Raw genomic sequence first — 60000 nt, 5'->3', positions numbered from 1 at the left:
GGCGGAGCCACAAACGCCTCTGCTCGGGACTCCGCCCAGAGGGGTGGGAGTTGCCCCGCCTACCGCGGGCCTGTCCAATGGAGGACGGCCAGGGAATCACGCGATGGGTCCATCCAATCGGGAGGCGAGTGGTTGGGAGAAGAAGCCCCTCCCTCCTGAAAAAGAAGTGTGGTGGTTGCCCGGATGAGCGAGGAGGAGGCAGGCGATCAGAGAGGACGGGGAAGCAGCTTGTAGCGAGGAGGAGGATTGAGCCCCATCTGCTCTCATCTCACTGGCGCTGATCTCGTCTCATCTCACTGCCGCTGATCTCGTCTCATCTCGCTGCCGCCGATCTCGTCTCATCTCGCTGGTGCCGATCTCGTCTCATCTCGCTGGTGCCGATCTCGTCTCATCTCGCTGGTGCCGACCTCGTCTCATCTCGCTGGTGCCGATCTCGTCTCATCTCGCTGGTGCCGATCTAGTCTCATCTCGCTGGCGCCGATCTCGTCTCATCTCGCTGGCGCTGATCTCGTCTCATCTCGAGGCTGGTCTGGTCGCATCTCAACGCTGGTCTGGTCTCATCCTGGTTCGCTCGTCTCAGCCAAACCGCACGAGGCAGGAAGGTCCATTTCCTTTTGGGTATTTGCGTGTCCGTGTGTGTGTCTGGGGCGCTGTCTTTAAGTAGCAACTGTATAAGTGCTTTTGCTGAACATTATTCGCATTCTTTATTGTCGGTTTAACTCTGCCCTTTATGTGTTCTTTCCCCGATTATTGTAAATAAATTCCCCTCTTGTTGAATGTTTCAGCTCGTCTTTGTCCTTTCCTTCATTGGTTTAGCGCGGTGCATGTTGGTGGATTAAAAAGGTCTTTGCTGCTGTCGATGTACATTTGGTCCGACGCGGCTCTGGTAACTCCGCTCGGTTACGCTGGATCCGAGCCGTTCCCGCGACTCGGATAGTACAGAGTCGGCCGAGGGTGTGGTTTCCCCGGTAGTTGGATGGCGTGAGTACTTAGGTAAATTGGAGTTAGACAAGTGGACCCTACCTCACGCCGCCAAAATATTGGCGACCACGGTCCTGTTAGGGACCAGTGCCTTTCGGAGTTCTCCGAGGAACAGGATCTAGATTCCGGGTGTTCGGTGGAGCCGACTCTACTGCTCCAACTAGCGGTCATGCCCGTCGCCGATACCCGGCCCACAACAATATGTACATACAGTATATGACTGAAAATAGGCAGCTCAGGAGACATATTGTCCAGAAAGTAAAAGCACGCTGAGCTGTAAAGAATAAAATTCTTTATTAAAATCCTGATGTTTCAGAAGAATGCTATTTTCCGTCCTCAGAGGTGACCACAACAAAACACAAAATGTGAAGCGGAAAATAAATCAGCTGCACTTATTGCATCAAACGGGAATGGCTACGCGTTATGATTGGGCTACGGGGGGACCAATCGGCGTGACATTTGAGTTGGTGCTCGAAAGCCACACTTGGAGGATCTCTCAGCTCGCCCAGCCAGGTACCAAGGCTTTGACAACCGTATTTTCTCATGCAAAGTTGTGCTGATAGTTGTGACAATGTGCCGCTACCAGCGAAAGCTTGGCTCCGGGTGCTACTGCTTGCTGGTGCTGTGTCAACCGTGTCACAAGTCACTTGGACGTCTGACCCACATAATTGGCATCACAGTTAAGACAGGAGATTTCGTAGACCATGTTCATCTTATCAAGTCTATTCACTCTATCTTTGGCCCTGGAGAGCTGCGCGCGGAGTGTTGCCTGAGATTTATGTGCGATCTGGATTCTGAATGGTTGCAACAGACAGTTGGCTATTTCAGAGATATTACAAATGTACGGTAATACTAGTTTTGACAGGTTCCTCAAGTCACTGTGTGGGTGCTTTCTTATGGCGGCAAGACCAAACGATTGCTGTCGGCTAGTCATTATTCTGCAGGAGGCCGGTGACGTGTTCTAGTTCGGAATGTTGTATGACTTGATCACTGAAGAGTGATTTGGCCTGGATATGTATACAGTAAGACCCGACATTCGCAGGGAATACATTCATGGAAAATGCCGCGAATGTCGAGCCATTGTTTGAATGGGAAAAAGGTGGATAGGTTGCTGGCAGTTCATGGTTCATCAGGGAAAAATTTTAAATTATACAAACACGAATGCACATGATTACAGTTTCATTAAAAATGCTTACAAACAAAAAGACAACAGCAGGTTATGTTTCAATTGTTATTTCAGATATGACATAACTTTTGATGTGATGATGAGTTGGAATCCAGTGAACTCGGTGAACTCCTCTGAAGAGGACAAAGGTGAAGGTGCTGATGAGTCGTGTACCGAAGAGGACGCAGGTGAGGCCACTGAAGGGGATACAGGTGAGGGTCCTGATGAGTCATGCACCAAAGGGGATTCAGGTGAAGGCACTGAAGGTGTTGAGGTGAAGGGGCCAAGGCAAAAAAATTAATGGGTGATCGAGAGCTGTGTTTCTGAGTAGCTCTGTACGGCAGAAAAACATCATCCAAGCCCCTCTCGAATCGGAGGTACCACTCCATCACTCTCCCTCTCTCTATCGAGTGCAGCCTGTGGCTGCTGGTCGCATCATTGGTTGGGATGCGGCTATGCCGCTGATGCAGTGTCCCCCTTACCAGTACACTGATGCTCATTTGCCGACCTCGGAAGAATGACAGGCTGAGTCAACCTCCTGGTGTATTTTAATTCAGCGGCCAACGGGGCTTGAACTCAGGACCCTAGGATCCAAAGCCACCACCCTAACCACTAAGCCAACACCAGGCTACTCCATCACCGAGTCAGCATCTTTCAACCTGTCAGCTACTGCCCTCATATCCAGCACCACTTCACCCAGGAACTTGATGGTCAGGATGGACCAAGCCACCTCTTTGTCTTTTTCACTGCCCTCCTCCTCTGACTCAGAAACCTTGATGATGGCCTCCAACTCCTCCTCCATCAGCTCCTCACCATGCGAGGTGATGAGCTCCTCCAATTTGTCAGGCTCCATATCGTCGAAGCCTTGCCTTCCCATTTCCCGTGCCAACCCGGCAATTTTCCGCCTCTCTTCCATGGTGTTGGGAAAGCCTCTGAATTGTTGATTGCTTGTGGCCATAGATTTTGCCAGCAAGTGCTGATGGTGGGGGCTTTTACTTCATCCAGAGTCTTTGATGGCATTGATGCAGTGTGCAATGTTGAAGTCCTTCAACATTTCCCGATGGTAAGTTCGGGGTCGGAATCCATAGCATCTAAGATGCGACGGAAGGTGCAGCTGGTGTAGAACATTTTAAACATTGAAATTACCCCTCAATCGAATGGTTGGATGAAGGAGATGATGTTGGGTGGCAAGAAGATGACCATGACATTGAGATGGTCCATCTTTAGCACCTTGGGGTGGTCAGGAACATTGTCCACCAGCAGGAGGACCTTGAAAGAGAGGTTCTTTTCTGCCAGGTACCTTTCCACTTGCGGGATGAAACAGTTATGGAACCAATCCAGAAAGATGGCAGCTGTTACCAATGCCTTTCTGTTGGCTCTCCAAAATACAGGTAGAGTTTGCTTGTTTTTGTCCTTGAGAGCACGCGTACATTTTAAACGTTGAAATTACCCCTTGGTCCATGAGCGCGAGGATTCCCAGCAGGTCAAGGCAGCAGTATGAGAAGAAACAATGACATGCAGGAAAATCTTTTTTTTCTTTTGGGACGCAGGAAGCTGCCATATTTTTTGGCCTTCTCAACCATGCCTTGACTTGGAACAGGCCGCAACGATTTCTTCAACATAAAGTTGTTGTTTTCACTTCCCAACAGTTGGTGTCACACACTGAGGAACCATCCTTTCGCCTACTTGACGGCGTACAATAACCCTGCGTGATGAACCGAAGATTTCAAATTTTGATTCATTGGTCCATAAGACCTTCTTCCAGCTTTCAGTAGTCCACTGGTGGTGCTTCATGGCCCAGGCAAGCCTCTTTTTCTTATTTTGCCATCTTAGCAATGGCTTTCTTACTGCCACTCGACATGTCAAACCAGCAGCTCGAAGTGTTCTCTTCACAGTTGAAACTGAGATTTCCTTACTTCGACCAGTGTTAAGCTGTGCTTGAAGCTGCTGTCCTGTGAGCCACCTATCACGCACGCTGTTGAATCTCAGAAACTCGTGTTCTGATTGTGTTGTGGCTTTGGGTCTACCAGACCTCTTCCTGTCAGAATTTCCTCCAGTTTCCAAGTGCCTTTTGATGGTGTAGGAAACTGTACTCACTGACACCTTGGCTTCCTTTGCAATTTCTCCAAAGGAAAGACCGACACTTTTTAGGTTTATAATGGTCTGTCTATCTTCCTTTGTTAATTGTGTTTTTCTCGCCATTATGATCGCAATATACTACTTCCTGCAGTGCAATATTGTCCAAATAATGCTTCAGAGGGTGCAGCAACACAGTCTGTTCCAACATGGCTTTTATAAAGACAGAGGCTTTGCAACAAATCAACAAAAGTTGGGACACCTGAAGGAATTGTTTGCATCAACTTTCAAGGCTTAATTTACTTTGATTGCTGCAGAACAGCTGCAGTTGCTCACCCATTACTTGTTCCCTGAAAAGGGTCTTTTTAACAACTCTGAAATTTACATTATTTTTCTGTTTTTGGTAACCTCAACTTTGTTTTTTTAACCTCTGGCGGTTTACCACTGAGCTTTGTACCATTTCAGGTTATTCACTAGACTTGAACTGCTTAAATTTCAGTAAAAACTGAAAAATGGGGGTGTTCTAAAACTTTTGACCAGTTGTGTGTGTGTGTGTATATATATGTATATGTATATGTATATGTATATATATGTATATGTATATGTATATATATGTATATGTATATGTATATGTATATGTATATGTATATGTATATGTATATGTATATGTATAAGTATAAGTATAAGTATAAGTATATGTATATGTATATGTATATGTATATGTATATATATATATATATGTATATATATATATATATATATATATATATATATATATATATATATATATATATATGTGTATATGTATATGTATATGTATATGTATATGTATATGTATATATATATGTATATATATATATATATATGTATATGTATATATATATATATATATATATGTATATGTATATATATATATATATATATATGTATATGTATATATATATATATATATATATATATGTATATGTATATATATATATATATTTATATATATATTTTTATATATATATATATATATATATATATATATATATATATATATATATATATATATATATGTATATATGTATATGTATATATATATATATATGTATGTATGTATATATATATATATATATATATATATGTATATATATATATATAGTGTTGTGGTTACCAAATTCGCAAACCACCATTCAGGTCCCTTAGGTGAGGTATCTCGGTAAGTGCATGTGTAGTTAGGCCCAAACCCGTTGTCTAGTGGGAATACATGTCATTTATGCGTGCTGCGACTCTTCAGGATAGCCGTTTTTCTTTTACTATCTTTATTTTGGACCAACCGCCATGATTACCACCACAACCACAACATCAACCAACAACCACAACCACCGCTTCACCACAACCGCCACGACCTTCCCGTCACACCTCGCAACCGTAGCATCGCCACCGTTCTTGCCTCGCTGTGGGTACCGGTGTTGGACTCGTGCAGGGCGCGCGTCGAACAGCGTGTACAAAATCACGGATTTTGTGCTTCAAAAACGGATCAAAAACGACACACGCCCACTTTTTGACGTCCAATCGGTGAGCGAGGGGCGATTTGGCCCCGCCTCCAGGACGATCGATATATGCAAATTTGTGGATCAAAAAGCCTTCACGCCCACTTTTTCTCGGGCCAATGGGGAGCGAGGTGAAAGGTCGAAGGGAGGGGGTCAAAGATGAGAGGGCGAAGTTACGGGGCGGATAAAAGGACCGTGTTCGTCAGTCGAGAAGTGGAGAGTCGGAGAGTCCAGAGGCGGAGAGTAGGAGAGTCGGAAGCAGAGGGTCAAGACTTCGCGGGCGGTGGAGCTGCTCGTCGTGTGCGTTGGAGTCGGAACGGAGGGGACGAGCTGTGGAAAGGCGGCGACACCAGACGAGGGGGTGCTCGCGTCGTGCAGGGAGCTGCACCCGAGGGAGGCCGACAGCGCGACCTGGCCGAGGTGGAGACGCACACCAGGGATAATAAAGATCCTCTATACCCCGAGCATCAGCAACCCCCTCCTGTTTCCCCCCGCGCTGAGATAGTGCGACCAAGGGGGCCCCTTTCCCACCCCCTACCAGACACTGCCTGCGAGGCCCGCGGGGTTGGGGCGCCATCGCCGCTCCGCGTCTCATCACCAGACGGGTAGGCGCGACCCGGTCTCGGCCTCAGGCCCGCCTCATCCTGGAGGGTTCTCTATTCTTTTCCTTGGTTTTGGGTATGTGTTGTCGGCACCGTCTGTGAGGTAGAATTGTATAAGTGTTGCCGTGTGCTCGGTAGTCGGTATTAGCTCTGCATTGTGTTTTCGCTTTTACATTTGCTTTTTGTGTAAATTGCATTGTGTCTTTTCTGTGTGCATTTGGTGGAATTGTATATGTGTGCTTCCCGTGTGCCGCGAATAAATGTGCTTTGTGTTGAACTGTCTCCCGCTTCGCTTCGTCATTTCTCCCATTGAATCCTCATCTTGCTTCACGTAAAGGGTTGGTAGTGGGCTGAATACGCCCGATAATTAATCGAACCGTCGAGGTCGACGATAACACCGCTCGGTTATTCTGATAGTACGGAACGGGTCGCTTAAGTGGCCCGTATCCGAAGTCGACCTGCGGCGAGGTGCGATCGCCCGGTCTACCCTCCGCGTGGGTACTTAGGTAGGTCGAATTTGGCGAGCAACCCTATCCCACGCGGGGGCTGATTGGCTCGATCGCGGTGAGACCGAAAGGTCCACCCGTGACTGGTTACCGGCGTTAGTCCGAGAGGGTCACGACTGGATTGTCCGTCCGGTGGGCGACGTTCCGCGATTCGAGTTACGTGGCCGTCAGCACGCCGGCGGGCGCGAATACCGCAACAATATATATATGTATATGTATATATTGTATACGCAACAATATATATATGTATATGTCTTGGCGCAGTGGTTAGCGCAGCGGCTTGGGACCCAAAAAGTCTTGAGTTCAAGCCCCGTTGGGCCACTGAATATATATATATATATATATATATATATATATATATATATATATATATATATATATATATATATATATATATATATATATATATATATATATATATATATATATACCAAGTCGTATAACACCAGGGGGTTGACTCAGCCTGTCATCCTTCCGAGGTCGGCGAAATGAGTACCAGTGTACTGGGCCGGTGTATACCCCGGTTAAAATAGGTGTACCATATCCCTGTGTCGTAAGAGGTGACCAGGGTTGTGTCAGGAAGGGCATCCGGTGTAAAACATGTGCCAAATCACTATGCGGATCATATGGATGATCCGCTGTGGCGACCCCTCACGGGAGCAGCCGAAAGAAGAAGAGATATATATATATATATATATATATATATATATATATATATATATATATATATATATATACACATACATATATACACACACACATGTACATGGAGCAGTCAATAAGTAACCTTGGAATAGCAATATAAATTCAAGAATATAATGTGTGTTGTTGTCGATGACATATGTTATATCTATGGATAAGAGTCATATTTTGCCTGTTTTAGATCTGGCAACAATGAGCGTATGATGTCAGTCAAGCAGTTCCAAGATGGCGGCTCCCTTAGAAGCATGCACCAGGGAGGAGTAATGTTATGTCGTCCGTTTCTTGGGAACTGAGGGTGTGAATCCCAGTGAAATCCATCGCAGAATGAAAATGCAACATGGTGACGCATGACCGTATATTTATGCTTCGAAAACATGGTAACAAATATTTTTCGTGTTATTGTTATTTTTATTTTTTTCAGGTTCGTGGTAAAATTTGAATTCATAATGCCAGCCGAGTTTACAGATTACGTGTCGTTGGACCCGAGTTATAAATAGCAAGGATTAGTACCTAATTTGCATAAAAAAATTTCCAGTGAATTCAATTTAACAGAGCACGTGTTAAGTAATACAAAATAAAAGAAAAACTACATTTTTTTTACAACAATCGCATTACAAATCTCGGGTCTGAAAGACCCATGAATGCATTCACGGGAGGTTTTTTCGTCTGGCTCCTTCCCCAAGCATCCAGTCACGGGTCCATTGGACCCAACCAGTTATATTTAGAAATGATAAGTACCTAATGTGCACAAGATGTTTTTCCCCTGAAGCTTTTTAACACCGAGCTACATAATGAATCATCTTTGATGTATTCACATCATTTACAAACCTTATGTGTGCCTTCTCCATCTCGTTGTTTCATGTGTATATTTACCTTCGCATTCTGCGAAAGGTTATGTTTTGGTCGGCGTGTATTTATTTATTTATTTGTAATCTTGTGATTCGTATAACTCAAAAAGTATTAAACCGAATTGCATGAAATTTGGTGGGATGATTGGTTATTAGCCAGGAAGCATTCGATTAGATTTTGGGATCGTTCGGGTCAAAGGTCAAGTTCACGAAAAGGTCAAAATCGTCTTTTTACGATAACACGGTCAATTTTTATTCAATTTGCATGCAACTAACGCCAAAATGTTCAAAATTCAACGCCTCATCTTGTGATATGCAATATGACACAATGACGCCCATACTCTTGTTACCGGTTAGGGGTCAAAGGTCAGGGGGGGTCACGACCTTGAAAAATATGCGGTTTTTGTCATAACACGGTCAATTCTTGTCCGCTTTACATGAACCCAGCACCAAAATGTTCAGAATTTAATGCCCAATCTTGTGACACAATGACGTCATAACACATGTCACCGGTTGGGGTAAAATGTCGGGGGGGGGGGGTCACGCCCTTGAAAAATATGTGGTTTTCGGCATAACTCAGTCAATTCTTATTCGATTTGCATGAAACCAGCATCAAACGAGATTACCTTCTCTTGTTGAAACGTTGTATTCACCGAGCTTGCGAGTGAAGACCCGCCAAAACGACGTGAGTTGATTGTTGTTTAGTCCGTAGCCCCCGAAAGTCGGGGGGGGTCATGACATTATAAATATGTGGTTTGTGTTATAAGACCATTCATATGAAACCAGTTCCCCACACTCATACCAAGAACAAAAAAAGTAGTGGCGGCGAAGGTATGCGCTCTATGAGTGCCCGTTCTAGTTGTTTTCTGCATCTGTTCTTTTCTTTTACCATGTTTGAAATCAGATCAGAATTTCCATTACTTTGACAAAGGTAAGCATTTTCTTTTTTATATCTACATTATTTACGGCTAAATACCTAATTTTCATCACAAATATGTAAAACACATGTAAAACACAAAAAAACGGCATTACAAATCCCAGGTCTAAAAGACCCAGACTGCATTCACGAGTTTTTTACTTTTAAAATATTTGATGGGTCTTGTGGACCCGTTGCGATGTTTGTTGTGCTATAACTTTGATAACCAGCTATTTGCTTGACATTTTATGAATGTTCCCAAAAGGTGTTTTTTTATTTTATTCATTCAGGTTTTAGGGACAAGTCGAATAAAAAACGCTACTCCTACTATACATTCCATGGGTCCATTGGACCCGAATTATATTTAACAAGGATTACTACCGAATTTGCATGAGATTATTTTCCCAGCGAATTTCATTTAAAAGAGCATGTGGAAGACAATACAAAAGAAAAAAAAATTTGTTGTTTTATTTTTTTTTAACAACAATTACCGCCTTCCAAAACCTGGGTCTCAAAGACCCATTGGAGGGCAATCTTGGAAGTTTTTAATTTATTGGTCGGAGGGTTAAAGCCAGTCTTCACCATACACACAGCAGTTAATGAAATAAAATGACAATCCAAAAATGAGTTTCAGCTTTATGCAGAACAAGCCTGGAGAAATCGCAAAGCTCAAATCGCCTGTGAAATAAACATTGCAGAAAATCCACCATTTTGCCTGCTCGTCTGCGCAAGTGTCACGTGGTACATCGGTTCAGGGTCCGCCCAAATGTTTTCGCTTTTTTTAACGCATCTGTTTTTTACCAGATTTGCTTTGATTCCCTGTAGAGCACCTCACGAAACCTCTGAAAATATAGACATAGATTTGGCAGATGCTATGGATAGGCAGTCCATCTGGGGGACAGGGTGTGAGGTCTAGCAGTGAATGCATTAAATGATATAGCTCAATGAAGCTGGATAATTTTGTAATGTTCGGAAAATTTTTGTTGACTAAATATAATTCTCCAAAGAGTAGAAAAAGACAAGTTTTTAATGCTTTGGAAATGTCAGATTTTCTTGTGTATGGATGGAGGAGGGAACACAGCCTTGCAAGTAATTAGGTACATCGGCTTCGGTGTAAGACTCGTTATTTCATTAAATTATCAGATTTCACAACAGATTGACACTTATTTTGCCCAGACGATATCCGATCCTAAAAAGCAAAATAATATTTCGATGATGTACATTAATTAGTCCATCCATGAGAGTAGATCGTGGAAAATAGTCTCATAAAATACATGAAATCGCTCCAAGCTCCTAATTTGGAAACTTACAGTACTTATAAAAACAATTTGTAGCTATGATGAACAGGCATTCGATATGAGTGAGGAAACTGAAAAATAAAGTTTATCGTTAAAAAAAAACTCGTTGCGGCCTGTTCTAAGTCAAGAAGGTTGAGCAGGCCAAAAAACATGGCCGCTTCAGACCCCAGCGAAGTTTCCCAGGAAACGCCTTAAGACGCCAGACAGTGAGGTGGCTGAGGATCGCCTGATGAAAGATATAATTAAATAAGGCCATTAATTATGTTCAAAAGGGGTGTTTTAATTAACCCAAACACCCAATTTTCACTCTTGCACTTCCTTGGAGTTTTCTTTGTATGCATGCAAAGTTTCAGGCTGATAGGTTTTATGGTTTTGGAGTTATGGACACACACACACACACACACACACACACACACACACACACACACACACACACACACACACACACACACACAGCCTTTTATTAGTTGACTAGATGACCCGTGAACCCGTTGGGTTCCCATTGTGACAGCGGTTGATTAAAAAAATCATTTCAAGAAGAAAAAAATAAAAAGATAGCTACAGCGAACTATACCGCTGAGGTTGTTTGCATTGATCAAATAATCCCGAAGAGTACTTGACTGAATTGGGAATTGATTTTTTTTGTGAGTGGTGAGGAGAATGGTGAGTAAGGTGGCCCTAAAATTTTTGCACTATTGTGTACCGTTTTGGCTGTATTTCGGGAACATACATACAAGATGAGAGTTTTAGTAATATATATATATATATATATATATATATATATATATATATATATATATATATATATATACATATACATATACATATACATATACATATACATATACATACACATACACATACATGTACATATACATACATACATATACATAGCCTGGTGTTGGCGTAGTGGTTAGGGTAGCGGCTTGGGATCCAAAAGGTCCTGAGTTCAAGCCTGTCAACCAGAAGGTTGACTCAGCCTGTCATCCTTTCGAGGTCGGCGAAGTGAGTACCAGTGTACTGGGCCCGGTGTATGCCCTGGTTAGAATAGGTGTACCATATCCCTGTGTCGTAAGAGGCGACCAGGGTTGCGTCAGGAAGGGCATCCGGCGTAAAACCTGTGCCAAATCATTATGCGGATCATAACGGATGATCTGCTGTGGCGAAGCTGAACGGGAGCAGCCGAAAGAAGAAGAAGATAGAATATATTTTTATTTTTTTAAAGAAGAAGAAGGTTCCAAGCAAATGTAAAAAAACGAGATTGACTCCAGTAATTTGAGCAAAAGAGCCAGAGCAGACCCGGTCTCAGGCAGTGTTTCGCCGGCTTCACAGCTGGCTTCATCAGGCACAATAAATCCTGGGCCTCGGCACGTGTCCGGTTTTTATTTCGATTTGATGGCTCATTTTCGTTCACGTGCTGGTGCTCGAGGTCAAATGGAGGAGTGCTTTTTTTTTTTACTTTTGTATTTTGCAAAAGCAAAAACAAATGTCATATCACATCATTGAAGGGGTGCTCTGCTCTCTTTTTTTGTTTGTTGGTTTATACTTACATGTGATCTGGTATTGTATGTGTGTGGATGAGCACGTGTGCGCACTTGTTGTTTTTGCGTTTGTGTTTCCGGGGCACGGACACGGCTGGTTTCGTGTCAGGTAAAAGCATGGCACGTGAAGAGCTGGGAGGGTGGTATAACTGGGGAGAGAGTGGACATACCCACACAATACACACCTCTGATGCAAATGGCAAAAAACTGGATGGTGCAAGCAGCTGGATAAGGTGAGCAACAAACACCCAATCCCAAACACCACATCCATATGTGCACAATACCCAACAAGAACCCCAACACTCGCACAACCAACACCTCATCATGCCCAACCCAGACATGAAACCAGCAGTGTTTGCGCCCTGGAAACACAAACACAAAAACAACAAGTGCACACACGTGCTCACGTACACACATACAACACCAGATCATGTGTAAGTATAAACAAAAAAAAGAGCAGAGTACTCCTTCAATGATGTGATTTGACGTTTGTGTTTGCTTTAGCCAAAAAAGCATTCCTCCATTTGACCTCGAGCTCCAGCACGTGAATAGAAATGAGCAGTTAAATCGAAATCAAAACCAGACACGTGCCGAGGCTCGGGGTCTATTGTGCCTGATGAAGCCGGCTGTGAAGCTGGCGAAACGTTTCCCGAGACCGGGTCTCCTCTAGATTTTTTTGCTCAAATTAGCGGAGTCGATCTCGTTTTTATACTTTTCGTTGGAAGCGCCTTCTTCTTCTATAAAAATGTGTCATCCCAACGGCCCCAATCTTATCTCTATTATAATACCAAGCTTGCACACTAAAAACTCGGCTCGCTGTCACACGATCCCTATGAAACTGCTGTGGCACTTAGCGGACATGCCGACAATGTTTGGGAAGTCTTGACGTTCCATAGTACCACTTGCATTTTGCACAATGCATATTTTTGTCATTCCCCGTGTACGGTCTGTCATCTGCTACTAGCTATGTTGTACTGCATTCCCGTGCATGTGCACGGGTATCGCTAGTACATATTTACAAGCCGGTAGGCGGACATGGGTAGTCGCCTACTCAATAGAACCTGATGCGATGGGCCCGTTCAATGGGGAATGACCTGAGGATTAAGCACAAGAAAATTTATGATTCTAGCTTCAAGGGTTAATGCTGCAGATTATTTTTCGTTAAAATACCCCCACATTTAGAGGTTTATCGGCCGTTAATAGGCAACGGAGGGTCCATAGCAACGGTTGTTTCTCACACACATGGTTTTCTCACACACATGTTTCTCACACACATGTTCATGGTAGGACATACCATGAACCTACCATACCAGTTTCATGTATATCTGACTCATAGTCTCTGAGATATAACGAACTTCGTTTTTTTATTGTTTTCGACCAGGGTTCATTCAAACTTTCTTCTCCGACGGTTTTCATAGGATCCAGCTGGAAATTTTTGACAATATGGCTGAATGTACTGCCCACAGTCGCTCGTGGCCCGATTTTTGATTTTCAAAAAAATTAATTTTTATGATTTTTCAAAAATTTCAAAGTCCTGTTGCTAGGCAAGCAAAGGGGCGTTAGCAACCAGTACTTACATGGCACAACGAGGTCATAAACTGGTCCTACCACCCAAATTTCATCAAAATCGAACAACTGCAAGGGGGTCAAAAACCCCCGACAAACACACACACACGGACAGACCGACACCACGACCAACAAATAAGGGTAGATCAAATACATAAAAAAACCATTTTTCGAAGAAGAGAAAAAAATTCAATTTTTTTTTTTTCGACTATCGACTACCCAACATAGAGATACATATATATATATATATATATATATATATATATATATATATATATATATATATATATATATATATATATATATATATATATATAGATACATATGTTTACATATTATTTTCTGTTTTTTTTTAACATGAGGTGAAAATCTGACCCGAAATGTGGCATGACACTGACTTCATGCGCGTAAATTATGCCAACACATCACCTGCAAACTCAGAAGTCTTCCATGTGGCACTGAAGTCTTTGAAGACCAAGATTTCTGGTCACACATAAATGAAAGTAGAGCCAGATTGTGTACTGCTTTTGCACTCCTCAGAACAACATCCCGCCAAATCGTTTTTGTGATCATGCCAATTTGGTTGAATAAAAATCGAACCTCCTAATTTCATTAGGCCGCAAGGCACAGGTCAAGTCCCATAACAGCAAATATATTTACATGACTTTGGCGTCATGTCGCATTTAGATGGATACAGGGGCAAACTCTTAATCACAGAAGTGTAAGGAAAAACTAAAAACCTGGAAAGAGATGGTCCTGGGGAACATTAATTGGGATATAAAAGCTGTTTACCACCTGAGATGGTGGTGAACAGCTGTCTTGAAACTCTGGAGGGAAGAATGAGATTGACCAAAGTAAGTTGGTTCCACAAGTGGGAAAAAGATGAGTAAAGGACAAGTAAAAATGAGCAGTGAGTAAATATTGGGAGTTTCATCAGAAGGGGGTTACTGGCAGACTGTGTACCATGCAGAATCAATCTTGGGATTGGGTGGGGGGGGCAGAGCATTGAAAGAGCAGAGGGTGAAAGACCAGAAAGGAGATGGTAGAAGACAGGTCAACCACTGACCTGTCTGTGATGTGAAGGTGATAGGCCCAGAGACTCATTTCCCTCATGGGAGATACCAATGATTTTGAAGGCTTTGGTTTCTGTGGCATCAAGATGAGCATGTTGAGGCAGGAGCACCAGCCTAGAGGTTCTCCATCAAGCTGAAGATGAAGGCAATGAAGGTAGATAATAGTTCAAATGTGCCAACTTAGATATGTTGTTTACCCAAGAAAGATCATGGCTGTGATGGGAATCCCCAAAAGTTTGAGTGATTGCATGTTTTTAAGAGGATTATGAAGGAAGCAATTGGGAGGGTTTTCCAGACAGTCTTTTGGAGAGTGAGTGGAGAAGCGAGATGTGTTGCATGACTAACAGCAGCCTAATGAAGCAATTCTAGCAAGTCACTGTTGAGTGACTATAACATCCCAAATGTAAACGTGATGGTACTTGCTCTGCAAGCTTGAAAAACATTTTTTTCCAGATGTTTCCAGATGTGAAGTTCAGATACGTAGTCTGAAGTCTGAATGTGGGAATGATGGAGAGGAGAGGAGTTAAGGTAGTGGAGTGATGCAGAGAAGGAGGCTGGATGTGTTGTGTGTCCATTAAGTGTAAGTTTGTAAGTTTTCAGACAACCAAATGAGTTTCTAAACTCAAAATGAGACTTTTGAAATGACATATACTGCCACAAAATGCTCGGCGTGCATGTGCATAAATCCCAGGAAACCCTGGCGTTCAGGGCATCATAAAGTACATTGTGTGTCTGGGAGAAGGATTGCTACCTAAAATGGCTCACAACGCTTCTAAAATAAGCTGAAAATACTTGGAAAAGTACCGGAGAAAAAGAGCTGTGCCTCTGCACAACAAAAGACTTGGAGAACTTTCTCAGCTCGCTGAACGAGAAGCTGCTCGTACCGCAAACTCTCAACCATGTGGGATGGTGCAAGGCCCAAGTGGATGTACGTGTACTACACAAACCCTTGACGGATCGCAACCAGTGTATTGACTGTATATCTAGATTAGGTGCTTCTGAACACCGATGGGAAGGACAAATCTGGTGCTTTTTGATGTCCAGGGTAAGTTTACTTTCATCCATGGATATTTCTCATATTTCCCATATTTCCATGAGTCAGATTTTCATTGAGAAACTCAACAATTATGGTTAACGATTTTGAAATTGACACTCTTTCGTCCAAATGCTGAAACTTAAAAAGACTATTTGAATTACAGATTCTGTGCGAGCAACGGCAGATTGAAAGTGCCCCGCGAGAAGAACTGACTTCGTGTAAACACACACAAAGCGCATGTGCAAAGGGCCTTGTTTAGTTAGCATTCATCCAGTCAGTTTGAAAATCTCGTATTAAAGTTTTCAGCTCTAGATTACAAAGTATTTCAACTTTGTGAAGTCGATAGTTTTGAAAAAGAAACTAATCCATCCACAAATGACTCAAAGTGTGACAGTTGTTTTCCCTCTACTTTAAATGAGTCCGCAAGATGCAGATGCCTAATCATTAGTCGTACTGTTGACAGTTGTCTGGATTTGAACCCATGTTGGACTCTGTGAACTCACCACCGCTAGGTCATCTAACTGCTTTAGTACTGATGGAAAAAAAAAATCACATCATTTGCCAAAAAAAAAAAACTGCTTTATAAGTTACATGCCTGGGGGCAAAGCAAGAAGGAGAGAAGAGTGCCTCGTGGGAACGCTTAGGACATAATAATTCTTACGATGCCAAGGATCGGTAAGTCAAGGTTATTTATAATTCTGCTTGACTCATACAAAACAACATTGGGTGGATCAGGGATTTTAATGCCCTGCAGGTGTGCAGGGATGAAGGGAAATTTCATTAGATTGCTCCAGAGGGGATAAGAACCTTTTGAGAAACTCATAAGCTTTCTGTGCCATGGGCAAGCAAAATGGACACAGCACCCACCACATCCTTACAACAAGTGTAAAAACAGCTACTACCACCCCTCTCCCTTAATCACTCCTTTTTTAACAGCAACTACAAGTGTCGTTTGTTCTGGCCATTAGCTAGAGGAAAAGGCTACTGTTATAATGTGCTGGGGCTGGGGTCAGGCCACCTGCGATTGGGGATCCAGCAATGAGACCTGCTTTGCATGAACCTAATGGACAGTAACTCAGGTTGACTGAGAGCTCCCACACTGACACCACACTGAGTTAGATTCTAATTATGTGGAGGATAAACCACTTCGTTTTTACCTCCCGCTGCAACTCGGGGACCTGGGAGGTTGGCTCAGCATCGCTCTTCAGGAGCATGGTTACAGAGCAAGGCGGCAGGGAATTTAATTGCTTCGAGGAGTATTTTGTAAATAAGCAGATATTTGATTCCAAAAGCAGCCGCAGGCACTGGCTGAAGCAGGCACTGGCCAAAGTGGAGCAATCGCATTAATGAGGATTTAAGTTTTATGTTTACTTTCAGCAAAATGTATTTCTCATTCCATGTAAAAGTTCTCACACAAAGTGGGGTGGCATTGCTGCTTTTGCAAACACAGGTCAGCAGAGGTTTGGCCTCCCACCAAGGAAGAACAGTGACTCGCACATTAGAGCAACTTCTATAACATCATGTTCATTGCCTTGCAGCCACATCGCAATAACTTTATCATGCTGATGCAATGCACTTGTATAATGTTGCACCAAAACTGTGTGTGTATATGTGCATTGTGACGTCATGTTAATCATTATCGATCACAATAAAGTGCTGGTAGTTATCATTTTACCTACTCCAACAGGATGCAGGAATCAATTTACTTCTATGTATGGAAACAAAATGGACCTCACTCCTGCTTTGTATTCATTTTCATGTTCACTTGCATAGTTCAATCCATGTACTTTATCACCTACTAGTCTGGTGTTGGCTTCATGGTTTGGGTGGCTGGCTTGGGAGCTTAGGGTCTTGAGTTCGAGCCCCGTTGGCTGCTGAATTAACACCAGGTGTGGTTAACACCTGTCATCCTTCTGAGGTCGGTGAAATGAGTAGCAGTGTCCTGGTATGGGGACACAGCACCAATGGCATAGTCATGACCCAACAAAATGATAGCAACCCAGCAACCAAGCTGACGTACGTAAGAAGATCACCTACTGGTATGTTCAGCTGATCCATTTGCTCGCACTTGCTTGTGGATGTTAAAGATCTCATGGTACCTTATAAAAAGAGGCGTTTTGCAATCACTCTGGATTGCAGCCTGACATACAGGGAGCACTCTGAGAAGGGTTTGTGAGATAACTAAGACTGGGGTGAATCTCGAGCACAAGGCTTGTGGGGGAGCTGGCACATGCAGCCTTCGCACTTCTACCCTCACTCTAGCATATCAAATTGCAGAGTACTGTGCACCTGTCTGGGCCGCGAGCAGTCACACTAAGCGCATTGACACTATCCCGACCTCTGCAATGAAAATAGTATCTGGCACACTGAAGTCAACCTCTCTACTGCGGCTTCCTGTGCTGACCAACATCGGACCCCCAGACATTCGCCGTCAAGCACAAACGTTCAGATATTGTAGCTACCTTCAGATAGACTCCAAGGCTGACCTGCCAAATCCATAGGGAGCCACTGAATCCCCCAAAGCCTCAACTGAAGTCATGGAAGCCTTTCTGGAGTAGGAGACCTGTAGACGAGGAGGCTTATACTTGTGTAGGGTTTGTTTCTACAATTGGTGCCCCGAATTTTTATTGGTGCTCCAGAGGTTCTTCGACCCACAGGAGTACTCAACCACCATTTACTGGTTTTAACCATTTTTTTTCTGCCAATGTCCGAGTTGGATCTTTGAACAGGCAGGGACTTTCAGAAAAGTTTATTTTGCAGCAATAATGAGAATACAAAGTATACAGGGTTGACATAATTTTTGACCTTGACCTAATTTTAAGGTAATGGCCCAATTATAGACAATTTCACTGTGACTCAACTAAGATTTGGTTAATCAGAACGAAATTGTCTTCTACAGATAGCCTACAGTAAGGCACATTTACGTTTAATTTCATCATACGCCTCCGGGTTAAAGGTCAAGCTCAAATGGCGGTCTGAAAAAAATAATGCTTTTTTTTCTCATTGCTCAATTTTGCCCACGCATAATCTTAAAGACCACTTTGCCTTCCAAGATAGCTATAGTGTGCAGCCTGTGGCTGCTGGTTGCATTATTTTTTGGGGGCACGGCTGTGCCACTGATTGAATACTCTACCTCTGTTACCAGTACACTGGTACTCATTTTGCCGACCTCGGACAGGCTGAGTCAACCACACCTGGTGTTACTTCAATGACCGACAGGGGCTCAAGCTCAAGAACCTAAAATCTCGATCCAGCCACCTTAACCATAAAGCCAATACCAGGCTTGGCCTTCCAAGATGTTTTTACATCATAATGGTGGACCTGCTTTGAAGTTGTACACCTGATATTTGATTCATGACCTTGACCTACTTTTTTTCGGATTGTGACTTAATTAACAAAAAAAACCTTTTTGATCATAACCTGAATAATTTTCCTACGATTTACATGATGTTGAGTTTTATGAATAGATTGTAGATGGGACACATTGTCTTTATTTATCCCTAAATGTTGAAAATCAAGGTCATATGGCAATCCGAAAAGAAGATGGCCATCATTGTATCGCGGGTCCCGGGAGAGGCCTACCATTGGCGATCGCTTTATGATCTCAAATATCTTGTTAAAGATTCTCGCTTTAATCCTATATTTATGTGATCGTGCTTATTCAACATTTCACGGATTTTCAGAGTGGTGCAGTTTTCATTTTTCTCGCTAAGTGCATTGTTATGCTTTTGTCCAGGCATTATCACCTCCACCATCTTGGATCTATAATAATCAACACCAGTGCAAACTTGGATCCTCGATCATCAACACCACAACATATTTGGACTCGCTTGGAATCAGCTTTAACTTCGGTGAACAATATTGCTGCAAAACCGTCTGATTGACCTTTTCCATGAAAGATGTCCATCTGAAGACTACCTTATTCTTTCAATATATTCATTCATTCAATATACCGTCACTAACCAACAACTGTATTGGAATGGTCATAGCACTGAGTCCCGATGCTGACACCAATGTGATAGTCGTTGGCCTGGATAACTCCAAAAGGCCGACGTATCTATAAAAGGACCATGGATACCGTCCACAACACTCACCACTGGCCGGATCCTCGCATAAAGGGTCGGTTTACCATATGTGTGAGATGACTGCAGCAGATTGGAAACAGTGCCGATGGCCACACAACGGATCTCAATTGGCCAAGCGAACCAACATTACGCGCCACACCCTATTTAATTGTACATCAGACACGAATCAATAGCTTGGGCTAATTACCCCCAGGAGTGCTATATCGCGACCAAACCCTAACAGGATAATTCAAGACACAGTTCCTTATACCCTATGGGTGTAATTAAAGCAAACCAGGCAAGAAATGGTGGGAAAAGGAGCAATAGCAATTCAGCAGTATTTCCAAATGTTCCAGTCACATGTCCATTTTCCCCAATTACCCTTACGTGACAAACCCGCCCTTGAAAGCTTAATCAATCACTTAGCACCGTAACTTATTTGGCGCCAACATTCACCAAAAGAAGTGAGAGATGGAAAAGGGGTTAGAAGAATGAGTGGTGAGAAAAAATAGTGGGGGGTCTTATGCATGCCTCAATACACCTCGCAACAACCCGGCTGAACTGCTGCTGCTCTATGATCTGGCCTGATGGTCCGTGTATTGCTCCCGTCACACTCACTCCCAGATTCCTCCGTACACTCTGTTCACGCTGCCGATCTCCTGGGGTGCCCAATCATAACTGACTGAACGCACAGCTTTTGCAGGAAGAAATGGCTGCCAGTGAGGCGAGGTGAGGTGGACAATTCCAAAGTGGCTGGGTGGCAAGAAGAGCAACCGGGCTGACACAAAGGTGCAAAGGGCTTGGTGCAGAGATGTGTGTGTGGTGAGGTAAAGGGAAAGAAAATGCACAAAAAGAAACTCAGAGTGTGTAAATGATGGGCGTAGCCAGCGAGCTGGAAAAAATAAACAAAAGAAGAATCAGAAAAGAAAACACGAAGGTGATTTGAACGGGCTCGGGTATAAATAGACAGGTTTGGTGAAGGGAGGAGAATAGCACAAAGAGCAGAGCCCAAAGTAAGCGGTTCTGGCCAAATGTCAAGTCCCCAAGTCTGCGCGTGTCTTGGAACGCAAGTTCCAAGGTCCCAAGTGTTTATGTCAAGTCCCCGTTCAAGATCCTATTCCTCCTCTGGATTCCACGTTTTATTCCATCCTCCCCCCGCCCCTTCCTCGTGGCTCTGGGATGCACATTGGTGGAGAGGCTATGAGGGTGGTCTGACCATCACCTCCGGTAATTGGCAATGTCCTGTTCTTCTGCCCGGCAATGGAGCCTGATTGGTGGGACAGAGTCTCCGCAGTGGACTTTCTGGGAAGGGGAAGGATCGATAAGCTGGCATGCTCCTGCCAATCCTGATGATTGATGGCTTCCTGTCAGTGGGAAACCATGGAGATGGTCCTCGATTGGGTTAACGAGGCCGTCACATGGAATTCTCCACTACAGCGAGGAGGAAGGATGCGAAAATGGTGTGATGTGGGTGTGGTGTTGGATGTGAAATGGTTTGAGTCCAGAATGTATAAAAGAAAAAAAACATGTACTAAAGCAAATATTCACAATGCATGCCTTTCCACATGAATATGATATGTACTTAAAAGCTAAACAGAATACGAAGATATATCTGGCTTAATCCTCTGTGTTGGTGTTTCGTTCTTTCCCAGGAGTTCATAACCAGTGAACTCCTGGGAAAGAACGAAACACCCACACAAAGGATTAAGCTCACAGTATTTTGTGAATATGGTACAAGTATGCCTGGTGTTGGCTTAATGGTTTGGGTGGTGGGCTTGGGATCCGAGGATTCCGAGTTCAAATCCCACTTGGCTGTTGAATTAATACCAGGTGGGGTTGACTGACTGTCATCCTTCCAAGGTTGGCAAAATGAGTGCCAGCTTGCTGGTATACTGTGTCGGAGTGGCGACCCATCCAGGATAGTGTCCAATAGCCAAGGAGACTGCTTCGGCAGCACCAACGCTCTGCACAGAGTATGGTCCTAATGGATGGATGGATGGATGGATGGTACAAGCAAAACCATTTCAAAATCAGTCCAGCAGAGGGAAAAGACACATCTCTTTACAGGATTAAAAAAACCCACAAAGCAAGATTCCTACTCAGCTACCAAACTCGATCACCAAGGACAGAGGGCTGTGGGTCAAACACTGTAATTTTTCCCTTACCCCCTTCAATTTTCCAGGCTGGCAGTGAATACATAAGAATGTCGATAAATAATGACGCAACAGTTTAATATCTGCAAAGGTGTGTTACATATTCACAACAGAGCTACCTGTACAAAAATCCAGAATCACTGCTCACTTCCAATCATTGTACATGGCCCATCCCTATTCCATCTCACTGCACGATGTCATCGCCGGGTGCCGAACACCTTTGGCGGCCAGCGATGACGTGAGCTGAAAAGGTGTACTCATTTTTCATTCCATTTGTTTTCTTGTTACTTGGACAAAAATAAATAAATTTTTGACAATGTTGATTGCTTCCGTTTGTCCACGCACCTTTAATCGCATATTTGGCATCGCGGCAGTGTCCATTGAATGTACCTCTACTTGTCCGTTCACTTTTTTTCCCCCCAGCTGTGGAAACAACTTCCACATCCTCTTCAAACTCAAGCTTCCCTCTCGGTCTTCAAGACACCTGTTCACCACAAAATCCAACACCATGATCTTTTCTACTCCCATTAAGCCACTCCCACTGCCCCCCCTCCCCCACCGCTTCTGTATCTATCTTATGCATCCTCAGCATATTCTCCTTACCCCTCAATTTTACCCACACATCCCTTGTTTCTCCATCGACATCCCTCAGCAAAGCTGCCAGTGTTTCCCCCTCTCTCCTTCTGTTGTTCCTTTTGTAATGTTTGCGTCCTGAATTTGAAAGGTTCAACTCAAAATTTGATATCAGGTCATTCCTGGTGGAACTTTTCTCTATCTTTCAACTTTGCTTTAAATGGGAAGCGTGGGTTTTTGTGTTGGCGTGCGATCAACTTCACTCCAGTTCGTCTTGGAAGACGGTGGTTAAAAATAAATAAAGAAAACAAGAAAAAGAGCAATCAGAGATTGCAAACCCTTGCCAGGACTTCTTGAGTGGTGTATTTTTATAGGTTTCATGGTATATCTAATATGGCTGTCAAATCATGTGACCAATGACATCATATGTGTGAACCTTTTTGTTCCTCATGAACAGGCAGTCATATGTGTAAAGTTTCGTCTCTATCTGTTCAGCAACTTCAGAGAAGATTTTTGAAGGCAAAAAACAAAAAAAACAATATGGCTGCCATATCACGTGACCGATGACGTCATCAATTTTTTTCTGTGGGCCATTTTCTCCCGAGATGACCCTCAAAAATTTTCATACTGATTGGATGTGGTGTTCTACATATGCAATGATGACGTCATACAAAAATCACTCTCATTCACCATGAGGAGTACTTTCTACGTACCAAGTTTCAATTTTTTCCTTGGTGTGGTTTCAGAGATACAGAAGTCCAAAGTTTTTCCATTTTTCCAACATGGCTGCCACACCACATGACCGATGGCATCATAATTATCAATGAAACATTCTACATGAGTAGTCGCTCCAATGGTGAAAAATTCGGCTCAATCCGACAAGCGGTTGCAGAGAAAAACATGAAAGTTCTGTGCGGACAAACAAACAAGCAGACAGACAAACAAACAAGAAGACGTCATGCAGAGCACGACACTTGCAAAATGCATAAAACAAATTTGACCTCAAAAATAATTGGTGGTTGAATTCAATGACTAAATATGCAACACCTCTTCAAATTTCAAGTCAATTGAATGAAAATTGACAATTTTATAAATCCGGCCGATGTTGACCTTTTGGCCTTTGTTGATCTCAAAACTAATTGGTGGTTTAATTCAGTGACCTGATTTGCAAATCCTCTTCAAATTTCAAGTGAATAAGATGAAAATTGAAGATTTTAGAAATACCTCCTTAGTTGTTGACCTTGAGACTATATTGACCTTTTGTTCTATGTTGACCTAAAAAAAAAAAAAACAATTGGCTAGTTTAATTAAATGACCTGAAATATAAATCCTCTTCAAATTTCAAGTCAATCGGATGAAAATTTAGGATTTTAGAAACCTTAACCGAAGTTGTTGACCTTTGGCCGATGTTGACCTTTTCACCTTAAAAACAATAGGCTTCTTCCTTGTGACAAACTCTACCATTTGGTGAAGTTTCGTGAAGATCGGTTTAAAATTGCGACCTGGAGGTGACAAAGACAGACAGACAGACAGACAGAATAACAAAATCGACTGAACAATGTACTTGAGTTACAAACGGACCCAAATGCAATACCCTCTGTGAATCCTTCGGCGAGGGTAATAACAGCACTACCATGTAGTAGTGTTTGGAGCATAAGGAAAGGGCCGGGGTTATGTTCGCAGCGAAAGGGCCGGGGTTATGTACGCAGCGCATCTTCCGTAGAAAGCATTCAGAGATATCAGTCAATGGCCCAGACTTAATAGGAAATACCCGATGGTAAAGGGCAGCTATCAGGCTCCTAAATGTGCTGCAATGGAACCCCCCGGCGAGCTCTTAATTACAAACTAATATCTAATGAAATTCTTGCACGCTCAGCCGGATTAATCTGTACACAAGCGGCTTGTTTTGATTACGCGTTTCCATTACTGATGAGAAGGCTGCTAGATTAACCTACAAATTATGTCTGCCGCACCTTGGACGAGATAAAACACACAAAGAAAGATCCATCCACCCCAACCCCCCTCCTTCCCCCTCCCCCCACGAGATTTGCTTGTCTGCTTCGATATCAGTTCAATTAAAAGAGCGAGGCAATGCTTACCCTGGAATTGGTCATCTCTATTAATACTGCAGTCGGTATCAGCAACGTGCGCCACGTGATCAGTTAATTATTTAATAAGTGATTAACCCAGTTTAATTAAAGTGGATATAGATTCATTCTGAGCGCCTGTGCTGGGAAGACGGGACGAGCGCCAACAGGACCAAAGGAGATGTGCCTGAGATACTCCGCACAGGTACAAACCATCTACAGGTACACGTTCGTGTCGTTATTGAACACGGCGTTTCAAAGTGTGCGAGGATGTCACAGAGAGAGCAATATCAATACCTGCAGGTCTTGTGCAATCTGCTTGGCACAGTCCAAATGCTTCAATCGAGGGGCTGAATCCACCTTGTCCACGTGACATGTGCCATGCCAATGTCTGAACCACCGTCGCCTGCTTTTCAAATCCTCACTTGGAGATATGTTCGTTCGAAGTCACCTGGGATGGTGCACAGGTAGCACATTTACCTTTCAATCGTCTGGTGTGGTTTTGATTACCGCCGATAAACTGTGGGATTGGTGATTCACAGGTAGGGCAGCACACCCACAAGTAAATACCGAGTGGTGTATAAAGGGGAATTCTTCATGAAAGTAAATAATTAATGGAAGAGTGCAACACTCATATGATTTGTGAATCTGAGACGTTGGTAGAGAGAGTTACTAACTATGGTACGTTTTAACAAAGATATGTGATAATGTGTTTATTATCACTGTTATTTAATATACCAAGTTATTTGTCGTAGTAGTAGTAACCTGATATGTTTGGATAGATAGGGTTGTTGGCTACAAAACAAAAAGTTAATGTTCCTGTGTACATGCATCATGGGAAAAGTGGTCTTCTTATTATTATTATTTTTCTTCTCCTTCTTCTCCGCAGTGGACTTTCTGGGAAGGGGGGGGGGGGGTGGGAAGTACTCATTTCACTGACCTCAGAACGATGACAGGCTGAGTCAATCCCACCTGGTGTTAATTCAGCGGATAACAGGACTCGGACTCAGGACCCTAAGATCCCAAGCCAGCCGACCTCACCACTAAGCCAACACCAGGCTTGTGAAAAGAGGTGAAGATGATATATGGGGCAAAGAGAGGAGTATGAGACATATGGTGAAAGATGAGGGGGGGTCAAGCTTCCATTCCTCCCCTCTTCCCCCCACCCCATACCTCCCCCACCTTGTCTTTCTAAGCATGTCTTAAAACGTTTTGCACATGTATTAAGTACGTGTCGTTAGGGTAAGGTGTGCGTACTGCCACAACAAGATGACATTGTCAAGTGCAGATCACGGAGGAAAGATGTCTCGTTACTTTTGTTCTCCCATGTTGAACTGGGTGAGGTCGGGCAAGGATAGAGGGCGACACAGGACATTTACCTGCCACCAACAGAGGGAGAAGTTTCCACTCCCCCATCCCATCCCCCTCCCAGAGAGGAATTTGTAATACACTCAGGCTAACCTACTCTTCACGAAATGGACCGGGCGTTCGTTGATGCCCACCAATCCCAATCGGTTGATGAAGTAAATTTTTACTCTCCCCCCAGCATCTGATGTCCAATAACTCATCCACCAATCTGGATACATTCGTTTGTTCATGTGCACCAACCGAAGGATAATGATTAATTATTTAGTGTCCACAGCTGAACGGACGCCCATTCGAGGGACGGAGCCCTTTGTGATGCAATGCTTTGTTTGCAATGCAAGAATGGAGGTTGAAAGTCGAGTGAGGAAGGAAACCTGCAAGTTGAAAGTTGGGTGGGGAATGAAACCCACTGGTTGAAAGTTGGGTGGGGAATGAAACCCACAGGTTGAAAGTCGGGTGAGGAATGAAACCCACGCTAGACAACTCGAAGGTAAGTATACCATCCTGCCAGCTGCTGTCTGAAGGAGCTTTCAAAGTAAACATTTCAACTTAATTGTCGATTTTAGAAGTGACCATATTATAATTAGTGAATTCAATCTGAAATCTACACCACCACCTCCCCCTTTCATCCCCCCATACCCACCACCCACCTTCCCATTCATTTTGGTATTTATGTGTAAATTGCTGGTATGTGCACATCAGTGACCTTTGAGCTATTAGCTGCTGGTAGTCGGAGAAATTACAAGCTGGCATTGAGGTGAATTTTAATTCGATAGTTTAACGTTAACTTGAGAAAAAAAAATCAAGTTATTACTCAGCATGATGCTGATGAAATGTGGTGACTATGGGTGGAGTCATGGTGGGGTAGAAGCGGTATGTGTGAATGGAGGGGGTGGATGGGGATTGAGGGGACAAAGGTTAGTGATACGTTTTACCAAATGTGTTAACTTGGTACTGTACCCATCATGGTTAATGTATGTAATGCCATTTGCTATAATCCCATCATTCAGAGAATAAATTAAATAGTTTTCAACAAAATATTTTGTTATTCTGTCTTCCATAAAATAAAATAAAATTTCATGAGAATTCTCATCTTGCCACATGCCAAGTACTCTGCTGTTATTGGAAAACCAAGCTGTTGTGTGCATGGAAGAATAGTGGACTGATGGTGTATATGAAGAACAGTCCTGATTGTAGTCATACTGTCGGCCATTCTTGGTAGGAAGAGCTTCGTCGCAAGCGTGAGACCATTATTTAGAAACCACAAGTCCATTCATGCAGGTCTGTGTCTACCCACTTCCCCCACGCTTTTTCAACTCGCTCTCCATCCCTACTGAGTTGCTTAAACCTCCCCCACCCACCCTCACCCCACAACCCTCTGAGTGGCCATAGTGGAAATGGTTGCTATGTGCAGAAGGAATTGTCCTGTACAAGGTACTGCCAATGACTCTGCCCTGTGCATGGGTATACATGAAGCAGCAAGAGGACGCTGCAATATTTCCATTTGGAGGAAGAGATCAAGAGTAAGTGGCAGAGAATAGCAAAAATAAGGTGGTAGATGTCCAGAAAGGAGGTGCACACAGATGATGTATAAGACAAAGTGAGACAGAGACAGAGATAGAGGGAGAAGACTGGGATGCAAGAGAAGAGGAAGCACAGGTGTCGGTGGCACCGGCTTGTTCGTGAGCCTCCATCTGCCAGAAGGCACACCTTCACGTGATGATGGCAAGTGGCACATCCCAATGGTGAGCACACCAACTCCCACCATACCATCGACCACTCCCCCCCCCTCCTTGTCATTCTTTTTGTTATGTATTTCCCACTTAAAGTTTCTTTGTTCCTTTGCTCCCATCCTTCCAGCATCTTCCTCTGTCATACGCTACGCTTGATGCAATAGATAGTATAAGCTGTGTCCTATAGGTGTGTGTGTGTGTGTGTGTGTGTGTGTGTGTGTGTGTGTGTGTGTGTGTGTGTGTGTGTGTGTGTGTGTGTGTGTGTGTGTGTGTGTGTGTGTGTGTGTGTGTGTCTCACGTAAGGGTGTATGGGGAATTGTGCTCGCGTGTAGTTTACTGGAGAGATAGATAGGTTTGTGTATTTTATTGTTTTTACATATGTGTGTATTTGTGAATTATTACTGTTTAAAAATATGTTAAATTTTTGTGAGAACACATCTCTTGTCCTGCTATTGGGATAATTAGAAACAAAGTGCTGCAAAGTGCAGGAAGTACTTCCATGCGGATGGCTCAGCTGTCCGAGTTGTTTCGCAGTTTTTCCCACGACACTCAGCGTGTAAAGGGGTTTGTACTATTGGAAAATTATCTTGTTTGGTGTACATTTTAACAACAAATATTGCTGAGCATGCTTTAGCAGCGTGCTATTAAATGGTGGACACAAAGTTCCAATCCATACTTTGCACAGGACAGTGTGTGTGTGTGTGTGTGTGTGTGTGTGTGTGTGTGTGTGTGTGTGTGTGTGTGTGTGTGTGTGTGTGTGTGTGTGTGTGTGTGTGTGTGTGTGTCGATGGGAAAAGGCGGGGGGCAGCGGGGGGTGGGGGGGGATGTTACCTTGTATATTATATGCATTGTGGGTAAAGTATGAGGAATTAATCAAAGTTTCCAATACCATACTTCATTTTAAGCAATAAGTGGGGAAATCAAATTGAATGGATAACAGGCTAATCTTGTACATTTGAATAAAAAAGCTCAGATTTGGTTTCTGTTGTTCAGAAGACAATTGCTCAAGGTCAAAAGAAACTCCAATCATTTGTGGGAATGCACTTTAGTTTAAATGAAATCCTGTCTTCTTCTTTCATTATGCAGCACAAGGCAGTGGGGTAGCATCATTGGCTGAGGGCACAGCTGTGCCGCTGATGCCGTTTGTAGGTTCAGGCCACAATTTGGGATTTGTTTATGGTGCCAGCAATAGCTCACCTACTCTTCTCAAAAGACACCATGGGGCCTTTAACAAATGCTGGCAAACGGGATTCCATTTGACATCCGTCCAGGGGACACATTGATGTATCACCCTCCCAGTGAAACACCAGGATGACAGTTTATAGCTGGGTCAAGATCTGAACCCAAGCAAGACAGCTCAGAAGTGAATGTGCATCTTTCCAGGAGTCTAGGCCATCCTGCCAGCCCAATGAAGTTCAATGAAAAACCACGGCAAAAAAATTAATAAATCTCGCATGGTCCGCAGCAGGACTCTCATCCATGGAACGTTGGCACACAGCAAAAGCTGTATTGCTCAAGCACCCCTTTGTGTTACTTTGGCAATGGTACAGTGCATCGTATTGGTGCCAAGAGCGCAGCGGGTGTGAATATGAAGAAAGAGGGCAGCACACTACTTTTTTGTGACAAAGCCAGGCTTAGAGTGATCCATACATTCCGAGCAATTTTCCCAAAAGGGGCAAGCCTGATTGCTGGACGTGAAAGCATCTCTGAAAATCTAGGCCTACTTGGGTCATTAGTACGAAAATATGAATCCTCCCAGGACCTGACCACGTCACCACCAGGAATGATCACATTTAAAGATCACAGGTCACTTGCATGTGAGGATTTTGTCAAATAATCAAACATTCACTGTTACCAGAAACCCCAAGGCTTGTGTACTGTAATCATACGTGAACTGCGTGCCCCATTTCTGTCCTTGATGACCTCAAAATGAAACGTCTCTTGAGAAGAAACCACCAAGTTGTTCAGTCACACAAAGGTGTGAGATGATCTGACAGGCCAGAAGTTGCGAAGGCTTTTCATTCCCACCAAGGTCACCAAAGTGGTCCAGCTCATAATAGGAAGACACCTGTGACGTCAAACATACTCTTTCCTCTCTTTATCAGACAACAACCACGAAGAGGAATTTTTAAGCTTCCATTGCAATCATCAATTTGAGACGCATTTCTGCTTCTGCCTCTGCCTCACCGGCAAGTCAAAAATCAGCTCAAAAACCAACCTGGTAGAAATATCTGCATCTATTTATTCGATATCTTCTTGTATTCAAATTTCCTCGCACACGCACTCAATTTAAATCAAATGCCGGATTGATGATGGGAATGTTAAAGTACAAATATATATGTATATATATATATATATATATATATATATATATATATATATATATATATATATATATATATATATATATATATATATATATATATATATATATATATCTATCTCGAGAGAAAAATAAGAGACCACTCCAAAAAAAATTTTAATCAGCATCTCTACATGTATGGCAGCCATTCCATTCCAGTGTCTGTTGAATCCCAAAGCAGGCACACCTCATTCTACTTAGTGAGCTACTGATAAGGTGATCACCTGAACCGAATCTTATTTAACAAGGAAAAGTATAAAAACTACTGCTGTGGTCATCCCTATCCTCTTGCAATAGGACCAGCTGGATGGCAAAAACAGTGCTAGTAGTACCTCAAAAGTAATTGGAATCAAAAAAATAACTATTGACCATGCCAAAAGAGTTGAAAAGAAAAGTTTTAAGCAAGGAAAAGAAGGGTTCAATTCTGACTTTACTGGCAGAGGGATACAGTGAGCGTCACGTTGCTTCCATCCTTAAAATTTCAAAGACTGCGGTTCATAAGAACAAGGTCAAGCAGCAGACATTGGGGACAACAAAGCTGCAGACTGGCAGAGGGCGAAAACGACTTTCCACTGATCGGGATGACTGCCAACTCATTCGAATGTCACTCAACAACTGTAGGATGACATCAAGTGACCCACAAAAAGAATGGCAAACGGCAGCTGGGGTGAAGTGCACAGCGAGGACGGTTTGAAACAGGCTCCTCGGGGCAGGGCTGAAGTCGTGCAAAGCTAGCAAAAAGCCCTTCATCAATGACAAGCAAAGAAGAGCCAGGCTGAGGTTTGTAAAAGACCATAAGGATTGGACAATAGAGGAATGGAGTAAGGTCAACTTCTCTGATGAGTCCAATTTTCAGCTTTTCCCAACACCTGGTCGTCTGATGGTTAGACGGAGACCTTTGAGAGGACTACAAGCCACAGTGTCTCGCACCCACTGTGAAATTTGGTGGAGGATCGGTGATGATCTGGGGGTGCTTCAGCAAGGCTGGAATCAGGCAGATTTGTCTTTGTGAAGAACTCATGAATCAAGCCACGTACAAGGTTGTCCTGGAAGAACATTTGCTTCCTTCTGCTCTGACAATGTTCCCCAACTCTGATGATTGGTTTTTCCAGCAGGACAATGCTCCATGCCACACAGCCAGGTCAATCAAGGTGTGGATGGAGGACCATCAGATCAAGACCCTGTCATGGCCAGCCCAATCTCCAGATCTGATCCCCATTGAAAACCTCTGGAATGTGACCAAGAGGAAGATGGATGGTCACAAGCCATCAAACAAAGCCGAGATGCTTGAATTTTTGCGCCAGGAGTGGCATAAAGTCACCCATCAGCAATGTGAAAGACTGGTGGAGAGCATGCCAAGACGCATGAAAGTTGTGATTGAAAATCAGGGTTATTCCACAAAATATTGATTTCTGAACCCTTCCTAAGATGAAACATTAGTATTGTGTCACTTAAAAATGAATATGAACTTGTTTTGTTTGTATTATTTGAGGTCTGAAAACACTGAATCTTTGTTGTTATTTGACCAGTTGTCAAATTTTGACATGACGGCCATGTGTGTTGCAAATAAATGCTCTAAATGACAATACTTTTATTCGAAATTCGGGAGAAATGTTGCCAGTTGTTTATAGAATAAAACAAAAATGTTCATTTTACTCAAACACATACCTATAAATAGTAAAACCAGAAAAACTGATAATTTTGCAGTGGTCTCTTAATTTTTTCCAGAGCTGTATCGACAGTGGGGAGAACAAGTATTTGATACACTACCAATTTTGCAGGTTTTCCCACTTAAAAAGCACGTAGAGGTCTGTAATTTTTATCATAGGTACACTTCAACTGTGAAAGACGGAATGTAAAACAAAAATCCTGAAAATCACATTGTATGATTTTTAAATAATTAATTTGCATTTTATTGCATGAAATAAGTATTTGATCACCTACCAACCAGTAAGAATTCCGGCTCTCACAGACCTGTTAGTTTTGTCTTTAAGAAGCCCTCCCATTCTCCACTCATTACCTGTATTAACTGCACCTGTTTGAACTCGTTATCTGCATAAAAGACAGCTGTCCACACTCAATCAATCAGATTCCAACCTCTCCACAATGGGAAAGACCAGAGAGTTGTCGAAGGACATCAGGGACAAAATTGTAGACTTGCAAAAGGCTGGGATGGGCTACAGGACAATAGGCAAGCAGATTGGTGAGAAGGCAACAACTGTTGGTGCAATTATTAGAAAATGGAAGAAGTTCAAGATAACAGTCAATCTCCCTCGGTCTGGGGCTTCATGCAAGATCTCACCTCGTGGAGCCTCAATGATCATGAGAAAGGTGAGGGATCAGCCCAGAACTACACGGCAGGACCTGGTCAATGACCTGAAGAGAGCTGGGACCACAGTATCAAAGAAAACCATAAGTAACACACTACGCCGTCATGGATTAAAATCCTGCAACACACGCAAGGTCCCTCTGCTCAAGCCAGCGCATGTCCAGGGCCGTCTGAAGTTTGCCAATGACCATCTGGATGATCCAGAGGAGGAATGGGAGAAGGTCATGTGGTCTGATGAGACCAAAATAGAGCTTTTTGGTTTAAACTCCACTCGCCGTGTTTGGAGGAAGAAGAAGGGATGAGTACAACCCCAAGAACACCATCCCGACCGTGAAGCATGGAGGTGGAAACATCATTCTTTGGGGATGCTTTTCTGCAAAGGGGACAGGACGACTGCACCGTATTGAGGGGAGGATGGATGGGGCCATGTATCACGAGATCTTGGCCAACAACCTCCTTCCCTCAACAAGAGCATTGAAGATGGGGCGTGGCTGGGTCTTCCAGCATGACAACGACATGAAACACACAGCCAGGGCAACTAAGGAGTGGCTCCGTAAGAAGCATCTCAAGGTCCTGGAGTGGCCTAGCCAGTCTCCAGACCTGAACCCAATAAAAAATCTTTGGAGTGAGCTGAAAGTCTGTGTTGCCCAGCGACAGCCCCAAAACCTGAAGGATCTGGAGAAGATCTGTATGGAGGAGTGGGCCAAAATCCCTGCTGCAGTCTGTGCAAACCTGGTTAAGAACTACAGGAAACGTCTGATCTCTGTAAGTGCAAACAACTGTTTCTGTACCAAATATTAAGTTCTGTTTTTCTGATGTATCAAATACTTATTTCATGCAATAAAATGCAAATTAATTATTTTAAAAAATCATACAATGTGATTTTCAAAATTTTTGTTTTAGATTCAGTCTTTCACAGTTGAAGTGTACCTATGATAAAAATTACAGACCTCTACGTGCTTTGTAAGTGGGAAAACCGGCAAAATCGGTGGTGTATCAAATACTAGTTCTCCCCAATGTATATATATATATATATATATATATATATATATATATATATATATATATATATATATATATATATATATATATATATATATATATATATATATATATATATATTTATATTTTTTTTTTTTATAACCAATGACTGATATTAAAGATCGGTACCTTCTGGGTGATGTCGAAAGCTGAAATTGTGTGCTGATGGACATCAAAGCCGGAGCACCGGAAAAAAAAATCGCAGAATCATTGGACAACATCCACAAATGAAAATATAAATAAATGGGGAAAAATAAATGAAGAAAAAAATGCAATAAATATGCAGCTGAGCAACCCCAGACAATGGGGAAGCAGGGTAATTTTGTGGACCGACAGACATCGAAGCCGATACACCAGGAAAAAAAACACAGAGAACCATTGGCAAGCATCCATCAATGAAAAAATAAGTCAGTCATGCGCCGCTTAACGACGGGGATACGTTGTGAGAAATGCGTGGTTAAGCGATGTCGTCGTTGTGCGAACATCATGGAGTGTACTTACACAAACCTACATGGGAAAGTGCTATAGCCTATTGGTCCTCGGCTACAGACCTGTACAGCATGTTACTGTCCTGAATACTGTTGGCAATTGTAACACAATGGTAAGTATTTGTGTATCTAAACATCGACAAGGTACAGTAAAAATACGACATAAAAGATAAAAAAAAAAAAATGGTTCACCTGTATAGGGCACCAACCATGAGAGGAGCTTGCAGGACTGGAAGTTGTTCTGAATGAGTCAGTGAGTGAATGTGAAGGACATTACTGTAACGTATGTTGATTTCCAGTTGTGCTCCGTGATCGCGAATAAACGTCACTTCCGGTCTGGCCCAACATGGAGTCCTGAGTATCTTACAATTACTATACACCACTATCGATTTTATAAACACTGTACACTTAGGCCACACTATTTTTTTTTTATTATTTCTTCTTGCAATAACCCGAACCCTGAAACGCAAACACATTTTAAAGCTGGACAAAATTATTTCTTTTTTATTTTTTTAACTTTTTTTGTTAAAAACAAAAACACAAACACACATTAATCGAGGCTTATACAGGGTCAGGATCATCAACCTCACCGTCGTCCACCTCCACATCTTGTCCCACATCCAAGATCGACGGAAGACGCGTTCGTTTTACCTTCGTGCAGTTCATGACGGCCATGTGTGTTGTTAGCGGCTGTTTACAATCTCCTCTCGCATCGATTTTCGAAAGGTGAATAAATAACGTTTGGATTTTATAAATAATCATTGCATCGATGTTATAATTTACAAATGAAGAAACGAGCACCTGTCGGTTGTGTGATATATTTTCGGAACAGTGGGAATGTTTTCACAACATAAAAAGCTTCACTAAAAACCAATTAGTGTTTTAATTTCCACTGTAACAACAACGATTTATTCGCGGAATTCTTTAAATCAAAGTGTGATGAATTGAAGGATGTGACGCGTGATCACATGTCGCGCGGCTCGCACACGGGACAGATAAAACCGAGATTCCGCGCAGTCGGTGGGATTGTCCCTGGGGCATTGTCATTTACGGCGGCGGTTCACTTAGTGCTCGTTGAATGGTGAGAATTGAGAGTATACCGGACTCCGTGCTAATTGCTGATTTATTTTGCGGTGATCGACTGCACGTGTATACCTTGCTGCACATGTATTCCTTGCTGCACATGTATTCCCTGATGTGTCTGTAGAAGCAGCTTCAATCAAGTAAAATAAAGCCGACACTGAAGGTTTTCCCTCGCATTCATTTCAATTTATTTCACTTGATCCCTTCGGCTCCCTCAACCGACGATGGACAAGATCTACAAGCTGGAGAGGTTCGACGCAGACCCAAACGCTACTGACTCGGAAATGAAGTGGACCCATTGGTACCGCTCCTTCTCACACTATCTGACCATTATTGAAGAGGGAGCCGACAAATTGGCCGCACTTGTAAACCATGTCTCGCCCAGTGTATTCAGGTTCTTCTCGGAGTGTGACACCTAGAACGCAGCGATCGACGTGCTGCGGGCGCTCTACGTGAAGCGCAAGAATGAGGTATACATACGACATCTTCTCAACACACGCAGGCAAGCAGCCGGGGAGACAATCGATCAGTTCCTGCAAGCTCTGAGGCAGTTGGGAAAAGACTGCAGTTTCCGGGCTGTAACCGCCGAGGAACACCGAGATGAAGCGACCAGAGAGGCGTTCATCCAAGGGCTCAGGTCAGCCCCCATTCGGCAACGCTTACTGGAGAAAGCACAACCTACTCTTGAAATGGTAGCTGACCAGGCCCGAGCTATGGATACGGCTCAGCAGCAATCTGAGTCATATGGGACACCGGTGTTGCTAATGAACGCTGCTACGGCGGAAACTCAAGGAACCCCCTGGGACACCTCCGACACTGAGGATGGAGATAAACCCGAGGAATCGGATACCCAGACCTCGTCAAACTCCTCGGCAACTACTTCGGTTGGTAAATGCTTCTTTTGTGGGTATAAAAGACACCCCCGAAACAAATGCCCCGCCAGGGATGCCACATGCATGAATTGTGACAAGAAAGGGCATTATGCTAGGGTATGCAAATCTACTCTTAGAAGAAATAAACCCACTTCTGCAGCTCTCTACTCACAAAAGAAAGTAACAGCAGCTTCACTGGGGAATGTATCCAAAGTTATCATCAACGTACGAATTAACGGGCATATGGCTGAGGCTCTGATTGATACCGGTAGCTCTGAAAGTTTTGTCAACAGCTCGCTAGTGAAGGGCAGGAAATGGAAGATCCACCCGACAGAAAATACGGTATGCATGGCCTCCACATCACTACAGTCTCGCGTACGAGGGTACTGCAATGTTGAGTTGGACATAAAAGGGTACACGCTTCGGGATATAAGGGTACTGGTGCTTCGTGATTTATGCGCAGATGTAATTCTGGGTCATAATGTCCTCAAGCAGCACACGAGCGTCGAAATACCCTTTGGAGGAAGCAAACCTCGTCTAATTCTAAATGCTCTGACCACCGCAGAGGTATCGTCCCCCCTGCTGTTTGCTAACTTGTCGCCGGACTGTAAACCGATAGCGATCAAATCGTGACGATATACCACTGCCGATATGAACTTCATCACTTCTGAGACCAAGCGATTACTGGAAGAAGGTATTATAGAACCGAGCGATTCACCATGGCGCGCGCAGGTGTTGGTGACCACCAACCAGAACCATAAGAAACGAATGGTTGTCGATTACTCTAAAACGGTCAATCGCTTCACCCAACTCGATGCCTACCCTTTGCCGCGCATAGACGAGATGATCGAACGTGTGGCCAACTACAAAATATTCAGCACCATCGATTTGCGAAGCGCCTATCATCAAATTCCCATTCGAGAGGAAGACAAACCGTACACAGCGTTCGAGGCAGGTAGACGCCTCTATCAATTCAGGAGGATTCCGTTCGGTGTCACTAATGGAGTGGCTTGCTTCCAACGAGTTATGGACAACATCATCTCGGATGAAAACCTCAAAGACACTTTTGTTTACCGTGGACAATGTCACGGTGTGCGGTAAGGATCGGGGGGAACATGATATGAATCTGGACAGATTCTTGAGCATTGCTAGAAAATATAATCTGACCCTCAACTACGAGAAATGCGTATTCTCGGCAAGGTCAATTAATCTTCTCGGCTACACAATAGCCGACGGCACGATTAAGCCCGATCCTGAGCGATTGCGCCCACTCCATGAGCTACCCCCACCTCAGGACCTGCAGACAATGCGTCGGGTGATCGGGATGTTCGCTTACTATGCTAGATGGATCCCTCAATAATCTGAAAAAATACATCCCCTGGTGCATTGCAAAAACTTCCCACCAGATGCCGCTGTTGTAAAAGCTTTCCACAGCCTCAAAGATGATATCAGTAATTCCGTGGTATTATCAATCGACAGCTCGGTGCCCTTCGTGGTGGAAACGGACGCTTGCAATCACGCGATCGCCGCGACGCTCAATCAGTCCGGCCGACCTGTCGCGTTCTTCTCGAGAACTCTCTCAGGAAGCGAGCAGAGACACTCGGCAATAGAGAAGGAAGCATACGCTATTGTCGAAGCCCTACGTAAATGGAGACACTATTTACTGGGAAACCACTTCACACTCGTCACGGACCAGCGATCCGTTGCATTCATGTTTGATGGGAAAAATAACGGGAAAATTAAGAATGAGAAAATGAGATGGCGGATAGATCTATCTTGTTATAGTTACGACATTGTTTCGCGGCCCGGGAGGGAAAACCCTGCTGCAGACACCTTCTCTTGGGTCTACTGTTCGGCGACAATCAATCGGGCTTTGTAAGACCTTCATGTGTATCTGTGCCACCCGGGGGTAACCAGAATGGCACATTTCGTGTGCAGACAAAACCTTCCCTATTCTATCGAAGATATTAAACAAATGAATGCTTCTTGCCCTGCTTGTGTTGAACTAAAACCCAGATTCTATGGCGCCGCTCCCGGCAGATTGATCAAGGCCACTTCTCGCTTCGATATCGACTTCAAAGGGCCCCTGCCGACCGAGACAGACAACAGATACATGTTCACTGTTGTTGATGAATACTCAAGGTTCCCATTCGCATTCCCATGCTCGGATATGACCTCGGGCACTGTCGTGAAATCTCTCTGACCTCTTCGCCATGTTTGGGAAACCTTCGTACATACATTCAGACAGAGGGCCGTGTTTCATGTCGGCCGGGCTAAAACAGTTCCTATTTGAGCACGGCATAGCAACTACTCGAACGACGGGTTACAACCCACAGGGTAATGGGCAGGTGGAACGGTATAATGGAGTCATTTGGAAAGCCGTAACCCTAGCGCTGAAATCGAGAGGACTGGGCCCCGAGCGGTGGGAGGTTACCCTACTCAACGCTCTGAATTCCATACGCTCTTTGCTCTGTACGTCCACCAATGCTACTCCTCACGAACGAATGTTTACTCACCAACGACGTTATGTTGACGGGCAATCGGTGTCCAACTGGCTAACCTAACCCGGAACAGTGTTCATGAAGCACCCGGTACGACAAAGCAAGTATGAACCAATGGTGGAGGAGGTCGAACTCATCGATGCTAATCCTGAGTATGCTCATATTAGACTTCCTGATGGCAGGGAGACCACTGTGTCGGTTCGCCATCTGGTTCCCGCAGGTACTCCTCCTGCAGGTACTCCTCCCTCTGACATTCCCTCTCCAGGTGTTTCCCCCACAGGAACTCCACACGGGAATGGTGGCGACGGAGCTGCCGCGTTCCACCCGAGAGTGATCGAGGAGTCATTCCCGGCACGAGTCGAGGCTCCCCAAGAGGATCGGAAGCCTTCCTCAAGTGAAACCACCATTTACTCCCGGAGAGGTCGACGGATAAAACCCCCTCGCCGACTCGATCTGTAAAGGGGATTATCGGCATCCTCGATGGCACCTTACCATGCTCCTATAACTCAAAATAATCCTCACTGCTTGGAATGTATGCTTCTGTAATTTAAATAGTTCGCGCTGCTTGAAATGTATACACCTATAGCGTTGAAGTAATCATGGTGGGTTAGTTGAGCCTCTAGTTACATTTTAAAGACGGGGAGAATGTGATGAATTGAAGGATGTGACGCGTGATCACATGTCGCGCGGCTCGCACACGGGACAGATAAAACCGAGATTCCGCGCGGTCGGTGGGATTGTCCCTGGGGCATTGTCATTTACGGCGGCGGTTCACTTGGTGCTCGTTGAATGGTAAGAATTGAGAGTATACCGGACTCCGCGCTAATTGCTGATTTATTTTGCGGTGATCGACTGCATGTGTATACCTTGCTGCACATGTATTCCTTGCTGCACATGTATTCCCTGATGTGTCTGTAGAAGCGGCTTCAATCAAGTGAAATAAAGCCGACACTACGAAGGTTTTTCCCTCGCATTCATTTCACAAAGGTAAATTTACTTGCTTGAAGGTAAACGTGAAAAAAGCGGGTCAAATCGGGGTGTTCTAAGATGTTAGGTGAACATTGGGTTCGTGTGAAAGGGGATTTCCTTGAATCCCGATTTAGCGCGATCCCGCTTTTTTTCGCGATGACATTTCATGAACCTCAACGATCACGTTATAACGGGGCCACACTGTCACCCCTCGATAGTTGTTGCAGTCTTGGCGATCACCCTTCCCTTTCCAGAGAGGAACAACAAGGCCCCTCTTCCAATCAGTTGGGATGATGCCTGTGTTCCAGGCAGAGCACAAAACTGCATGCAACGACATGAGTGCAGCATTTCCACCAGCCTTGAGAAGTTCGGCATGGATGCCACAGATCCCTGGAGCTTGACCACATTTCAACCGGTTCACCGCAGCCCGTGTTTCCACAAGCGAAGGTGGACCACAGTTGATTGGAGGGTCAGCAACAGGGATTGTAACACCTCTGACGTCCAACTGGACAGCTGGGGGATCAGCCTGGTACAACCGCTCAAAGTAACCGGCCCAGCGGGTCTTCACTTCGGACTCCTCTGTCAAGAGCCTACCACTCTGCTCTAACTGCAGTACACCGAGAGATGGGCTTGGATGAACGCAATGCGCGAATTCCCTTGTAAGCAGGACGAGAATCACTTGACCACAGGTGATGTTCTACCCCCTCACAGATTCCTCACACATCGGCCTCCTTGTCCAACCTCAGTGCACGTACAGTTTTACGCCTCAGCTCCCTGAACAGCTCAGCTCTGCCATTCAGCCTGGCCCTGCGACTCTGGTCAATGGTATCCAGTGTCCCTTGAGAGACAAAATTCTTCTTTGCCCTGCGGTGAGCTCCAAGGCATCCACCGGCAGCATCAAGGACAGTGGTCTTGAAGGCACTCCACAACTCTTCAGGACCCCCCAAAGCACCCAGACCCCCCAAATGTCCTCTCAGCCTGTTCGCAAACTCCTCAGCTACCCTCTCATCCTTGAGCTTGCCAACATCCAGCCGAGGCTGGGATGGTACCATTCTCCTGGATTTAAGGTGCAGCTTTAGAGTTGCTACAACAGGCCTGTGGTCAGTATTGAGGAACTGAGCACTCCGGTAGACCCTGCAGTTCTGGAACATCCTCCAGCGACCATCAACGAGGACATGGTCAATCTCCTTTGCCGCACCGCCGGCGTTGGAATACCAAGTCCAGCGATGAGCTTGTGGGCGCTGAAACCATGAACCAGCCACCCTAAGTCGATGACTTCTTACAAAGTCAAGGAACTTAGGGCTATTCAGGTTCTCAGTTCCAGACCCATGGGGACCAACACATGTCTCATAACCATCCCTATCAGTTCCAGTCGATGCATTGAAATCCCCCAAGACTAGAAGTGTATCTCGGCTGGGGCACTGATCAACAACAGACTCAAGCGTGGCATAGAATACATCCTTCACGGTGAGATCACTCGCCTCAGTCTGAGCATAAACAGAGACCAGGGAAATTATACCTAAGGAGTGACGAATCCTTTGTCTCATAATACGCTCGTTGACCGGTGTTCCCTCAATTATCATTGGAGTTAGCTTATTGGACATAGCTACAGCAACCCCTTGGGAATGGTTACCATCAGAGCGACCAATCCAATAGTAGGTGTAACCACCCACTGTGATCTCACCGCAATCCGGTCTCCGAACCTCAGAGAGAGCTGCAATACCGATGTCCAAACGCTTGAGCTCAAATGATAATAGAGACAGGTGATCATCCTCTCTTTGGGATAGGACATTCCAGGCACCCACCCGAAGGGACCACCTCAGGTTAACCCAAGGAGACCACCGTCTGATGCACGACACCTCAGCACCACTCTGACACACTCTCCCGCAATCTGACCCGGGAATGTTACCCCGGGAAAAAAACTCAAACAACCACACAGTCCGTTCCTTCGCTCTCGTAAACGACGACTGGATTGGGGCATTGTGTTTATCTCTAAATGCGCATAAGAAATCGAGAAATTATTAGAATACACTGTCATCACTATCCGGAAGTGGTGCGTGCCCGTACGGAATGTTCACATGCATTCCACGAATTATCACTTGCATTGAAGTAACAACTGCTGTGATACTTTCACACAGAGTTAATTAAAATCCAAATTAAAATCAAGTTTACCTCCCTGTCTTTGCTTGCCATGACATTTGCTGCCATTGACCATTGCCACTCCTACGCCACGGGAACTAAGCCGCCCTTTCCCCATCGGCCACGCCTATGCAGCAACGTGTCTTGTCATTGGTTTGGTAAATAAATGGCCATAACTTGGAAACCACTTGTCCGATTAATATCAAACCTTGAAAAGGCACATACTCAGGTCCCCAGCAATATATCTGGCAAGTTTCAATTAGATCGGACCAGTGGTTGTCGAGAAACAGCGGTCACAGGCACAGGCACACGCACACGCACACGCACACATTGCTGGAATTATAGATGGATTTTAAAAATAAAATAAAAACGTTTTTCTCTCTAAGGAATGACTTCAATGAACACCATTCCGAGAGAAGTTCGAATCAAAAAGTGAAATTATTCATTTGAAAGCGGTTTTACCTCTCGTCGGCAGGTAATAAAGGGCACACCTTTTGGATGGTGTTCCGAGGTAATGGACTGTGCAGATCTTTCCTTGGAATGGCGATTCATTTTCTGAGTGGAACTTTTGAGTATTATCAATTGATCCTTCCATTCGAGTGATTAATCTGCTCAGAGCTAATCTGGAATAGGCAAAGCCGAGAAGCGAACGTAGAATTCTTCTTACATTCGCTTCTGACTTTACCTATTACCTCAACATTACCTTCACAACGACAACTACACCGCCTAGAACAGGATCTCATCTGAAAAAAAAAATTTCCTCAACATTACTGTGGTGAATTGAGGTGAATTGAGGGACATGACGCGGGATCACATGTTGTGCATCTCGCGTATAAGGGGAGGTCTCCGCGGCACGAGTGGTTGTCCCCGGGGCATTGCCATTTACATCGGCTGTTCACTTGATGCTCGTTAACTGAAGGTGCTCATTGACTGGTGAGAATGGAGATTATATCGAACTCCGTGCTTACGCGGATTTAGTCTGCAATGATTAATCGCACATGTATACGTTACTGCTTATGTACTCCGAGCTGAACCTGTATTCCCCGGTGTGCCCACAGAAGCGGCTCCAATCAAATGGAATAAAGCCTAAACTCTGAAGGTTCTTCTCTCGCTCTCATTTCAATTTATTCCATTTGGTTTTCTCGGCTCTCTCAACCAATGATGGACAAGATCTACAAACCAGAGAGGTTCGACGCAGACCCAAACGCGACTGACGCAGAAATGAAATGGTCGCATTGGTTCTGTTCCTTCTCACACTATCTGACCATCATCGAGGAAGGAGCCGACAAATTTGCCGCTCTCGTGAATCATGTCTCGCCCAGCGTATACAGGCTCTTCTCGGAGTGCAACACTTACGAAGCAGCGATCGAGGTGCTGCAAGCGCTCTACGTGAAGCCCAAGAACGAGGTATACATACGACATCTTCTCAACACACGCAAGCAAGCAGCCGGGGAGACAATCGATCAGTTCCTGCAAGCTCTGAATCAGCTGGGAAAAGACGGCAGCTTCCGGGCCGTAAGCGCCGAGGAACACCGAAAGGAAGCCACACGGGAGGCATTCATCCAAGGACTCAGATCAGCCCACATACGGCAACGCTTACTAGAGAAAGCGCAACCCACTCTTGACAAGGTAGTCGATCAGGCACGAGCGATGGATACGGCTCAGCAGCAATCTGAGTCATTTGGGACACCGATGCTGCTAATGAACGCTGCTACGGTGGGAACTCAAGGAACCCCACTGGCACAGACACAGCCAGACATAGGGGATGGAGAAACACCCGAGGAGCCGGATACCCAGGCCACGTCAAACTCCTCAGCAACTGCTCCGGTTGGTAAATGCTTCTTTTGTGGGTACAAAACGCACCCTCATCAAAAATGTCCCGCCAGAGATGCCACATGCATGAATTGCGACAAGAAAGGGCATTATGCCAGGGTATGTAAATCTACTCTAAGGAGAAATAAACCCACTTCTGCGGCTCTCTACTCGCAAAATAAATTAACTGCAGCCTCCCCGGGAAATCTATCCAAGGCTATCATCAACGTACGAATTAACGGGCATATGGCTGAGGCACTGATTGATACCGGTAGCTCTGAAAGTTTCGTCAACAGCTCGCTAGTGAAGGGCAGGAAATGGGTAATCCACCCGACTGACAATACGGTATGCATGGCCGCCACCTCACTACAATCCCGCGTACGAGGGTACTGCAATGTTGAATTGGACGTAAAAGGGTACACGCATCGAGATGTAAGGGTACTGGTGCTTCGTGATTTGTGCGCAGACGTAATTCTGGGTCATAATGTCCTCAAGAAGCACACGAGCGTCGAAATACCCTTTGGAGGAAGCAAACCTCGTCTAATTTTAAATGCTTTGACCACCGCGGAGGTGACGTCCCCCCAGCTGTTCGCTAACTTGTCGCCGGTCTGCAAACCGATAGCGATTAAATCGCGGCGATATACCACTGCTGACATGAATTTCATCACTTCAGAAACCAAGCGATTACTGGAAGAAGGAATTATAGAACCGAGCGACTCGCCATGGCGCGCACAGGTGTTAGTAACCAGCAGTCAGAACCAGAAGAAACGAATGGTTGTCGATTATTCCCAAACGGTCAATCGCTTTACCCAACTCGATGCCTACCCCCTGCCGCGCATAGACGAGATGGTCGAACGCATGGCCAATTATAAGGTATTCAGTACCATCGACTTGCGAAGCGCCTATCATCAAATTCCCATCCGAGAGGAAGACAAACCTTACACCGCATTCCAGGCAGGGAGGCGCCTCTACCAATTCAGGAGAATACCTTTCGGTGTCACGAATGGAGTAGCTTGCTTCCAACGGGTTATGGACGACATCATCTCAGATGAAAACCTCAAAGACACTTTTGTTTACGTGGATAATGTCACAGTGTGCGGTAGGGATCAGGGGGAACATGATAGGAATCTAGACAGATTCTTGAGCATTGCTAGAAAATATAATCTGACTCTCAACTACGAGAAATGCGTATTCTCGGCAAGGTCAATTGACCTTCTCGGCTACACGATAGCCGACGGCACAATTAAGCCTGATCCTGAACGATTGCGCCCGCTCCGTGAGCTTCCACCACCTCAGGACTTGCAGACAATGCGCCGGGTGATCGGGATGTTCGCTTACTATGCGAGATGGATTTCGCAATACTCCGAGAAAATACATCCCCTAGTGCATTGCAAAAACTTTCCACCAGATGCCGCTGTTGTAAGAGCTTTCCACAACCTCAAGGATGATATCAGTAAGTCCGTGGTTTTATCGATCGACAGCTCGGTGCCCTTCGTGGTGGAAACCGACGCTTCAAATCACGCCATAGCTGCTACACTTAATCAGTCTGGGCGGCCGGTCGCGTTCTTCTCGAGAACTCTCTCTAGAAGCGAGCAGAGACACTCAGCGATAGAGAAGGAAGCGTACGCCATCGTCGAAGCGCTGCGGAAATGGAGACATTATTTACTGGGAAACCACTTCATGCTCGTTACGGACCAACGATCCGTGGCATTCATGTTTGATGGGAAAAATAACGGGAAAATTAAGAATAAAAAAATTATGAGATGGCGGATAGACCTAGCTTGCTACAGTTACGACATTGTTTACCGGCCCGGGAAGGAAAACCCTGCTGCAGATACCTTCTCTCGGGTCTACAGTTCGGCAACAATCAGTCAGGCTTTGCAAGACCTACACGTGTCTCTCTGCCACCCAGGGGTAACCAGGATGGCACATTTCGTGCGCAGACAAAATCTTCCCTATTCTGTTGAAGATATTAAACAAATGAATGCTTCATGCCCTGTTTGTGCTGAACTAAAACCCAGATTCTTTGGCGCGGCATCTGGCAGACTGATCAAGGCTACTTCCCCCTTCGAGAGACTAAACATCGACTTCAAAGGGCCCCTGCCGACCGAGACAGACAACAGATACATATTCACTGTTGTTGATGAATATTCAAGGTTCCCTTTCGCATTTCCGTGCTCGGATATGACCTCGGGCACTGTCGTGAGATGTCTCTCTGACCTCTTCGCTATGTTTGGGAAACCTTCGTACATACATTCAGACAGAGGGCCGTGTTTCATGTCGGCCGGGCTAAAACAATTCCTACTAGAGCTCGGCATAGCAACTAGTCGAACGACGGGTTACAACCCACAGGGAAACGGGCAGGTGGAAAGGTATAATGGAGTTATTTGGAAAGCCGTAACTCTGGCGCTGAAATCGAGAGGACTGGGCCCCGAGCGGTGGGAGGTTACTCTTCCCGACGCTCTGAATTCCATACGCTCTTTGCTCTGCACGTCCACCAATGCAACTCCTCACGAACGAATGTTTACTCACCAGCGACGTTATGTTGATGGTCAAACGGTGCCCAACTGGCTGACCCATCCCGGTACAGTGTTCATGAAACGCCCGGTCCGACAAAGCAAGTATGAACCCCTGGTGGAGGGGGTCGAACTCATTGACACTAATCCAGAGTATGCTCATGTCAGGCTCCCGGATGGCAGGGAGACCACTGTGTCGGTTCGCCATCTGGCTCCCTCAGGTACTCCTCCCGCAGGTACACCACCTTCTGGCACTCCTCCTTCTGACATTTCCCCCCAGGAACTCCGCCGGGCGACGGGGCTGCCGCGTTCCACCCGAGAGCGATCGAGGAGTCATCCCCGGCACAAGTCGAGGCTCACCAAGAGGATCGGGAGTCTCCCTCAAGTGAAACTGCCATTTACTCCCGGAGAGGTCGACGAATAAGGCCCCCTCGACGACTCAATCTGTAAAGGGGATTATCGGCATTCTCGCTGCTCATGCTCCCATATGCTCATTATATCATATATCGATGCTCATTTCCATGCTCCTACAACTCAAAATAATCACTGCTTGGCATGTATGCTTCTGTAGACCTATTAGTCCGCGTTGCTTGAAATGTATACTCCTATAGTGCTAAGGCAATCATGGTGTGTAAGATGGGCCCCTAGTTACATTTTAAAGGTGGGGAGAATGTGGTGAATTGAGGTGAATTGAGGGACATGACGCGGGATCACATGTTGTGCGTCTCGCGTATAAGGGGAGGTCTCCGCGGCACGAGTGGTTGTCCCCGGGGCATTGCCATTTACATCGGCTGTTCACTTGATGCTCGTTAACTGAAGGTGCTCATTGACTGGTGAGAATGGAGATTATATCGAACTCCGTGCTTACGCGGATTTAGTCTGCAATGATTAATCGCACATGTATACGTTACTGCTTATGTACTCCCAGCTGAACCTGTATTCCCCGGTGTGCCCACAGAAGCGGCTCCAATCAAATGGAATAAAGCCTAAACTCTGAAGGTTCTTCTCTCGCTCTCATTTCAATTACCTTCACAACGACAACTACACCGCCTAGAACAGGATCTCATCTGAAAAAAAAAAAATTTTCCTCAACATTACCTTCACAACGACAACTACACCGCCTAGAACAGGATCTCATCTGAAAAAAAAAATTTCCTCAACATTACCTTCACAACGACAACTACACCGCCTAGAACAGGATCTCATCTGAAAAAAAAAATTTCCTCAACATTACCTTCACAACAACAACTACACCACCTAGAACAGGATCTCATCTGAAAAAAAAAATTTCCTCAACATTACCTTCACAACAACAACTACACCACCTAAAACAGGATCTCATCTGAAAAAAAAAAATTTCCTCAACATTACATTCACAACAACAACTACACCGCCTAGAACAGGATCTCATCTGAAAAAAAAATAAATTTCCTCAACATTACCTTCACAACGACAACTACACCGCCTAGAACAGGATCTCATCTGAAAAAAAAAATTTCCTCAACATTACCTTCACAACGACAACTACACCGCCTAGAACAGGATCTCATCTGAATAAAAAAAATTTCCTCAACATTACCTTCACAACAACAACTACACCGCCTAGAACAGGATCTCATCTGAATAAAAAAAATTTCCTCAACATTACCTTCACAACAACAACTACACCACCTAGAACAGGATCTCATCTGAAAAAAAATAAATTTCCTCAACATTACCTTCACAACAACAACTACACCACCTAAAACAGGATCTCATCTGAAAAAAAATTAATTTCCTCAACATTACCTTCACAACGACAACTACACCGCCTAGAACAGGATCTCATCTAAAAAAAATAAATACCAGAAGCGAACGTAGAATTGTTCTTACATTCGCTTCTGACTTTACCTATTGAAATGAGAGCGAGAGAAGAACCTTCAGTGTTTAGGCTTTATTCCATTTGATTGGAGCCGCTTCTGTGGGCACACCGGGGAATACAGGTTCAGCTGGGAGTACATAAGCAGTAACGTATACATGTGCGATTAATCATTGCAGACTAAATCCGCGTAAGCACGGAGTTCGATATAATCTCCATTCTCACCAGTCAATGAGCACCTTCAGTCAACGAGCATCAAGTGAACAGCCGATGTAAATGGCAATGCCCCGGGGACAATCACTCGTGCCGCGGAGACCTCCCCTTATACGCGAGACGCACAACATGTGATCCCGCGTCATGTCCCTCAATTCACCTCAATTCACCACACCTATAACTTGTTGACAACTGTACACGCAATTTCCGGTTACTTCGGCCTGGATTCGGGATCAGCGATCAAATAATGTAAATCACGATTAAAAATTATTTTTTGATGATGCGGGAGATATCTTTATTAAAATCAGTGGAGGAAACATACACCATGTCTGATATTATTTGGGTCTTTCATGTCTCCGATGATGCCTTTATCTCCCGGCATGCATCATTCCCCATGACAAAAACCGGAAACAAAAAAAAACAGAAACAAAACAAAAAACGGAAGCAAAACGGTCATAGGCAACGACACGGATTCACAATTGCCAGGGTATTGTGTTGTTTTTGTTGTTTCCTATTCTCTCATGTGCACGCGTTAAGTAATATTCACAAGATAGAAATAAAACCCGATCGTGTTTATACACCGCACAGCGTTTAACAACAACGGAAGCAAAAGGTCATAGCTAACGACACAGATTCCAAATTGCCAGGGGTATTGTGTTGTTGTTCTTGTTCTTGTTTCCTATTCTCTCGTGTGCACGCGTTAAGTAATATTCACAAGATAGAAATAAAACCCGATCGTGTTTATACACCGCACAGCGTTTAACAACAACGACACAGATTCCAAATTGCCAGGGGTATTGTGTTGTTGTTCTTGTTTCCTATTCTCTCGTGTGCACGCGTTAAGTATGAAGCTCACTGCGTTCACCATTAATGATATGTAATGGACGAAAAATGAACAAGTCTGAAGACGACGATGGTTTACAAGCGGTATTTGACGATGTCGATTGTTTCAGAAGTCAAGGATGAGACAATGTGATATGATTTTTGACCAAGTTATAAAAATGATCAACATGATGTGGTATGGGTGACAGGTTATTCGCTGCAAAATGTCGAAAACCCGGTTTCGTTCAACAACTTTAAAAATTTGACCTTTGCATAACCTTTATAGGTCACAAAACAATGTTGCGGACATTAAAATAAGGAAACAGGATACGTGCTATCGCTTATTGGAGTTAATTCGTCGAAGAAGGTCGAAAACCCGGTTCGATTCCCACAACTTTGAAAATTTGAGCTTTGTGAACTTTAAAGGTCAAAGGTCAAGGATTATGACCTTTGGTGCAAAACTTCCTCTGGAACATTCCAGGAACAATATAACGTCATATAGGCTATATGGCATTTCGCACTCCCGGGATTATCCATACTTTGATGAAATCAGCGTAAAAACAAATTTGAAGGGGCGCCACGGGCAAGGTGTTCGAGAAAGAGCAAAATGGTTTCAAGACTTTAGGTGGGGAATGACCTCAAGATTATGCATAAAAAATATTGTCATCCCAGCTCTCAAAATTTAGGCGGTCGTATGATTTTTATGTCAAAATTCGAAATTTTCTAAGTTTGTGACCTTGTGACCTTGGGATTAAAATGAAAAATCGAGCTCTGTGGGGCTATGCAGGTGCCATTGGGCTAACCAAATTCCGAAACCCCTGTCAGATTCGACAAACCCCCAGGAGAAGATGGATTTTTATGTCAACATTCGCAATTTTCTAAGTTCGTGACCTTGTGACCTTGACCTTGGGACGAAAATGAAAAATAGAGCTCCGTGGGGCTATGCAGGTGCCATTGGGCTAACCAAATACCGAAACCCCAGCCAGATTCGACAAACCCCCGAGGAGAAGATGCAAATTGAAATCGGCTACTCCTAAAAACACACGTTTTTTGGCCGTGGCTCTGCCCATAATGGGCGCACCACGCTCATTCTCAGGAAAACACAACTAGATCTTGATATAAACCTCCCACCAAAATTTTATCAGGATCGGATCAAAACCCACGGAGCTATGCTCGGGACAGACAGACAGACAGACAGACACACACACACACACACACACACACACACACACACACACACACACACACACACACACACACACACCAATAACGAATATAATGGTCACTTATTTTTTTCGTGAAATTTTTTTCCATGAACCAATTAGTCCATTCTTCATTTTGATATTCTTTTCCTTGTTTGTTTGTTTTTTTTGCTCTACCTCCCATCTCATCATGATTTCTTTCTTCTATCCGCAGCTTTACGTCTAACTCGGTTTCTTTCTTTCCTTGCCATTAAAACATTTTGTTTAGCAACCTTGCTGTTACACGCCGTGAGCTGCTTCAATTCCCCCATTCAATTGGCATCAACCAACTTGTAAGCCTGGTGTTTGCTTAACGGTTCAGGTGCTTCGCTTGAGATCCTCGGGTCGTGAGTGGTGAGTTCAAGGTACTGTTGGGCTATTAAATTAACACTAGGTAGGGTTGACTCAGCCTGTCATACTTCCCAGGTGGGCAAAATGAGTACTGGCGTGCTTGTGACAGGGGGCATTGCATCAGCAACAGCTGTGCCGCCATAAAATGATGCAGCCAAGCAGCCACAGACTGCATATCAATAAATAAATAACCTATTTGTACTGTTCATGAGAACAGACTTGTCTTTTGTTGACCTTTTTGTCTTCAGAGTTGAGGCTCATGGAAGAGTTCATATACTGAATGAATCAGGACATAACAGGGCAAAAGGAACAGTGGAGAGAGATGGGGTGGGAACACAAACAGCGGAGTTGAAAGACAAGATAGAGGGAGAGTTGGACAAGCAATGGACGTGGGGAGGAATAGGGGACAAAGGATGCATTGGAGAGAGAGAGGGGGGCAGAGGACAGGATGGATCCAGAAAGAAACTCTCAGGAAGGAAAAACTGGAAATTTGGAAGGAGGGCTTGTGCTGGATTGGGGTGGAGGAGGGGAGGGTTAACAAGAGTAGAAAAAAAAATCATGGTTTTGGATGGGGGGTGATCTGAGATGGTGGTGAACAGCTGTCTTGAAGACCTGGAGAGAAGAATGGGATTGAAGAGGATGTGGAAGTTGGTTCCACAGCAGGAAAAAAGAGGAACGAATGAGTGGAAGTGAGCAGTCCATTATTCATGTCCAAACTGCCCGAATCATATAGGTCATGGGCCTGCAGGATAGCTCAGAAGTTGCTTACTCATCTTCAACCTGTTGAGTCTTGGTTGGAGTCCAGACCCAACTACCAAGTGTCATCATTGCCCTTCGGAGACACGTCACGTAGGTTGTCCCATCTGCGAGAATTTGCTGGTGGATGTTAAAGATCTCATTCATGACACCGATTGAAAACCATGGTCATATTTACCTTCTAGTTCAAATTTCCTCACGAGTGCAGACGGTTATTTTCAGCTTCCTGAGTCCTTGCTAAAAGATAAGTCTCTTCGAACTGTTATCGTTTGTTACCTGTAAACAAAAATCATATTTTCAATCTGTTCGCATCTTTTCCGTTGTTACTTGGTTCTGCCGTGTCGATTTTTAGTCCCTGTTAGTCTCAGCCTCATGCTCGTGACCTTTAAACTTTCCATGTTCTCACTTCCTTCTCTCCTCTACTTCCTACATTCCAATTCTCATGTTTATCACCAATTTTCCTGTATTCTTCTCCTTCGTTCGTATGCAGCACAATGCTGGGGAGTAGGATCATTGGCTGAGGGTGTGGCTGAAGCCGCTGATGAAGCCATCTTGTGCTGGATTGGGCAGGAATTTGGAACTTGTTGAGGGTGCCGGTGATAGCTTGCATGGCCGGCTACTCTTCGCGAAGGACATCGTGGTATCTTTAACGTCCACCAACTAACGCCGGCAGACGGGACGTCCAGTTTAACATCCATCTGAGGGACTGCACACACATTGATGAATCACCCTACTGGTGAAACACCGGGATGACAGTTTATAGCTGAGTCTGGACTCGAACCCAGACAGCTTAGAGGCGAGTTTGCATACCTGTAGAGTCGAGGCCATCGTGTCCGACTCTTTCCTTTATTGACTCAAAGCTTCTGAATTTTTTTTTTTTTGGACAAAACCTCCTCACTCATTACTCTCTCATTCTTAATCATGGCTCCTTCTTTCACACATTCCACATCATCCTTCTCCATTGTAATCCTTAACACTTCTTCCTTACTGACAAAACTTTCTCAACCAATAACTTCATCTCCCTTTATTCTTTCAAAATGAGAGGTAGCGATGAATACGATATAGTTGCAGTAAGTGAGACTTTGTTTAATGAGGGAGAGTAGTTGGAGGGGAAGGCCAGAAGACTACAAGATGTATATAGGTGTGATTGGAGAGGATGTGGCAATCTGAGTAAAAGACAACATTGTAGCGAGAGTAAGGAATGACGTTATTAAGAAGGGAACTAATGTAGAGGGCTATGTGTGGATTGAGATTAGTGATTGTAGGGACAATAAGATACTTGTAGGATGTGTTTGTAGGACTCCTGGTATGAGACAGGAGCAGGAGAGAGGTGTTCATGAAGAATTCAGGGAGGCTTGTGTTAAGTCTTGTGTTAAGTAGTGGGGAATTTAAATTTGGCAGGGAGAGATTGGATCCAGGAAAGGGGAAAAATCAGAACTGAGGAAGATTTTCTACATCTATTCCAGGATTGCTTTTTAAGTCAGACTGTTGAAAAATCCAAGATGGTGAGAGTGCGGTGTTAAATCTTTTTGAAGCCAAGATCCCAAAATGGACGAGGTAGGACAACATCTGGGAACAGGTGACTCCAACATAGTGTATGCAACTGTATTGTTGAGATGTTGAGTTTGGAATAGTAAGGTAAGGGTATTATATTTGAGGAAGGCAAACTTTGACGGTATGAGAAGTTAGGTTCTCTAGATTGGGTAAAGTGAACGTGTGTGCAGTCTGCATCAGAAAATGAGGAAACATTCAAGGATCAATTGTTCACGGTGCACAGTAGTTATATTTCAATGAAGTGTAAATGGGGAGGCAGAGAGAGAGACCAGGGTGCATGAGTTTGGAGGTAAGCATTAGAGTTCTTAAGTATAAGCAGAAGCCATTCATCAAGTTCAAAAAAACAGGACGAGAGTCTGACTAACATCAGTATAGGAGTAAATAGGGATGAGTTAAGAAAATAACTCAGAAAGCCAAAAGAGGGTCTGAAAAGGATATTGCCAAAAAAATTCAACATAACAGCAAGACATTCTTTAAATATTTAAGGGGTAAGGAAAAGGTTGAGACAAGTGTGGGCTCCAGAGGGAATAGCACAGGACAATTGGTGGATGATGATGGTGAGATGGCCGGCTTGTTAAATAATTATTTCCTTCCACATTTACACATTAACAGTCAAGAGAACTTCCAATAGCTTGGAGTATCTATCTCATGGGTGAGCAAAGGCTTATTGAGGAGATCCAAGTAAAAGTAGAGGAAGGAAAGAAAGAGCTAGGAAAACGAAGGGGTCGTTCTTCTGTCCACAGCTCTGGGGCCAGATAATATGCATCCAAGAGTTTTGATGGGGGTGGTTGAGCAGGTAAGCGAGATGTAATGGATATCTTTAACAAATCTTAGGAGTCAGGACAGGTACCAGTGGATTGGAGAGTAGCAAATGTAACACCATTATTGAAGAAAGGATCCAGAGAATAATTGGGAAACTATAGACCTGTTAGTTTAACTTCAGTTGTGGAGAACGTGTTGGAGACATTAAGGAACGGATGTGGAACCATTTGAATAATTGTAAATGAATTAAAGGAAGTCAGCATGGGTTTCCCAAAGGGAAATCATGTATGTTTAACCTAGTTATTGGAGTTCCACGAGGCAGTTTCTGACTGAGTAGATGAGAGATGTGCAGTGGATGTCATTTATCTAGATGTATAAAGCTTTTGATGATGTATCACATCAAAGGTTGTTAGATAAGGTGTGGGCTGGCAGAGTGGCTGGTAGAGGAGCTAAATGGATAGGAAATTGTCTTCGTGATAGGAAGCAACGAGTGACTGTGATTGGGAAGATGTCCGATTGGGAGGTTATAAGTAGTTGGGTACCCCAGGGATCAAGTCGAGGAACGTTCTTATTCATAATTTACATCAACGATCTGGACAGTGGGGTTAGGAATCAGATTTCCAAATTAGCAGAAGACATTAAGATTGGGGGTAAGGTGGACAGCAAAGAGGGGGGGGGGGAATCAAATTCAGGAAATTCTAGATACTTTAATAGATTGGGAAAAGATTGGCAGATGCAGTTTACTACAGGGACTTTCAGGTCCAAAACGGTCAGATGCAGTTTACTACAGGGACTTTCAGGTCCAAAACGGTCAGATGCAGTTTACTACAGGGACTTTCAGGTCCAAAACGGTCAGATGCAGTTTACTACAGGGACTTTCAGGTCCAAAACGGTCAGATGCAGTTTACTACAGGGACTTTCAGGTCCAAAATGGTCAGATGCAGTTTTGGACCTGAAAGTCCCTGTAGAGTCCATCTTGTTTCCCCTGTGTACCCCATCTCTCTCCCTTCCACAGATCTCCTAATGTCTCTGTTCCCCGCTGTTTTGTGCTTTCTTCGCCCACCCCTCTTGTCTCCTGCTCCCTTTGTTATACATTCTATGTGTTAGCTATAATACAAGCCTCGACATTGTATCCAATTTTTAAAAATAATAAAAACACACAAGAAATGGAACGTGCTGCAGTTGGGTAATAATAATGGAAGGAGCAATCTTGGAACGTGTCACACAGAAGTAGGATCTGGGAGTGATAACAAATACAGTGGGGAGGGGGGATTGTGGTAAGCAGACAGCCTTGCACCAGGCAGTCATAGGTAAAGACATTCGGTTGTATTTGTCGGGGGGGATAACATATATATATATATATATATATATATATATATATATATATATATATATATATATATATATATATATATATATATATATATATATATATATATATATATATGTGCTCCATCTCGGCTCGTGGAAGAGCGATGACACAAAGTAGATCAGGACCCAACATAACAAAGGTAACAACAGGAGAAAGGGGAAACCAACAGCAGGGCAGAGGGAGAAAGTACATTGAGATGGACAAACAAGGGATGCAGGTAATGATGAGGTGCACGGGAGAATGCAAAGGGTGGACAAGATGGATACGTAAGCAAAATTTTGGGAGGGGTTTGGGGTGGTTTAACAGGTGTAGAAAAGTTCATGATTTTTGATGGGGGATGATCTGAGATGGTGGTGGTGAACAGCTGTCTTGAAGTCCTGGAGGAAGAATGGGATTGAAGAGTATGGAAGGTTGTTCCACAGGTGGGAAAAAAACAAAGAGGAATAAATGAGTGGAGGTAAGCAGTGATTCTGGATTTAGACAGTTTCACTTGGAGGGGATTGCTGGTGGACTGCATGCGTCCTGCAGCTACCTGGGGGAGACAAAGCCACAGAGACTGCAGAGGGTGCAAGTCCAGAAGTGAGGAGGAAGAAGACAGAGAGACCACCGACATGTCAGGGAAGACGAAGTGATAGGTCTTTAGACTCAGCTTCTAAATCAAAAGAGGTAGTTTAACACTGTATAGCAATTTAGTGAGGCCTCATCTAGCCTATTGTGTCCAGTTTTGGTCACCACATCTGAAGAAGGACATAGTTGCCAGAGATAGAGTAGAGCATAGAGCAACTATATCGTTCCCTGGCTTAGCTTGACTAAGATATGAGGAACAGCTGAAAGAAACGACTTTGAGATTAGAAAGGAGATGATGGCGATTGGGATCTGATAGAGATTTTAAGGCAATGAAGGGTTTAGACAAAATAAGTGCAGAATACTTTTTCAGCATGAAGGACACTGACAAGATAAGGAGGCACAGTTTAACAGTAAATAAGAAGAGAATTAACACTGTCGTAAGGCAGGGGTCTTTCTCTCAGAGAGTGGTGAATGCATGGAATGGTCTCCCTGCAAGGGTGGTTGGCGACAGTAGTCAGTGGGTAGTTTTAAAATTGAGTTGGACAGGTATCTGGAAGTGGTGGAGAGTACCAAGATGTTGGCATGACTGCCCAGGCTTGAATGACCTAATGGCCTCCTCCTGGGTTGAAGTTTGGTGCAATTCCTTGAAAATCGTCTACCTCCATATTCTTCTTCCCCACCTTTCTGTGTTCCCTTGTTTGTTTGAAAAACCCGTGTCTCGTCTCTTTCATACAGTACAACCTTTCTTCATGCTTTTAATTAATATTCCCTCCATTCTGGTCACGATGTCCGTCTTTGTTTCACAAAAGAAGCCATGTCTGTATAAAACTTGGATTACCAGACATGGTGGTGTAATGGTTAGAGCATCCACTATGTCTGGGAGGTTGTCCGTAAAAACTCCATCCGAGTTATACAAAAGACTTTAAATTAAAAAGGATAGCACGGACAATCCCCATCAGTTGCTATCCATAGGGAGCCAGGCAATTCGTCCCGAGGAAACGCCTCGCTGAGTGCGGTGAGAAATGCGGCGCCATTGTTGTGACGTCACTGGTACCCAGAGTGCCCCCGGAAGTGATGGCACTTCCCCCAAGCTCAGTGGCGGTGTTTGTATTATCTAACAGTCTTGTGTTGTGTCTCATGTATTCATCTGTGCGTCCAGGTGTGTGAGATTTGTGTGTGGCAGCTCCACTACAAGCCTAAAAAGCCCGGTCTGCAGTGAGCGTGTGCTCAGGATCATTAAGGATCTCAAATATCACTGACATCTCCATCCAGATGACTGCTTTATTTCCAGTCATTATATCTTTAATCAAAACGCTCCTCTCAAAGGATATCTTTGATTCTATTGTGCCACTTCCTGACTATCCTGTCTTCTGTTTTTACATTCTTCTTAACCGTCCTGATGGTGGTGTCAATAATCACATTCTTCACTGTCCATTGTTTGGGCTAAACCTCTTCCAGCCATCTGGAATACCTATAGCTATATATAGCTCTCCACTACCGCCTAATGTTGGTCTATGTCATGTACCGTCCACCTCGCAACAACAATATGCTTACATTTCTGCGAACATGGATTAACTCCAAACCATTAATCCCAACACCCATTGGCATTCTCTATCATCCCATGTCCTTCCTTGAAAAATTAGAACTACAGAAAATAAATCAGAAAATCACAACCTTATTAAAAAAAAAACTTTTACAACCACATGGGCTGCTGCCTCAGCATCATCTGTCTCTTCTGGATTCTATAGAATCTAAAACTCTCCAGATTATTGGCATCTCCCATGATGAAGCCAAAGCACAAGACCTGTTGCTCTCACATTTCAGACAGGTTGGTGGCCACTGTTTTTTTTTTCCTGCCTCTCCTCTGATGTAGTTTCTGCTCTCTCTGCCTTGTGACCCTCCCGGCCCATAGAAAGATGCAAACGCTCTTCCAGTAACCCCATACTGTCCTGGTTAAACTCGCAAACTCAAGCATGACTGTCTGCTTTAACTCATTTGTTCTTTTTCTCGCATTTGTACAAAAGCCTTCCTGAGACTGTTCAGTCTTCCCTCTCGGGCTTCAAAAGCAAGCGGTGCACTTCAATGTCATATCATCCCCCAGCCTTACCCACAATGTTTTGCATCCCCATTAACCCAAACCTCTTACTTTCAGGTTATTGCGTTTCCTCCTCTACTATTCATTCATTCCTTTGCTTGTTCGAGCCAAATGTGACCCTATTGCCCCACCATCAGTGCAATGCCTTTTTTATTTACCCTCTATAACCTCACGATTCCATGAGCAGAGATTTTTGTGTACAAAGTCAAAAATAAATACAATTCCAAATCCTACATAGAAAGTTTGAAGAAAGACGGCAACACATAAAAACAGTGGCATACGAGTGATGCGAGAGCATTCCTAAAGAACTGTGACAGCTTTGAAAGTATTATTTTCCACGCAAACCTTTGTATTCATGTAAACTTTAAAGGTGTAGTACGGCATGAAAAATACATGAGACAAGAAGCACAACTATAACAAGCAAGGGTTTTAACCTGTTTGGAGTCCCAGTCTGAGCCCTTGATGGTTCAAATTCATGTGTTTCTCATTAATGTGACACACAATTCAAGTTCAACAACGGCCATATTACTTCTCATGCCTATTACCAATTTCATTTCGTGATGTTATAGAAAAAAAAATCCCAATAAACGTAAAGCCAGAAATGCAACTTGACATGGATGAAGATATGCAAATCCAGATCTCCAGGGCATCACGGTGTTCGTACCGAATGAACACATCGCAACGTTGTCTCGTTATGTATGTTCCGTGGACTGGAAGTTGTATTGAAAATTCATTCCACTAGGACTCTTTCCCCCAGCCCCCATTCTGACTAAGAAATTAAGAAGCGTCGTCCCATAAGTCTTCATGGCACGCAAGCACAACAAACAGCTGCAGCGTATTACCTGCTCACAAAAATATTAATATACATGTCACATTGCATGGAGAAATGTACGGCTCCCATTTGGCCGTACCACCACTTACCAAACTGGACATTATTATTTTATTATTACTTAAAAGATTATTTCTCGATTCCTCTGAAATGGCTTAGCAGATTTTGATATTTTTTTGGGAATAAACATGAAACATGTCAATGTTTGTTATGTCGAGTTGAAATTTGTTGGTTAAAAGGGAATTTCCAACCCAAAGTGCTGTTCGTCACAACGTCGTGCTCCTTTTGATTGGACCCTATTGCATAAGTCACGTTACAAATAATTGAACGCTATGGGGTTGCTCTCAAACATCTTGCATTATCCAGATCAGTAAGGGTGGGAGTAACCTTCTCGGCCCACCTTCAGTGTGCAATGTGCTGCAGCACATTGTTAGAAATGCATTTTATCATTTTTGAAAGAAATTTCATTGAACACAACATAACATAATCCATACCATAGAATATAGGAAGGTGACTTGTAATACCAGCTATCACCATCGGTGGCGCCATTTCCGATATGCCGTACAGCACTCCCTCGCTTTAAAAGGGGGATGTGTTCCTGAAAAAGGGCGTTTGAAGTGAACCAACATGGTACAAAAGGGGGGTAGGTTCCAGACCCTGTCCCAGCACCTCATACTGAACCGTTTTCTCACTAACTGACATAGCACACACAAATTTTATAATATACTAGACGACCCGTGAACCCGTTGGGTTCCCGTTGTGACAGCGGTTGATGAAAAAAAAAAAAATTCAAAAAGAAAAAAGATAGCTCCAGCGAACTATACCGCTGAGGTTGTTTGCATTGATCAAATTCTCCCAAAGAGCACTTGACTGAATCGGAATTGATTTTTTAAAATAAATTTTTCGTTGCCCGATTTGAATGAAACTTGAGACTGCACACCACAGGAGAATGGTAAGTAAGGTGGCCCTAAATATTTTGCGCTATCTTGTACCGTTTCAGCTGTATGTCGGGAACATACATACAGATATACAAGATGAGACTTTTAGTAATGGATATATATGTATATATATATATGTATATATATGTATATATATATATATATGTATATATGTATATATATATATATATATATATGTATATATATATATATATATGTATATATATATATATATATGTATATATATATATATATATATATATATATATATGTATATATATATATATATATATATATATATATATATATATATATATATATATATTGTTGCGAATTTGCGCCCGCCGGCGTGCGAACGGCCACGTAACTCGAATCGCGGCACGTCGCCCACCGGACGGACAATTCAGTCGTGACCCTCTCGGAACAACGCCGGGAACTAGTCACGGGTGGGTCTTTCAACCTCACCACAATCGTGACAATTGGCCACCCGCGTAGGATAGGGTTGTTCGCCAAACTCGACCTACCTAAGTACCTACGCGGATGGTTAATCGGGCGATCGTACCTCACCGCAGGTCGACTTCGGACACGAACGGCTTAAGCGGTTCGTTCCGTACTGCAGAGATAACGGAGCGGAGTTATCGTCGACCTCGACGGTTCAGATTAGTTACCGGGAACTTACACCGACTACCAATCTCTTACGCGATGCAGGA

General features: G+C 44.0%; 1 long non-coding RNA gene across 2 annotated transcripts; it reads right to left on the bottom strand.

The window, feature by feature from the left end:
• Window positions 1–17795: 17795 nt before the first annotated feature.
• On the bottom strand, window positions 17796–33896 carry LOC147016614 (uncharacterized). Of its 2 annotated transcripts, none has more exons than XR_015049115.1 (4): window positions 33682–33896; window positions 29710–29888; window positions 25020–25173; window positions 17796–21890 (listed from the first exon to the last, which is right to left on the bottom strand). It is a non-coding gene; the product is annotated as an uncharacterized LOC147016614 (long non-coding RNA). The 2 variants fall into 2 exon arrangements; XR_015049116.1 differs by lacking the exon at window positions 17796–21890 and adding an exon at window positions 21993–22546.
• Window positions 33897–60000: the final 26104 nt, after the last annotated feature.

The sequence above is a fragment of the Eptatretus burgeri genome, chromosome 11, assembly GCF_056783735.1.
Source record: "Eptatretus burgeri isolate ZD-2024b chromosome 11, Ebu_testis_v1, whole genome shotgun sequence".
NCBI classification, from domain to species: domain Eukaryota; kingdom Metazoa; phylum Chordata; class Myxini; order Myxiniformes; family Myxinidae; genus Eptatretus; species Eptatretus burgeri.
This window is presented reverse-complemented; position numbering and strand designations above follow the sequence as displayed.